This window comes from Anolis sagrei, chromosome 1, assembly GCF_037176765.1.
Source record: "Anolis sagrei isolate rAnoSag1 chromosome 1, rAnoSag1.mat, whole genome shotgun sequence".
NCBI classification, from domain to species: Eukaryota; Metazoa; Chordata; class Lepidosauria; order Squamata; family Dactyloidae; genus Anolis; species Anolis sagrei.
In genome coordinates this window covers 201,152,194-201,224,282 of record NC_090021.1, presented here as the reverse complement: position 1 = coordinate 201,224,282, position 72,089 = coordinate 201,152,194, and the positions used below count along the sequence as shown (strand labels likewise).

At 40.1% G+C, this 72,089-nt stretch overlaps 1 protein-coding gene across 1 annotated transcript; it reads left to right on the top strand.

Annotated features, from left to right (window-relative positions):
- The first annotated feature begins 33,789 nt into the window (after window positions 1–33,789).
- On the top strand, window positions 33,790–51,838 carry DAPL1 (death associated protein like 1). Its single transcript, XM_060777370.2, has 5 exons — window positions 33,790–33,932; window positions 41,302–41,389; window positions 43,045–43,083; window positions 47,942–48,002; window positions 50,944–51,838. The coding sequence occupies exons 1-5, from the start codon at window positions 33,872–33,874 to the stop codon at window positions 51,061–51,063; spliced, it is 369 nt and encodes a 122-aa protein (XP_060633353.2). The 5' UTR covers window positions 33,790–33,871; the 3' UTR covers window positions 51,064–51,838.
- The last annotated feature ends 20,251 nt before the right edge of the window (window positions 51,839–72,089 follow it).

Below are 72,089 nucleotides of genomic sequence, written 5' to 3'. Positions count from 1 at the left end.
TTTATTAAAAATAATAATAATTAAATTAAAAAATATTGAAAAAATATTGAAAAAATTTTTTGTTGATGCTTTATGCTTTGCGCATGTGCAACCGCGGGCGCCATCTTTACAAAACGTTTTGTAAATATTAACGAAATTTCGTAAATACCAAACTTTTTTTTATGGAAAATTTCGGATATATTTTTAAATACAAAACGCTGAGGCACCCTAAAAACGAAAAGATATTAGAAACAAATTTTTCCGTTGTTAACCAGGCCTATTATCTATCTCTCTTCAAATTGTCCAAAGCTTCAAACTCCATGTTAGAGATATAGGAAGCTTTCATGTTATTAATTAAAACAATTAAAACAGACTATACCCACTGGGATATTTTGCCAAGTACTGTCAATCTTCTTCAACCACGTGAGCTCTAGATGTTTTGTTTTTTACCTCCCACAGTTCCTCACCGCTGCTCATGTCTGATGGAAATGATAAGAATAACCGTTCAAAATATCTGGAGAGCATCAAGTTGGATAAGGATGGTCTGCAAGTCTGGTATACAATAGCACTACTCAAAGTGGAGAGCCTGTCAGCCATCGTGACAGGTGTCTAAGAAAGAAAGAAACCCAATGAGCAAAAATATAGTGCAGTTCCTCATAGGGCTCATCTACACTATGGCTCAATGCTATGGGATTGTGGGAGTTGTAGTTCTTGGCCAAAGGGTACTGGTGCCTCACCAAATTACAAAACCCAGGATTCCTTAGTATACAGCTATGAGAGTGAAACTGGTGCTAAACTGCAATAATTCTACAATGCAGAGACACCCAGTCACAAAAACAAGCAGTCTTTACAGACCAACTGAAGACTTTCTTTGTGTAAGATCCTGAGTCAATTTGCACATAAAGCATACATTCTGCTACTGAACTATAGCCTTCCCCATGGTGGGCTTTTTTGTTCAGTCTTGTCTTATCCAAAAGATTGAATGTGAGCTTGAAAGACAGCATTTGAAGTCTCTTTTCCACCTGCGGCTTTAACAAGGTTGCTGCCTCCCCACAAGCAACTGCTTGGAGCGAGTGGTACTCAGTGGTGATGTCATCCTGCATGCTCTTCCTTGATCAGCTCCATGCCAACAGCGCACTGTGCTTGGGGCATTTTCTTCACCCTGCTTATTTGAACATTTTGGGCATCCTTCTAGCTATGAACATGAATGATTCTGTAATTGAATTGTTAATAACCCAATTCAGATTAAACAAAAATGGGAATGTGGAGAAAGAGTGTCACCTCTTCAGGGAAGGAGGATCCAGTGTCTGGCCAGCAGGAGAAGGCATTCCAAGGAAAAGAGCACAACAAGGATGTGATTTCACAATAACTTTTGCAAGGCAGAGAATTAAATGCTCCATTGAAAGATCCTGCTGTGAGTAAATGTCCTCCCTTTTCCACATTAGCTGTAGTAAGACACTGAGACTGTTATTTCCCAAAAGGCAGACTTGGTTTACCCCAAGGCTTGTAATGTGAGAGGATTTACAGAATTCGATAAAAGAATTTCTCCTGCTATTTGCATAGAATCTGAAAGCAGCAATAGAAGAAAGGCAGGTGCATACCTGACTGAAACTCCTAATAAACTCATTTCTTCAAAGGGCCATTCAATACTTATCAACAACTGCCATCATTCTTAGGTTGGCTATTATTCAGTTAAATCCTGAAGAATGTTTTCCTTTTTCATTCTTTTTAATTAATGTTTATTACTTTTTAGCATGAACAATCTAATTTACAATAAACGCAATATGCAAAGAAACAAAAAGAAGAAAAAGAGGGGGGGGGGAGACATTCAACTAATTCACAGTAGGGCACTGACCCCCTTCATTCCAACTTTGATTTAAAAAAGAAAAGGAAAGAAAAATTCACAATTACAGATCCAACCAAAGAATCATACTAAAATTACTAACAGCCACAGATAGTTACATCATTCCATTTCTTATTGTTCAAAAAATCCATAAAGGATGTCCAAATGGATTATCTTTTTGACCCTATGTTAACTGAGATATTTGAACAAACTCAGCAACCTTAACAATCTATTTTTCCACCATCAGTGCTTCAATGCATTTCCAAGTTTGAGCAAACTGCTGTTGTCATATATTGAATAAGTCATCAAAATTTACTCTCCAGTATTTTTACTCCATAATGCCCACATTTTCCCCATTCAGCCATATGGACATTAGGAGCTCCCTGTGGTGCAAGTTCCGGCATCACTGAAGGCCAACAGGTCACAGGTTCGAATCTGAAAAGAGCGCGGATGAGCTCTCTCTGTCAGCTCCAGTTCCCCATGCGGGTACATGAGAGAAGCCTCCCACAAGGATAGTAAAACATCAAAACATCTGGTCATCCCCTAGCAACATCCTTGCAGACAGCCAATTCACACCAGAAGTGACTTGCAGTTTCTCAAGTCGCTCCTGACACACACACAAAAATGGACGCTGTACCCAAATTTTGGGATCCACCTATCAAGCTTATCTTCTGGCTCTAGTTTCGGTAGTTATATGTACACTTTTTTTCAACAGTGTGATCTTTACACAATTAAAAGTTTTAAACGGCTTTCTACCTAGCAGCTTCCCAGCCCACTACTGAGCTAAAGGTGTACAGATCTGATCCCAGGTTTCTGTTTATCCCAGATTATCTGACAGTACAGACTCATATAATCCTCTTAAAGGCAAGAAACCTGGGATCAAATTCTGGGATATAGGGATATATAGTGATGCCTAAAGTGGAGCAAAGTTTGGTGAAGGGCAGAACACCTTGGATGCTCAGCAGAAGTTACCAGGAGTCATGTAGATAGCCAGTGCTAGGTTCAAACTTTTTGTTCATTTGTGCAAACAAGCCCTGTTTCCTGCCCTTGTGGAATCATTGTATATATTTATGAATTTAAGGATAATTATAAATTCTGCAAACCTAGGAACAGCATCTTAGCCAGAGCTTAAAGAATGCTTTGGTCTTCTACAAAATGCAACAACTCTGCACGTACCATCACTGACAAGATAATTGTGTAAGTCCCAAAGTCAATGAATCCACCTGGAGAATCCAAAAGGATTATGTAGTTTCTTTCAGAATTCCTTCTATCCCTTTTGGATGTCTGCCTATGTTAGTAATGCCTCGTCTGCACTCTGTTCAAAATGGGGAATTGAAGCCAGTCGCCCCTTTACTCATTCAGTGAGCTGCAGATAGGCATGCCAATTCTTTGTTTCCTTTTATTATCTGACATATAGGTCACTTTACAAGCCACCATTGCCTTTCCAAGGCCATGAAGAAAATTTAATATAAATATAATAATCTTAAACTGTTATCGAATGTAAGATTAAAAATAGATGGAAAACGACCCTGCATCTCCTTAAAACTGGGAAGCTGGAATTTATATTTCAACAGCAATATAGAGAAGTAACAGAAATTCATTAAAAAAAGAACCACGAGGAACACTCTCAAAGGTCAAAAGATAGTGGTAAAGCTGGAGGAAGCTGTCGAAATTCTGTTTTCCTGTGTTATTTGAGCCGGTATTATATTTGTGTTTGCACATACAGATGTGACTGTTGTGAGTATATTCTAGAAACTAAATCCCTGCTCACATATTATTGCAGTCATATTGGAGTTCAATCTGAAATTGCTCAAATGGGACAGAATAGCAAATGACAAATGCTCCCAAATCAAAGGGATACTATTTTGGCATCTGAGCCAGAAAATCCCACAAACAACAGTATCTCCCCATTGTCCAGGCAATTAAAATACAGCAGTAATAACCAAACAACATATTTTTTCATGGCATTCCAAATCAGTTGCCTGAAGCAGTCAGATCTCTGCCTAATTACAAGATTGATCGATCACAGTGTTTCTCTACCGGGAGGTCGGGACCCCTGGGAGGTTTGCAAGGGCGTGTCAGGGAGGTCACTGAAGACCATCAGAAAACACAGTATTTTCTGTTGGTCATGGGGTTCTGTGTGGGAAGTTTGGCCCAATTCTGTCTTTGGTGGGGTTCAGAATGCTCTTTGGTTGTAGATGAACTATAAATCCCAGCAACTGCAACTTCCAAATATCAAGGTTTACTTTCCCCAAACTCCAGTGTTCACATTTGAGTATATTGGGTATTTATGCCAAGTTTGGTCCAGATCCATCATTGTTTGAGTCCACAGTGCTCTCTGGAACTGACTGAACTGCAACTCCAAAATGCAAGGTCAATGCCCACCAAACCCTTACAGTATTTTCTGTTGGTCAGGGGAGTTCTGTGTGCCAAGTTTGGTTCAATTCCATGATTGGTGGAGTTCAGGATGCTCTTTTATTGTAGGTGAAATATAAATCCCAGCAACTACAACTTCCAAGTGACAAAATCAATCCCCCCCCCCCCCAAAAAAAATCCCACCAGTATTTAAATTTGGGTGTATCAGGTATTTGTGCCAAATTTGATCCAGTGAATGAAAATACATTCTGCATATCAGATATTTACATTACGATTCATAACAGCAGCAAAATTGCAGTTATGAAGTAGCAACGAAAATAATTTTATGGTTGGGGGTCACCACAACATGAGAAACTGTGTTAAAATGTCACAGCATTAGGAAGGTTGAGAACCACTGATCTATCAGATGGAAAGTCCCATAGACCTATAGTTAACAAGCTGGAAGGTTCATTTCATCTAATCTTCCTTTGCCAGTGCTGAAATCCACAGACAAAGCATCCCAGAGAAATGGCCACCAAAAAATGGCCACCAGATAATTAGATTCCTCCAGTTTAATTTCTGTTATCAAACTGCTCTTGCTATCAAGACGTTTTCCTACTATTATGATAATTAGCATTAGGGACAAATATTGGATCTCTTCCCAACTCCAAAAACACGAGAAGTGTAAAGACAGGAACATGAGACTTGTGTTCATTCCCCTTTCATTGATGTATCCCTGATCCTTGAACATGAGTGAACAGTTTTACCCAAGTCATTTTCATTTTACTTATCCGAGTTGCACTTAGGAAGGCTCAATCCATTTCCTGCCCCCTTGAACTGAGAGAGATTTGCTAGGACAGAATTAATTTCCTTCGCACCCAAACTGTGTGCACATAGAAGAAAACAGGATTGATCTCAATTAGACAGAAACGGAAAGGCATCACATTGGCTCTTAAAAGGCTTACAATAAGTTTGTTGGGATGAGTGCAATTATTCGTTGTCCACCTCTTGAAATGATTCAGATCGTTAATTTATCCCTCGAACTGGCGTGACCAAAGAGGCAGACAAGACCGGGATTATCTTCTCATGAAAGCCTAAATTACTCTTGACATGAAGAGGAAAAAATCAATCTTACCGTATGAGTGGTTGACATGGGAACAAAATGTATATTTCTTTCTATTCAGCTTTAATATTCTCCCCAAGGTGCTCTTATTGATCCAGAACCTGTCTGAAACTGTCAATCACATTAGGATACTGGGTTGCCTTGGTGGATGAAAGTATATCAAGGTTATGCACAGGTATACCTGTCTGCAATGAAATAAGCATGAGGCTGCTTACCAACTGTCAAAAAAAACCCCCATATAAATCTGAATCTGGCTCATCTGCCATCAAATATTATTCACTGAGTATATATCTGAGCTGTAGCCCTGTGAACTCTTACCTGGGAATATTTGTATACAGTGGGGCTTAGTTCTGTGCAGACATGCCAAAAAGTGCACTTTTAAGAGAAGTACCCATGTTTGGCTGGATCTGCACTGTCATATAATGCAGTCTGAACTGCATCATATGTGTCTACACCAGTGGTTATCAACCTGTAGACTGCAGCCCAGCAAAATGAAAATCCGGTCTGTGAATTTCCTTCCTTTTTATGTATTTTATTTTCGTTATTTTAATTCTGCTCCTTTCTGCAAAGCTGACCAGTCCAGCCCCTTTTGGTCCTAATGTTGGAGAGTGGTCCCTGGTCAAAGAGGTCCCTGGTTAAGTAGGCCCTGATCAAAGTAGGCCCTGGTCAAAGTGGGTCCTGATCAAAAAAAGGTTGGGAACCACTGGTCTACACTGACCATATAATGTAGTTTAAACAGCATTATTTGGCAGTGCAGATCCAGTCTGGGTCTCTTGCAGTACAACGAGGAGGAAAGCAGGGAGAGAGAAGGAAAGAAATATGGCAGCACCTTTAAGATTAAATTGGTTTTTGTTTTCACATGAGCTTTCATAGCTATAAACCCATTTTGTTGGATGCAGTACTGAGTGATACTAAGGCATTGTCTGTTTATCCATTCATTGATTCTTGCCTTTGTTCCATCTCGGATACATATTAGAAATTCTGCTTTGCTACAGATTTCTTTTGGCCCTGAAGCGAACACTGACTAGCTTCAGCCTTTTCCAAAAACAGAAAGTCTGAAAGAAGAAAATCAATACTATTTGATTTTGAAAAGGGAATGAGTGCTTAGTAGAGGTGGGTGGGAGCTGCTACTCAAAGAGGGGAGGAGAATAAAAAACAGAAGTGGGTTGTAGGTTTTTTTCGGGTTATATGGCCATGTTCTAGACGCATTCTCTCCTGATGTTTCACCTGCATCTATGGCAAGCATCCTCAGAGGTAGTGAGGTCATCACTACCTCTGAGGATGCTTGCCACAGATGCAGGCGAAACATCAGGAGAGAATGCCTCTAGAACATGGCCATATAGCCTGAAAAAAACTGCAATAACCCAGTGATTCCGGCCATGAAAGTTTCGACAATACAAAAGCAGAAGTGCAGACATAGGGACTGGAATTAGGAGACTATACAACACATTGTTAAAGGGTAATACTCATTGATTTTCACTATTATTATTTTCAGTGAAATCTAGTGTGTGACTGTTGTGGATAACTAGGACCACAGATCCGTGCCCATCAAGTACAAGATAAACCGAATGGGCCAGGAAGGTGAAACACTCACCAGGTTGAAGACAAGGCACAGAGGCTTATTCAATCTGGCCAAAAGGGATGCAAGTATAAGTGGATGCTTCAAAGTGTACAAGCATAAAGCATACAGAGAAAGCAAGACGTCTTACACAGTTTGAGGGCTATTCAAAACTCCCACTCTCTTCCCTGATTGGCTGAGAGGGGCCAGTCTGGATCTGCACTCTGACTGGCTGAGAGCTCTGCTGATGATGCCGGCTCAGGGCAGGGATTTCCTTTCAGGAGGAAAAGATAGCCAGGGATACACCAGCCAGTGAGCCAATCAGTTGGCAGGACATCTTCTGGGAGGAAACACCACTTGTAAAGACAATGTCAAAGAAATGATCATGAGCTCTTAATTAGCTCAACTGTCCAGTTCTATATTAACAAAGGTGTGAGGTTCCCAAAACAAAAGGTAATGATCTCGACAATCAAGGTTTGGGCTGCCAATAAAGAGGTTTAACAAATGTACATACTCTGAGCCTCTGTTTCTGTGGTCAGCAAACTCTCAGCCTCAAGTGGACCACTTAACTAGACAAATACTTTCTGGCATATCTGAGCAGGCATGGGATACTGGCTATCTCTGCATACATAAACAATGAGTTGTGGTCATTGTCAGTCTGGGAAACAGCCAGAGGGATTTCTCCAACTTTCCTGTTTCAGGAAATGCCTCAGCAGGATTACATAGAGGTTATTATCTTTGGGCTACATTCTGCTACATTTTATAAGGAAGCTTATGCATATTATATTTTAAAAAAATAGATACAGTACACAGACAGATACAAGTTACACAGAAAGTCAGGGAAAATTGATACAGTTTATTAAAGGGTTAGAATAATAGTTTGGGGGGGGGGGTGCGTGAAGCTGCTGCCAGTCCGTTCCTGATCTCTGCTGCTGTAGATCAGTGAAAGCTCGAAAAAAAGATTTAAAATAATAATAATAATATAACCCTCGGTAAACTATACATCTTTTGGGGGATCATCATGGTTCAACAACATTACTATATTGCTGTAAGCTATTATGTCAAATTAAGTTTTGCAGCATTTGGAAGGGCTTACTTTAAAAGTGCTCATTTATTTCCTGCTGCTGGATTTATGCAAAAATTACATTGGCTGCAGTTAAAACCTCAGATTATGATGCTCTTTAGAGAAAACTGTTGAAACAATACACTTACCTTTGGCCACCCAGTGAGTCTGGTACTAAACATAACTTGAAGCCGAGATTTCATTTACCACATTTCAGCAGTTTCATATCTGGCACGCAGCTATGATCCAATGAGGAATATTTGTCAGTGTTAGGGAATGACATTTTCCATTATCAAAAAGAAAGAAAATGTAGTTTTTTAAAAAAAAAAATCAGAGGAATATATTATATTTGAAACCAATGCTATTGTTTTAAAAACAGAATGCCAGGCATTATTCTAATGTGTACCTCGACATATTTTCTGCAGTAGAAAAATGAAATGTGCAGGAGGAAAGAGGTTTTGTTTATAGTCGTCCTTATGGGCTTTAATCACGACATTATTTTTCAAATACAACTGGAGAAAAAGGTAAATACATAGGTTGGCACCTTTTTAAAAGTCTTATGCACATAATTGTTTAATTTGTTTTTGCCATGGTGCAACATCTGTATTTAGTTTCTAGTACTGTATGTAGAAATCCACAGATTTGAGTATCGTGTATTAGGCTCAAGGTCTGATGAGTCGAGGCACAAAACACAACGGTGCTGTACAGAGGCGGCCCTAGGTAGTTTTCAACTGTAAGCAAACAGTATTTTGGCCCCCTCCCCCCAACCAATCATTGATATATATTTTCTGTTCGTCATGGGAGTTCTGTGTGCCATATTTGGTTCAATTCCATCATTGGTGGAGTTCAGAATGCTCTTTGATTATAGGTGAACTATATATCCCAGTAATTACAACTCACATATGTCAAGGTCTATTTTACCCCAAGAGCGCCCCTGGGCAAAATCAACTATACTGCAAATGCTTACTTTGCGTAATGGGTTGAGCCGCCCCTGGTGCTGTAGCTTTGCACCCTGGAAGCAAGGAAAACCAGGGCTTTCCCAGCTATAGCCTGTCAGACCACGAGGTTGCTGACATTAGTGATTCCCATTCCTAGAAATGCTCCAGTGGGCTGGATTGAGCATGACTACACAAAATAAAATACAGTGTTGGGTGGATTGCACCTTCTTAGTACTAGTCCACTGACTTCCTGTATAGTTGGAAAAAAGGGATAGAAGAGGGCATGTGTGTTTGTGCCTTCAAGTCACCTGTCAACTTGGGGTGATCCCATGAGGGCTTTCTTAAACAAGGAAATCTCCAGAGCTGGTTTTACCAGTTCCTGCCTCTGAAATATAGCCTACAGCACTTTGTATTCATTGGTGGCTTTCCATCCAAGGACTAACCAGGGCTGACCCTGCTAAGCTTCTTGGAGCAGACAGGATCTGAAGCTTTAATAGGTAGATTATCCAGTGGGTTTGCATTAGGGTGGATAGATTTCCAAATCAGCAATATGGAGGTTGACAATTAGGAAAAGCTGATAATAAAACTGATCAGTTTTCCTGGTGCCACATGATCATTGGTTTAATCTGCTAACCAAAATATTCAACTTTTCCTTCTCTGATCTGACTATTACCACTTGGAATAAAGAGGCCCATAAAGCTGCAAAACTTATTGTTCTTAGGCCCCTTCCACACATCTGTATAGAATCCACATTGAACTGGATTAAATGGCAGTGTGGACACAGATAATCCAGTTCAAAGCAGATATTGTGGATTATCTGCTTTGATAATCTGGGTTATTTGGTTGTATAGATCCAGCCATGGACTTGTGTTAAGAAAGTGTTTGTGTAATAGAATATAAGATGAGAAGCTGTTGAGAGTTGGGAATGCATCAAAATTCAAACTAGTCTATTCCAACCAAACCAAACATGGAAAAATTAGCTAATGCTTCATGCGTGTGTAAGTGAGAACACGTATGTCTGTGGCTGGAGCTACATTGCCATATAATCCAGATTATAAAAGAAGATAATCCACATTATCTGCTTTAAACTTGATTATATGAGTCTACATTGCCATATAATCCAATTCAAAGCAGGTAATCTGAATTTTATATGGCAATATAGATGGAGTACGTGTAACTTTTGCCAGGTAATGTTATTATACAATATAAAAAACGAGCATGATGTCATGATTTGAATGTTGGATTATGAGCCTGGAGACCAGAGTTCAAGGTCACAGCAAGTTTGTAGTAAATCTGAAATGACTTTAAGGCACACAACAACAACAACAATAACAACAACAACAACAACAACAACAACAAAATAAACAGAACACAAAAGGAAGCAAGCAATTCATCCAGTGCCAAGTGGACATGTCATTTCATACTATGATTATTCTGAGTAAGTCCTCCAAAATATAAACCACAAGAAATAGGGGAGTCTCCACTGACATTTGCAGTAGCTTGGGAGCCACTTACAACCATTGAAAATTACTACACAAATTGTTTAATTTCCTGCAAGGCTCCCGATTTAAACACTATCAATGGGTTAGAGGGGATCCTATGCCCTCTTGTGGCTAAATGCAAGCCTGGAAAATCAACTTCTGTTGCGTTCAAATGAATAATGATATTTTAAACTTCGGCATCAAGTACAGTATTACATAGCCAAAATGTGAACTATTCCGTATTGTTTTGACAGCATAGCATGATTGCTCATAAGGACAGGCTGTTAAATATTGACCTGGTTGCTCTGGGACATTTCTGTTGGAACTCATTCACATTGTAGAATTATAGTGGCATCCGTCCTCTTTAACTGCCATGGCTTCATCCTGTGGAATCCCAAGGTTTGTAGTTTGCTCAGGCCAGATCTACACTACCATATAATCCAATATCTGATCCCAGATTATCTGCTTCAAACTGGATTGAGTGCATCTACACAGCCTCTCTGGTAGCAACATTGTTGGCTGGAGATTTTGAAAGTTAAGAGTCAAAAGACTTTCCCCAGCTTTCCATTAAAATGAATAAATGCTGTAGAGTCTTACTTATCCAACCTTCGCTCATCCAACATTCTGTATTATCTAACGCAGTCAGCCTCCCACCCAGATCCACAGTTGTTTCAATACATTGCAATGTTTTGGTGCTAAATACAGTCATTACTTCATAACGTTACCATGTATTGAAATACGTTTTCTGTCAATTTGTTGTAAAACATGATGTTTTGGTGCTTAATTTGTAAAACCATAACATAATTTGACATTTAATAGGCTTTTCCTTAACCCATAATTATTATCCAACATTTTCACTTATCCAATGTTCTGCCAGCCTGTTTATGTTGGATAAGCGAGACTCTGCTGTACTTCTAAATACATTGGGTCCTTGGTTTCCATGGGGCTTGATTCTAGGACACCCTGTAGATACAAAAATCCTTGAGTGCTCGAGTCTCCTTATATCCAGTGGTGTAGGAACATGGTTTCTCTAATATATGCTTTTGGGATTTTAAATATATATATTTTAAGTTGTGGATGGTTGAATATCTGAGTATAGAATCCACGAATATGGAAAGCTGACTGTAGTTACAGAAAAGGCTTAACTGTTCCTTGCTTTTCTTTTTCTTAACCTATTTCAGGTGGGTATTAGTTATAGAAGTCAATTTAACCATGCGGAAAGCCTGGCTCAAAATGTACAAGTCTTGTTTTGTATGACTATTTAAATACTTGTTTTTCCTTTGATTAATGAAATCATTGATTATATATTCTGATAGATAAGCCTACCATATTTCTAAATCCCATCTTGTATTGTCTCTCCATCCTCGGGCTATCGTAGCCTGTAGTACATTATATGAAATCCTGTCATATATTTCAGGATTTCTGTCCAATTATTGTTATCTTCCTTTTGACAAATTCCTATATATTTGTATTCTATTTTAATAGGACCAGACGTATGTTGTATGTTGTGTTTGCACTGTCTGTTTTTGATAAGGCCAACTGGCTAATCAATAAAAATTGTTGTTGTTGTTGTTGTTATCTTCCTTTGCCTCTATACTGAGAGACATGAATCTGGCTTTGTCCCACTTTAATTCTTTCCCTATTATTTCTTCTATTAGATTTCTTATTTTACTATAATAGTTCTGAATTTTTCTGCAAACCCACCACATGTGGGAGAATGAACCTATTCCCTCACAATTATGCCAACACTTGTGATAATGACAATGATTATGAACCTATATCCCAACCTTTTTTTCAGGACTACAAATTAAAACAAATACATTTGCCGATATATTACTCTGGCTACTGGGTTACACGTGCATAATGACTCCTGACCTGATCCACAGCCCACCAAGCCCACAACCCACTGAAACGGCCAGCAGCTGCATCAAGCAAAAGAGGTCTGTCTAGCTGTCAACTGGGGTGCAAGGAAGTGGAATTGCACCGTAGATTTTTCTCATAAAAGGAGGGAGTTTGTAAGAAGAAATTGCAATCAGGGTCTTGCTTCTCCCAGATGCTCCCAGATACTAGAGGAAGGGGGCTGGAAATGTCACCCTGCCGCTTCCCAAACCCCAGCAGAACAGATCTCCTTTGCTCAATGGGTTTGGTGTCTGTCATGTACATAAATGGTAACCATGTAGTAAAAACTGAGTTATGCAGATCCATAACTCTAAGGCTCTTTTTACACTGTCATATAATCCATATTATTAAATCAGATAATCCACATTATCTGCTGTGAACCGAATTATATAAATCTACCCTGCCAAATAATCCAGTTCAAAGCAGATAATCTGCAATATATATATATTGCAAGGTTCAGTTGTAGGTTTGTTGTGTTAAATAGTGAGATCTCCATAGCTTCTGGTGGGCAAATTTGCTAAAGGTGAAGCTTCCCTCAGTCTTTTCATACACACACACACACAGAGAGAGAGAGAGAGAGAGAGAGAGAGAATATTTTAACTACCATTGTATTTATACTTTTGTTTTAAAAAAACATAAAAAATCTGTTTAGACAAGCACAGGGAAGGAAGAACAGCTTCAAGCAGGTGTTATTTGCCATTAGTTTCAGTCGGCATACATTTCCTTGAAAGAGTAATGAAGAATATAATTCATTTCCCCCCCCCTCGGGGTTGAAAAGATCTAATGCTGCATTGACCAAATATGACTCATTCGTAAGCTGCTCCTGGATCTATCTGCAAACAAATGTGGAGCTTTAATAAACAACTCTTGATGGGGCACATTTCTGAATTTTGATGATTATGATTTTAAATGTAGAAATATATATGCTTCATTATTATGTATTATAATGCAAACACTGCATTGAAAAAAATCTGATGAAAACTTTCATTGAATTTTAACAGGTTGTTAATTTGTTCATTAAAGAGAAGTTTTGTCAAGTATACCTGTAGATCCGTTAAAACCCTTCTGTACCAAGAAAACATCCATATTATTCCTTTTAGGGAAATATCTTTTCTGGCTGAATGTTAAAAAACTGTAATGAGATTTCATGTTTGAAATATCAATCAACAGCATCACAAAGACCAATGTAAGAATGAGAGAAACACCTTTTTTGATCCAAGAGTCAAAGTTCCTTTTAAAAGAGGCTTGTGATGTACGGCACCATCCAACTTTTTGCCTCTGGCAAATATATTTTTTCAGGTTTTACATATTGTTTCAATAATCAACAAAACATGTTTGATCAGAGGCAAATTTGAGTCTTTGAGGAAAAAAGATGTGTAGATGAAAAGTAAAGCCTCTTTCAAATAACTCTGTGTTCTTTAAAATAGTCAGTTTTTAACATCATTATTGTAATCAAGACAAAAGGTAGGACTGCTACCACTGTTGTACCACTTTTGAGTCACAAAGAGTATGATGTGGTGTGTGCTATAATAATATGTCCATTTATATACATCTTCTAGTGCACTTTACTAACTAACAAGGGTGTTAGTAATTTGCCACTTGGAAAAAATCTTTTGCAATGTATTTATTTCCATTGTGAAAAGTTTGGATTCGGAGACACAATGCTCAAACTATCCAACTGAAGTTGCCCTATGGTTCAACAGGACTGTGGTTCAGTTTTCAGCCCTGTCTTCCTTCCCCTCTACAATATTTTTATTTACTACTCAAAACACATATTTAGTAGATATAAAATTTCTACAAATTGACCCTGTTCTCTATGATATTCCTGCTTCAGCAAATTTACCTTCATGCCAGTTCAGTACCAAGTTCCACAAAGTCCTCACAGGAGGAGTGATGAACCTTTGAACTTCCAGATGGATTGGCCACAAACTTTCAGGATCCCTCTCAGCATGGCCCTGGATGCAGGAATGTGGAAGTTCCAAAATATCTGGGAATTTGAAATTCCATACCACTGCTCTAAAGGCATCAATACACAATGGGAAGTTGGACAGTCCATATATATCTTAGATTGTATTATAACTCACCCACTAGAATCAGACAAAGAGGAGTTGGCTGTCCAGGGACCTGTAGCTCCTAATAATTGCTATCTCTCCCAAGTCCAGGGAGCAAGAGGCTAAAGGTAGTGGGAAGCTATTCAGCAGGAAGTGGAAGATGCCAACCTCACTGAAAACATGCCCCCCTTCCCAATCCCTTGCTGAACAACAAAGAGATAGGGAGATTGTATCAATCCTGGGGGCTGTTAAATCAGAGACTCGATTTATTAAGTACCTGGTGTTTTGAGACAGCTGTCTATAAATAGCTTCTCAATAACTCTGTCACTTGCAAGCAACTTTTCCTGGTGACTGGTAGTAATCTTTGCCATTTGTCTTTTTCTAATCTTTGGACTGGATGCAATCAACAGTTCTGTTTTACTTCCACTGCTGGCTTTTCTTATCTGAATTGTTGACTTGTTACAACTCTTGGACCCGACAAAGAGCACCTTATTGTTTCTCCCTTCATTCTGTTGGATATCCTGTAACTGACCTGCACTGAATTAAATACTCGACTCCTCTTAGGGGCTTTTTACACAGTCATATAATCCAGAATATCGAGGCAGAAAATCCCACAATATCTGCTTTGAACTGGGTTATCTGAGTCCACACTGCCATATATTCCAGTTCAAAGCAGATAATATGGGATTTTATTCAGTTGTGTGGAAAGGACCTTACACTCTAGCCATCTGGTTCCTGGGCCATTTACTGACTGAAACACAGGAGAGATGTGTCCCAGTGAATACAATTGGAATTTGACTTCTCCTCAAGTATGTGTTCACAGAACTGGGTTGGCATCTGAATTTAGAACTTTCATAATGCCATTTTAGATTAAAATTGCCTGTTGTTTCTGTGTTATCATCAAGTTGTGGCTAATTTCATATGCCATTTCATATCTCCTTAGACATAAAATTAGAATAAAAATAATGAGTCAACTGCATATACAGTACAGGTTCCACTGAAGTCAACAGCAAAATTATGTTTATTTTAATGAACCTGCATGTCCTTTTTAGTTTGTTAATAATTGGATGATGATGAAGAAAAAGAAGAATTACGTGCTTCTGTTAATCCGTCTGTATTGTAAACTTTTATTAAGCAGTTATTGAATTAAATTCATTATGGTATCTGCCTTTCTTATAAGCTGTGCTGTACTGTTAAAATGTAAGATAAGTGCTTGGCTGGAAGCTTAATAGAGCTAAAGGAAATAGTCGATAATGAGCATGAAGTGTGAAATTATTAGATAGACTGTCAGTGGCACAAGTCTTCCTTCCAAATGTATTTGGCGTCTCAAAGCACTGTGTAGTTTAAAATTAAGAATCCCATTTACTTCCATCAAACCATGTACAATTAAAGCATAACTGAGCCAGGTGTGGCGGACGCTTCATTTTCTATCTGTGTAAATACTAATGAAATCTCAGGGGTGGGGATGTGGAGCGTTAGCCTGTCACAACAGGCACCCACCACACTGCATTCCATGAAGGGACTACGAATTTTTAAAAAATGTTTGCATCCCCAGCTTCACAAGCAGATAGTTTGTGCACATGGTCTAATGTGGGAATAGGCAACCCTTTCACGCACACCCCCTCCGCACCAGACCCTTCTCATTGAAAAGAGGGCTTGCTATTCCTGAAACTAGATATCTTGCTGACACTGTTGTATCTGAATCTGTGGCACCGAAAAAACATTTCTTCAATTTTATCTTACTGTTAAGATAACTTAAACCATTTCCAAGCCCTTTCACTATTTCAGTGTCTCACCTTTGCCAACCATGACATTTTTTGAAGAATGAGCCGAAGTAGAATTGCCACATCAAAGTGATGTGTGCTGATACTTCCAAAAGGCCCCTGTGAACCCTCTTTCGAGAGTGACTGAAGGATCTGAAGTGCGCATTATGAAATCTGATTCAATAGAAGGCCTTTTACTCTTTCCCTTTACTTTTTACAGCTTTTGTAAGGATTTGTACATTTGTCTTGGAAAATTATATTTATATAAATCATAATGGTCTCTCTCCCATCTCTGGCTTTATCTCTCTCATATGAATAACATTTCCTCTAATAAAAGAGCCACCCTGTGCTTTTAGACTAGTGTTTCTCAACCTTCCTAATGCCGTGACCCCTTAATACACTTCCCCATGTCGTGGTGAACCCTAACAAAAAATATTATTTTCATTGCTACTTCATAATTATAATTTTGCTACTGTTGTGAATCAAATATATGATATGCAGGATGTATCTTCATCCACTGGAGCAAATTTGGCACAAATACTCGACACGCCCAAATTTGAATACTGGTAGGGTTGGGGGAGGGCTTGGTTTTGTCATTTGGGAGTTGTAGTTGCTGGGATTTATAGTTCATCTACAATCAAAGAGCATTCTGAACCCCACCAATGATGGAATTGAACCAAAAATGGCACATAGAACTCCCATGACCAACAGAAAATACTGGAAGGGTTTGGAGAGCACTGACCTTGAGTTTTGGAGTTATAGTTCACCTACAACCAAAAAGCACTGTGTACTCAAACTATGATGGATCTGGACCAAACTTGGCACAAATACTCAATATGCCCAAATGTGAGCTCTGGTGGAGTTTGAGGAAAATAAAGTTGACATTTGGGATTTGTAGTTGCTGGGATCTAAAGTTCACCTACAATTAAAGACCATTCTGAACCACACCAACAATAGAATTGGGCCAAATTTCCCACACAGAACCCCCATGACCAACAGAAAATACTGTGCTTTCCAATGGTCTTTGGTGATCCCTCTGATACCCCCTCGCAACCTCCCCAGGGGTCCCAACCCACAGAGTGAGAAACACTGTTTTAGAATGATAGCCAATTGTGCACTGGAAGAGTGTAAAGTTATACCTGCTTGCTGGGCTCCTATTGGTAGCCCCAGTGCAACAGAGCTCGATCAACTTGAATGCTATTAGCAAGCTAGTGGCCAGAGGAAGCTGGGTGTGTGTGGGGACTCCTAGGTAAGGACTGGGTAGAGTTGAGCAACTGGGAGAAAGGAACAAGTATTACCAGTCAATACACTGAAGGTGCCTCCAGTGGTGCAGTGAGTTAAACTACTGAGCTGCTGAACTTGCAGACCAAAAGGTTATTTCTTTTTGAATCCAGGGAGCAGGGTGAGCTCCTGCTGATAGCCCCAGCTTCTGCCAACCTAAAAGTTCAAAAACATACAAATGTGAGTACATCATTAGGAACTGCCCCGGTGGGATGGTAACAGCACTCCATGCAGTCATGCTGGCCACATGACCTTGGAGGTGTCTACAGACAACACCAGCTCTTCGGCTTAGAAATGAAGGTGAGCATAACCCCCCCCCCCCACACACACACACACACACACATACACACAATGTCAGACATGACTAGACTTAATGTCAAGGGGAAACCTTTATCTTTATACTGAAGGTGTTCTAGTGCAGTGCGTCTTAAGGTCTGATGTTGACAACAAGTAGGGATTCTTTGCCAATGTGCCAGGATAGTCACCATATTAGTGGCCACTGCCTACAACTGTTTCTTTCTATGCTGTTACCTTGCCATGGACTAGTAACCAGTAGCTCACAGGCCAGCAAATGTCTAGTATGGCAATGGTTGTTGCTTTCTCCTAGGAGGTACACACCTGTAGCTAGGTCAGCATTTGCAATGATAGAATATTACCATACTGTATTTTGTTGGATAAGAAAATTTTTAGTATGATGTGGTTCAAAAATTGATTTGTTCCTTTGATGCCTTCTTGATCTAAGTCACCAAATTATCTACAGGGCAACTATTAAAACAAAATAAGGAAACAACTGATAATATCATGACTTTGCTATTGCAACAAGTAGTGTTGGTTTATTACTCCTGGACTGTAGCTTTTGAGGGGTCATTCTGAACCATTTTAAGCATTTTTTTGTTTTTATATATTAACATAAGAAGTAAAAGAAATGAACTAGTAATGTGTTAGCAGTATATTACCTTTTAAAAAAAGGAATTAACAAATGTATTTGTATTACAACTAAAATTATGGTAAGAAGAAACAACTAATTATTTGTTATAAATATTCTGGGTCTGATGTGAATATGTCATCTATCTGTTTGTCTGTCTGAAACAAAATTGTATTGGTTTTTCCCTAATATACACCAGAAGGCTTGGTTCCTTTTTAAACAGGATTTTCAAAAGAACTACTGTCAAAACTGAAGAAAGCTTACTGCTGATTGATTAATCGCCATGTAAAGAGCTATGGCTGAAATGGTTATTAATATCTTGGTTTGAGTGGTTGCCAAAATAAGCTGAATTAACTACAAAGGCTGTTCTCTTCCTCTTTGCCCCTTTCAGTACCCCCTTTCCCTCCCTCCTTGTTCTCCAAATGGGGAGAGGCCTCTATAGTGCAGCTATAACATGTCCTCCCAGGGTTGGACATGATCTGGAGAGACCACCATCTTTCAAATATGTGGCTGATATCTATGTATGCACCCTTTGTTTCTGAAGTTTTGCTACCTCAGCACCAGCAATTACTAATAACATAACATCTGTTACAAAAGTAATTTGTGGTATCACTTTCATTAGACTGCAGAGTTCTATGTTTTTGAGTCTACATCTATAAATCTCCATCTAGGCACAATATCCAGAATCTAGTCCAGCTATCTGCATTAGTAGAATTCAAGAGTTGTTGACAGAGGGCCCTTCCACACTTCCCTATATCAAGACAGAATATCCCACATTATCTGAGTGTGGACTCAGGGCCCTTCCACACATCCATATAACTCAGAATATCAAGGCAGAAAATCCCACAATATCTGCCTTGAACTGGGTTCTCTCAGTCCAAATTGCCATATATTCCAGTTCAAAGTAGAAAATGTGGGATTTCTTGCTTTGATATTCTGGGATATATATAAGGCTGTGTGGAAGGGCCCAGAATTATTCTGGTGTCTCCGACCCAAAACTTCAGGTACCGAGATCTGGGAAAAGGATGTGTCCAACAGACCTGCCTTGGACTTTTCTCAGTTGTATTCTGTCTTCGCGTACTCAAAGCAGTAAATGGAGCAACAACCTGGGAAACAAGAGCTTTTCTTAACTTGACATTCCCAAAATTGGTTTGAGACAGTCTGGGACAATTTCAACAACTTATTTCAGCTTCGATACCATATATATATTATCTTATACACATTTACTTTTAAATTACTGCACAAGGTAATTTTATATAATTTTATATATTTGGACTACATTTTCCCCCATACATGTTGTGCCCACCTAATCATGTACTCTTTTACAGGCTTATCTTCTGTCTTTAGTTTCAAAAGCCACCGATACACATTTTAAATCACATGGTCATTATCTTTACACAACAAAAGAAAATGCATTTTCTCTTATCTCTATGGCTGCATTTCTCTTTTATATTGATCAAGTTGGTCCTTCTGTTGGATATAAGCAAACCAATTAAAATCTTTGCTTTCCATAAGAATACTTTCTCTTGATTAAAACTTCTAGCTGTCTTGTTCAAAATACACAAGCTCATCATGATGCAACCAGCTCCATTTGTGAATCCATTTTCCCTTTAAAAAAGGCCTTCTGAGATGAAGTGGCTAATGTTATCTTAGAAAAAAAACTGTTTATAAGAGAGATTTTCTAATAAAATCATTTTTGAATTCATGATGTGCTTTGACTTTATCATACCAAAACTAAACATGCCAACCAAATATTAAATTGTAGCCTTTGTGTTCCAAGAGTCTCACATCTCTAACCAATATCCATTCCCTAAACCATACAATGCAATAATCTTCAAAAACTTATGTTCCTTCTTTTCCATTTAGTTGGTAAGTTGAGGCTGAGGTTTGGAGAAGAACCATAGTTCAGTACTTATTGTTGAAGGAATTGTATTTTTTTGTTGGAATGGGTTTGTAGCACCCTAAAGATTAATGTATATGTTATCTGCACATACGTGATCTGGAGAAATACAAAACAGCTGCCTCTGCAGTCACCAATGAACCAAAACGTAATCTGGATGAGACAAAGTCCTTGATAGCTATGGAATCAAATGATCTGAGATGATCGGCTGAGGAATCAGAAGCTCAGTGTTCAGGGTGATTCTGGGCACTTTGCTTGCCTCTTCAGGAAATGTGGGCAACTACCAGCCACACAACCCAGACTGGCTTGAATGCATCATGTTACTAAATAAAGGGAGGTCAGTTTCAGGGCATGAGAAACAGCCAACAGGGTTCTATGATGCTCTGAGCAGACTGGCACCATTGTTTTACAGGAGGGGGAATAATACAGAATTCACACACACCAGCCGTCTTATAAACTTCAGGCAAGTGCTAACAGGTAACATAATGAGCAAAATGATACATAGCTTTCAAGGAGATGAATGTTAATGTTAGTATTTGTTTCCCTTTACTCTGTAGACTTTTCCCCCTAAACTCTTCAGAACTTTTGCTGTAATTTTATCCTTCTGAATCGTTATACTTTATCATACCAAATATTTGGACTATTTGTGGGTTCCCGAAAGAAAGCTCTGTAGGTCTACGCTTGGAACCTATAGAGCTTCCTTTTGGGAAGACTTGTATACAGTTGCACCATTAATGTCTTCCTCTTGTTTGTGCTTTGTGTTTAGTAAATGTGCTCTTTTGAATGTAGTTGGTTTATTAGTTTGGATGTAAGCCATCTTGGAGGACAGATTATTTTAAATACTCTGTCTGTTGTCTACCTATCTATCATCTATCAAACTCAAAGTATGTATTTTTGTTTGTCGGTCTGTTTGTACCACAAAGGCTGTTACTAGGTGAAGCCCCCCCCCCCCCGTGATGTCACTGGATTGCTGTTGCTAGGTGAAGTGGCCCTCTGTGATGTCACTGGGGAAAAAGCTGACGTGTGAGAAAGAGAGTTATGTTGCCACAGAGACATTGTGAGGCAGATCCTCTCAGAGTTGGGGAAAAAGGAGAGGATGGATGGAAGGAAGGGAAAAGAAAGGGATAAAGGTATGAATGGAGGAGAAAAAAGAAAGAGAAAGTATGAAAAGGGGTGGGCAGTATCCCCTCCACCACCCACCAATGCTAGGTATATACACTAGTTTTTAATAAGTATAAGTAGTCAGCAGTGATTTATCTGTTCTGCTTTACACGCATCCCAACTCTTGTGACACATTTAGGAACATTTACACCACCCATCCAGGAGTAAACTATACACTTGCTTACATGCCAGGGGCACAGAGATGTTTCCCTAGCTGTGAAATGGTTTAAAGCCTAAGGAATTAATAAAGTAGCTCCTGCAACTGGTTCCATTAAGAAAATAACTCAGCCTAGATAGCCTGGGACTAAACTGAGAACAAACTCTTTGGACCACGGATGAAGCAATAAATAATGTCTGGGTGGAACATCCATGTCATAGCTAAAGGAAGATAAGCGTAATTCATGGAAACCAATGGGACATGCCCTATCTGCTTTCTGCTGGTTGCTGAAAAGTAAACAAAGTCTCCCATATAAATAGAAAATGATATACCTTTTGCATCTTATTCATATTGATTTATATAACCGTTTACAATTTTAAGCAAGGAAAACATCTTTGCCATACTAGCTCTCACTAGCCATCACATTTTGTAGCATGAGTTATGTGGGTACAATTATACTGAAAAACAGACTCCAAAAGTAGACTCCTAAGTAACTCAGGCCATACCATTTTTTCAAAGAATATGCGAAGGAGAGCCTCTTTATCTTTAATTGTTGTATGGAAGAGGGAATTTCAGGTATGTCTTGTCACACAACCAGGTAGCCAGGTTTTAAATCCACTCCCTGTTTTGCAGATTGGGTTAGGTTGTGGAATGAATTTAGTTTGACACTACTTTCACTGGCTCTGCGCTATGGAGTCTTGGAATTTGTAATTTGGTGAGACATCAGCACCCTTTGGCAGAACAGGCTAAAGGCCTTGTACAACTACAACTCCCATGATCCCATAGCATTAAGCCACAGCAGTCAAAGTTGAGTCTAACGGAATTCATTTTTACAGTGTAGTGCATCCTAAGGCTGGAGCTGCACTGCCATATAAAGCAGTTTCAGAATGCAGATTAACTGCATTGAACAGGGTTATATAATCAAGTTCAATGCAGTTAATCTGCATTCTGAAACTGTTTTAGATGGCAATGCAGATCTAGCCTTCACCTTGGACACCTTCTGTAAAGTTCAGGCAAAAATGTGGTTTGGGTTCACAGTCCCGTTTATTTATTTATTTATTTAGTGTACTTCTACCCCGCCCTTCTCAATCCCCGAGGGGGGACTCAGGGCGGCTTACAAAAAGGCACAATTCGATGCCTACACAGTAATACAGATAAAATATAGACAGCAATTAAAACAGTTTTAACAGTTAAAAGCAATCAATATATATCACAGTCAATAAAAAACCAATCTTATGCTCAACGTTCGCAACTCAGAGTCCATAACTTCATTCCACATTTTCCATTCCTATCAGTCGTTGTTGTCCTTTATTTATCTGCCAGATTGCCCAAACGCCTGGTCCCAAATCCATGTTTTTAATTTCCTTCTAAAGGAAAGGAGGGATGGCGATGATCTAATTTCCCCAGGGAGTGAATTCCATAGGTGAGGGACCACCACCGAGAAGACCCTGCTCCTCGTCCCCGCCAGTCTCGCTTGTGACAGAGGCGGGGCCAAGAGCAGGGCCTCCCTGGAGGATCTTAAACTCAGAGGTGGGACGTAGAGGGAAATGCGTTCGGACAGATACGCTGGGCCAGAACCGTATAGGGTTTTGTAGGTCAAAACCAGCATTGACATGGACACCCCAACTACCATTGTAAAAGCATCTGTTAAAAATAAGCAGTTTGCAATATAAAAGCAATCAAGATCTAAAGAATCATAGTCATGAGTACAGGCAGTCCCCAAGTTATGGACAAGATAGGTTCCGTAGGTTTGTTCTCAAGTTGAATTTGTTTGTAAGTTGGAAGAGGTATATTCTTTAAGTGTAATTCCAGCCAAATAGATAGATAGATAGATAGATAGATAGATAGATAGATAGACAGAGAGCATTAGACAGAATGGGGAAGGGTAAACATCCCTGTGGTGTTTGTTTTGCTGTCTGTGCCTTTCTGTGGAAGATTTCACCTGGAAACAAGGATTGGTGATAAAGCTTTAATGGAAACACCTTTTCCCCATGAAAACTCTTTCAGGAGTGAATTTCCCTTCTGTGGGTTAGATTTTTCTCACTTCCTGCTGTCTCATTCCCGTTCCTAACTAGGAGTCATTTGTAAGTCAGATGTTTGTAACTCAGGGACTGCCTGTATATAAAGGACTGCTCTGCAACTCCATCCCCTTTTAGCTCAACATTTTAGTATGCATCTGAATGTAAACTGCCTGTGGGAAAGGAAACAGCAAGAATGCAATGGCAGGTCAGGCATTTCCATCCGCTACAACTGCTTCATTTGAACAAATGACACATAATCAATCTCCTTCAAAGAGGCACAGGACTTTGTGTATGTGTGTCTATATATAATTTCCTTTGAAGAGTGACCATTTATCCCACTTCTGTTTGCCCCATCTATAGTGTTGCCCCTATGATGCACTTTCCCCCACCCTAAACTGAACGCCTTACCCCACTGTATTATCCATCTTGGGCTCCCCTCACTTACACATTTTCTATTCCTACCTCTCCCAAGGTTTTTTCATTTTATCTTGTCCATTTGGCCTGCCCATCCTGTTTGATTTTATATTGTGTTAATTTGCTTTATTGTTTTGTTTTGCTACTGTAATTACTTTCTGTTGTAAGTTTTGTTTTTTGCATTCTGTATTTTATTGTGTTGTATTGTATTTTTTGGGTTTGGCCTCATGTTAGCCACCCCGAGTCCCCATCGGGGAGATGATGGCGGGGTCTAAATAAAGATTATTACTATTACTATTATTATTATTATTATTATTATTATTATTTCCTTCTCCTCCCCCTCACCCACAACACATTGTGTCAGGTTTACCTGTTGGCAAACATCTGAAAAAGTAGCTGGACTGATATTTCTAAATCAACCAACCCACATTGTACTTCAAGTTTATTAAACAACCATTCAACACACTCTTGTGCTCTACCTCCAAAAAAGCACTGGATGTGTTTCTTAGATGAAAGACAGAAGTGGAACCAATAAGGAATAGAAATTCTTTTACAGTATGACATTTAAATTAATTTTAATTCATTTTGCACTAATCCAACAAACTAATCCAACAAACACAACGATATTGCATTTCAAAATAAAACAAAATTGGAGTATACTAAGAAACAAATGTAAATACAAAAAAAAACACACAGCAAAGCAAAAACATGGTGGCATTGCATCCTTATACTTGTATCAAATATACATTTCATTATAGCTATGTGTATTTGTGTGTGTATGTGTGTGACTGTGTTTAGTTTCATGTTTTAATTACATTGATTTTTATTTGAATTTTATTCCTTTTAGCCACATACTTCAGTGAGTTAGGGGAAAAGGTGGGCTGTATACTTAGTTTTCTCTCTCATCTCTCTCTCTCTTTATATACACACAAACATAGAGAGAGAGAGAGAGAATTGTAAAGTTGTTCCCATGCTTTTTAATTTGATATTGTCCATGTTTATTTAAATATGAAAAAAACCCTCATCTGCACATAGAAACTTGATGCCTACCTTTCTCCCCTGGCATGCTAATTTGGAGGTTGCTTTTTCATGGGAAGATATGTCAGTATGTGACCCACCCACCTGCATTTTGAAGTGGTCCACTTCAGAAACAGGTTCACCATTTCATCGTATCTAACTTTTTGGTAAATGAGGGAAGAGCCAGTAACACTGAGAACACTTGTTTCCATGCTAGTTATATTGACATTGATCTGACAAACAAAAGTAAATTCCTTCAGATCCTGTAAAAGCATATGTACATTTATTTATTATAGTATTTGTTTATAGTATTCATCTGCAAAAAGACATTTGATGTGATATTGAAAAATCTGAATCTGCAAAAAACATCATAAGAAGAAAGGAAAGATGGGTATAAATCAGAAATAAAAAATCAAACATAGCCCTGGGTCACTACATCAATAGGCATCTATGCAGACAGGCAATGAAAACACTAATTCAACCAAGCAATATTATGATAAGAGCTAGAGACCATGGAAGCAGGAGGAACAAAGCAGGAAAGAGAAGGAATTTGCTGGAACACCTTCTGCCCCTTTCCCTAATTTATTTTAATTTAAAATGGTGTGGTGTGATTTATCAGACTCAGCCACAACCACTGGGTTGTGGCGCAGCTGTTTGGGAGTCAGCTGCATTAAAATCTCTATTCACCAAGAGATCATGAGTTCGAAGCCAGCCAGGGTCAGAGTGAGCTTCTGGCCATTTGTCTAGCTTGCTATTGACCTTTGCAGCCCAAAAGAAAGTTGCATCTGTCAAGTAGGAAATTTAGGTACCACTTATGTGGGGAGGCTAATTTAACTAATTTATATCGCCATAAAACTCTCCAGCAGTGTGCAAAAGAATGAGGAAGTACTCCATCGGTGTCATAAATGGATGGTGAAGCGACAGCTCCCTCAGTGGCTGGAATTCAAAAAGCATACCCTCATGAAGCTGGAAAGTTAAATAGCCTCTGTGTCTCTGTCTATATATGTTGTGTGTGTGTGGTATTGAATGTTTACCATGTATATGTACATTGTGATCTGCCCTGAGTCCGCTGCGGGGTGAGAAGGGCGGAATATAAATACTGTAAATAAATAAAATCACTGTGGCACAGTAACAAAGAAGGAAGGAAGGAAGTTAAGGAGGGAAGGAAGGACTCAAACACTTTCTAATTGGGGATGCAATTCTATGTCTTTCAAAAGTGTTGGCTTTCGATCTAGAAGGCTGTAACAAAGAAATTGGAAATGGAAACTATTTTTCACTGAATGGCTATGAAAGATGCAGTCACGGCTGAATGGTACGCAGAAAAACAGGAAGTTCTGTGCTTCAGAAGGTTTTTCTCGCTTCCGGCTGCTCTGCTGCGAAATGATGTTTTGTTCTCAAAACAAAACTAAGATTCGTAGAGTTGATTCTTGAGCATTAAAACGCCCTGCTAATAAACACCCTTACAAAGATGTAAGCCCATGGGACTGATTAAACATTGCAAGGTTGCATTGCAGAAAGATAAGGCATAATTAATTTCTAATTTCCAAATTAATAGATTCTGGCAAGATGTAAATACCCCAGCCCTGCATAAACTTACATGACAATTGGGCCTATTGATTTATTTTGAAAGTGGTCCAGGAGAATGATTTCCATTATAAAAAGATGTGGGGAAAATAGTCTCATAAGCAAAGGATATAAAGCAAGAACTCCGCATTGGCCAATAAGGAACATTTTCTATGTGAAATGCAAGGGAAAGTGAAAGATAGATTTTACACACTGCTCACACATATAGGTATACACATGTCCATGAACACACAATGTTGTGTTGGCTGCATAACTTTATAGGATTTGGGGAAAATTGCTACACTCCATTATGCTCATAGAGCAAGTACTGACATGACTGAAAAATATTATGAAAGCTTTGCTTCTTCTTGTTAGGCTAAATCCATACAACTCTTCATAAAACAAGAATTACTGGAAAATCCTAAAATGATCTCTAAACTAGCCCTTTTGCTGGGGAAATTGGCAGAAAGCCAAGGCATCAGTAAACGCAAAACAAAAGTCTTTTAATTAGGAGAACAATTACTGGGGAAGGGGAGAGAGCGCATACGGAAGAACGCTTTTCATTCCCTGACTGTAAAGGGAGAGTAGTCACTCTAAGCTATTATTTATTCAACTGTAATCCTAAATCCCATCTGCACATACCTTAATGCACCATTTACACATTACCTCCAGTGCATTTAGGTAAGTCAAATTCCAGGTAAGGCAGATGTGGGTGATCTTGGTCCCTGGGGTGGAATGAGGCAGGTTATGTCTTGCTTTGCCAGGATGTATTAAATATACTTTCAGTAAGATTATATGTGAATAGGAATTACACATCTCTTTCATCGGGATGTGCAGTCTGTAAGAGAACAGTGATCAGTTGTATGCATTTAAACCTGCAATCCTATGTGTATTTATTTAGGAGTAAGCTTTGCTGAAGCACGTGGGGCGTAATGTTACGTATTATCAAGGTGGATTTTAATGTATTTTATTGGGGTATTAATAAGTATTTCAAAGCATTTGCTAATATTTATGGTTTTAACTTGTTTTTTATTTTTATATTGTATGTTTGTACTGGCTGTTAGTCTCCTTGGGCCCTTGACTTGAGAAAGACGGAGTATAAATTTCATAAATTAATAAATATGTAATGTTTTAGTAAACAAGTGTTATTGAGCCATGGTAACTCCCCCCTCCCCCCCTCCCCCGAAAGATTTATAATTCTTTAAGATACTACAGGTATTTTTTCTTTTTATTAAAAACCTTTTCAGGAAGTCCAAAGTTAAGAAATTGCAAAGAGAGGATTGGGAATGGACATAGCAGCAGCTGTTCGCCTTGGAATCTATCGTGTCTAACCCTTTAATAAATTGCATCAATTTGATGATTTCTGTGTAACTTGTATCTTTCTTAATGTATAATGTATCGATGTCATAAATGAAATTTATAAACTGTTTCTTATATGTATCAAAAAGTAACTTGAAGGCAACTACCTCTTCATGCCCCTGTTTGCATGATATCCTGGGAAAGGGGACATTGGCCAAATCCCTCCAGCTATTTCCCAAATCAGGTAACTATCAAAACAATTTTGTGTATGTATAGATGGATGATCCTCTTTACCAGCAAGATAAGCTCAAGATGTTTGTCTACTTAACCTGAGGCTGAGAGTCTGCTGCCCGCGTGGAAGAGGAGGCTTTGTACATATGCATTTATTAACTTGATTGTCTAAGATCAACATCTTCGTCTTTTCAGTTTACATCTTTTGTCTTGCACAGAATCAGTCACTTGAATTAATCAAGAACTCATCAGCATATCTGCACCATCATTTCCTCTTGGGTTGCATCCTCCCAGGGAGCATCTTTACAGCTGATTGGCTCCTTCTACAGATCAATCCCCAGCCACTATCCTTCCCGCCCTACCTATAGGCTGTGACGTAGAAACCAATCCCAGCATTGATGCTGGCCAACCTCTATTCCAGCCAATCAGGAGAGGGTGTGGGATGTCTGAATAGTTGTCAGAATTGTATAAGATGTCTTGCATTCCTCTGTATGCTTATGCTTGTACCTTTTGAAGCAAAATGCTTGTAATTCCATCCTTTTTGGCTGAATCGTAATAAACCTCTGCAGCTTACCTTCAACCTGGTGAGTTTGTTTCTCTGTCCTCACCGATCTGGTTTAGTGTATGCTCACCAAGCATGGACCCTTTAACCACAGTCCTAGCTGAAATCACTACACAAGCACACAATTGCACTGGACAAGAGTTTAACCTTGTATATGTGCTAGGAAAGATTCATACCACTAATTTAAGCAAGATTAAAAAGCATCTCTCAAAAGCATATGGAGGTTCATACCCCTCTAAATCTATCATTATTATGAAAATAATTTTGTTAGCATGCTGGTATCAATTTGGAAATATTGGTACCCTTCTACATACATGGAAGAGTTCTTGTTTTCTAAACTCATATCCATACTTTTATAGCTCAAATGATAAAATAGCAGAAAAGGAGCCGGCAAGGTTTAGTCTGGGATATCAAGGTTCAAGTCACCACTCAGCCACAGAAACTCATTAGGTGGTTTTGAGCAAATTATTTTCAGAGGAAGGCCATTGCAAACCCTTTCTGAACAAATCTGGCCCGCAATTATGAATCACCTTTATTGTTGTGTGCCTACAAGTCATTTCTGACTTACAGTTACCCTAAGACACCCTGTCATGGGAGTTTTTTGGCAAGAGGTATTCAGAGGGAGGTTACTTTTGCCTCCTTCTGAAGCCAAGAGAGTGTGACTTCCCCAGGGTTACCCAAAGGGTTTCCATGGCTGAGCAGGGATTTGAACCCCTGCGTCCAGAGTCCAATGCTCAAACCACAACACCACTATGCTGTAGAACTAATGCAGTTTGGTAGCCGTTTAATTACCATTGTTCATTGTTATGAAATCCTGGAAGCTGTATTTTTATCGGGTCTTTAGCCATTTCTGCCAAAGAGTGCTGGTGCCTCACCAAAGTACAAATTCTCAGGACTCCATAGCATGGAGCTATGGCAGTTAAAGTGGAATCAAACTGCATTAGTTCTCCAGTCTAGATGAACCCACTATCTCCCCTTTCATGATTATTTTAATGCTTCAAAGAGACTAGGCAGCAAGAAATCCTTAGGAGTTCATTTTGACCATTCCGCCATCATAGTGTAGCATCAGCCATGAATGGTGCTTGTGGTGCATGTGTTTTTCATGGGAAGCTTGTACAATGGAACCTTGACTTAAAAGCATCCTGACTTCAGAGAATTTTGGATTAAGAGCTGTCGCTCAGCCTGGGTTTTGTTTTGACATAAGGGCAGCATTTTGAGTTAAGCACTTGCTCCAGAGGGAGTGCTAGCATCAGAGTACAGGGTTTCAGAACTTCAAAGGAACAGCCTCTGTGCCTCGTGCCAGATGCTTTTGTCCGCTTTGGGAGACTGCTGTCTGCTTTGTTCTTGTCCACTTTGAGGAACTTTGGGTTCGTTAATGTTGTGTGGTTTTTATTCCTGGTATGTTTTTCTTCATGAAGGGAGAGGGGGAAAGAGCTAGAGAGGGAAGGAGGCTGGAATTAGTGCAGTATGAAGAAAATGATGCTTCTGCCTCTTCACTTTGTGCTTCCTTGCCACAGCATTGTGATTCTACCATTTTAAAGTTGATCTTTCTTTTTTACTGTTCCATGTGAATTTGCATTTATACATTATTTGTTATTTATAAAGTATATTTTCTTATTTCAAAACACGTAACAAAAATGGAGGGCTGTTCTGTCACCGCTGGAACTGAAATTAAATGCTTCTAAGAGAGGATGCAAGGCTTTTGTCCAGCGGGAAGCCTGGGGGCCCGAGAAAGAAACTTTAGAGGCAATTTTCCCTATTAAGCAGGCTTTAGGAGACTTAAGCTTAAACACAACACGCTTTATTAATGAACAAGTAGGAATTGTAAGATTTCTAAATAGTCTATTGGCTCTTGCAGTCTTGTTTACAGGAAACAGGCACTATCTTCAAGAAACTTTGTTTAACAGGAAAATTCCCCTTTAAAGCTCCTCCCAGGCTGCTGTGAACTTAAACCTAACTGGTTTGAGTCTGCTACCGGCTGAACTGCGTCTCAGAACTGAACAGACGTACCATCAGGCTTGAAATCACTTAGCTGAAGATGAAGAGCTGTTATTCCCTCCGGAGGTCCTCAGGGCTGTGAAGCTGTTCCCTGGAACCCTTTGGGAATCCGTAGAGGCCTTTAATCTGTTCTTCCCCAGTAAGTCTTAAAAGACGAAGCCTTTGCACAGGAGGAGCGTCTGTATGCATTCTCTGCCTTAGCTTCCCTTGCTATGACTAACTGAAAAATGGCCCCTTCCCTCCAAAAGCAAAAAGGGGATGGGACCAGGGATCCTAACTATAATTGGCAGGTGGCTTACCCTATAAATGCAAATTATAACAGGAAACCCCCCTGCTGCAAAATCCCAAGCATGGGATTGCACACAAATATTTAAACACAGCAAATAAATCTGGAGCTCCTGAAACAGCTGTTCCAGAACAGGGGCAGGGAGGCAGAACGGATTAATAGAATTTCAATGGAATAAAGCATTTTCAGTTAAGAGCTCGCTCACAGAATGAATTAAACTCTTAAGTCAAGGTATCACTGTATTTGGATAGACATGGCTTTCCCTATTTGAGCCGAGTTTGGAGAAGTTCTGAAAGAGGTAAACAGAGGCTGGAGTGGAATGGGATTTCATAACCAAGTAATTGAATGAAATAAAAGATAACAGAATTGCACATAGCCTCAGAAGACATTAGGAAAAACAATGAAGAAGAGGAAATTATTTGAATAAAAATGAGGAACCAAAAAGAGAAATAATGAAACGTGGTATGCGACCTAAAATACTTTGTGACAGTGAAAGTATCGGCGGCTACAGTACAGCTAAAACACCCTTCTTGACCCTGGCATCTTCTAGATAAGTCAGACTGCAACACTTATAAAGCCCTGAAACATCTGGAAGGCAGCAAACTGGAGAAAGGCCAACCTAGAACAACCTCTTAGTGGGTTTTGAGCAAGAAAGTTTGTCTCTTTCAGAGTTGGCAGGATTCAAGATTAAGCATTGATTTCAAGACTTAAGACAGGACACCATGGTAGGCAGAATAAACATTTGAGTAAAATGACTAATAATCAGGACAACACAACTTTCTTTAACCCACAACCTTCTTACCAAAGCAAGAGTCTTGGTCCAAGTTCCAAACTTGGCACCTTGGCTCAACACTACGTGATCCTGGCAGTCATGGTTTGGTGAGACACCAGTACTATTTGGCAGTGAAGGCTGAAGGCCTTGTAAAGATACAACTCCCATGATTCCATAGTGCTGTTCAAGTGGTGCCAAACTGCATCAATTTTACAGTGCAGATGCACCTGAGATAAGATGCACCATTACTGTACCTGACTGTCCTTCAATGAATGCACACAGATGAGAAAATATTGACTTTGAATTTGGAAAGTAGGCCACAACCCCCAACATCTGAACTGCTTCTAAACTGTTTTAATTTTGCAGGTAAAATCCATAAATATAGGCCAATGTGACCAATTAGCATGTAGCATGATGATTTCCTGGGACCATTTGAATCACTCCATGTTGACAGGGACCCATTCTACCCTGCCATATAAAATCCAGATTATCTGCATTGAACTGAATTATCTAAAACCACTTCTATACATCTGTATAAAATCCAGATTATCTGCTTTGAACTTGATTATATGGCAGTGTAGATTCAGACAATCTAGTTCAAAGCAGATAATGTTGATTATCCACCTTTATATTCTGGATTATAATAATAATAATAAACTTTATTTGCACCCCACTACCATCTCCTCAAAGGACTCGGTATGGCTTACATGAGGCCAAGTCCAAAGTACATCAAACAAAGCATCAATAAACACAACATCAATAAACAATCAATAAAATACAAATATGGAGTTGGTTGAACCCAGGAGAGAAAAATCATATCTCATAATTACACCTGCTTATTTTCAGGTTTGTTTTGTGGGAGTGTAGAAGGGCCCTGAGTCTACACTCCCATATAATCCAGTTCAAAACATCTAATCTTGATTTTATACAGATGTGTAGAAGGGGCCTGGGGTGTATGGCTGTTTCAGACCATATAACTAAAAATGAAGATTATGGGACAAAAATAATGGAGAAAAGTAAATAATACCTCGAAGAAATAATGGAAATGCATATATAGTGACGATTTATAGATGTAATGTTACCTTTTTCTGGCTTTAGCCTATAAAGCCCTACATGGTTCCAGCCTATCTGCCATCTCTTGATCCACCAGGGCTTCTGAGGCCACATGGCATAAGTAAAAAGACTTCTAAAACACTAAACAAATTATCAACACCGAATTGAAATATTTAAGGCTTGCCTTTAAAAGCAGCTCTAAATGGGCTTTGGACTGCAGGTTTGAAATAAAGCTGCTTTCAAAACAGTCAAAACATACCCTTCTCTTACTAAGAGTCCAGGCCTACAACTCCCATCGGCCCTAGCCAGCAGGGGTGATGGCAAGGGACTGTGGGAATTGTAGTCCGGGAAACGTGGCGAATCCTGGCTTCCTCCCACAAAAACAAACCTGAAGATTGGCAGGTGTAATTATGAGATATGATTTTCCCTCCTGGGTTCAACCAACTCCATATGCGAAGGCTAGGTGCTGCAGACTCTATTTCAAAGGAAGGAATTGGCAAACACAACTCTTCCCCAAGAAAACCCTGCGTATACAGAAATACACATTGTGCTCCCGCTCTTTCTTTTCAATGACTACAAACCCCAGAATCCCTTCCCACTGCCCGTACTGGCTGAGGCTTCTGGGAAATGAAGTCCAAGGAGGCCTCTGGAAGGGGAAATGGCCCCCACTTCCGGTCTGAAACTAGAAAAAAAAACCAAGCGGGATTTGTGACCCTGTTCAAAGTGAGATTGGAGGGAGGATTAAGACACTGTTACACTACAACTCTCATCCGGCGTGGCCTGAAGGCTGGGAGTTGCAGCCCATGATCATCCAGAGAATCCTGGACCTGGCTGACAAATCCAAACAAATATGTTGTTTTTGTTTATAGAGCTTGGGCCCGCCCCCTTTCCATTAGCCACGCCCACTTCTCGTAGCCACGCCCCACCTAGACGCTGACTGACAAATTGTTGTTCGAAGAGCTCGGCCCCGGCCCGCCCCTTTTCGCTTAATCACGCCCCTTTCTCGTAGCCACGCCCCTCTTTGCCCTGACTGACAAACACATTGTTGTTGTTTGAAGAGCTTGGGTCCGGCCCCGCCCCCTTTTCGCGTAGCCACGCCCCCTCGGAGACGCGTCCCTATAAAGCGCGAGGCCGCCTCCCCCGAGAGGAAAGAGCGCTGAATTCGCAGTAGGATCGCCATGGCGCAAGTGGAAGTGTCCGCACCGCTCTCCCCGCTGAAAGGGGGACACTCCCCCGCAGGTGAGAAGGGGCAGGGCCACGGGGTGTGTCCGCACTGCGGAAAGAACGCAGTTTGACACCGCTTTAAACTGCCAGGGGGGCGGAGTCGCAGTTTAGAGAGGCACCAGCGTGCTTTGGCCTTGTGCAGAACTCGCAAAGCGCCCAGCGTGGCCTTGCACACAACTCCCCACACTTTTAACTGCCATGGAGCCGTGGCAGTTACAGCGGTGTCAAACCGCGTTCATTCCGCAGTGTGGATACACCCCAGGTTGAATGGAACTGCTTGGGGGCAGAAGTGTTTTGGAATATTTGCATCTATGTCATAGAATGTCTTAAGAGAAGGGAGCCAAGACTCAACTTGGAAATCAATTCCTGTACATCTTGGAAACATAACTTAAATATTATCCAGGCATGGGCAAACCTCGGCCCTCCAGGTGTTTTGGACTTCAACTCCTGGCTGTTAGGAATTGTGGGAGTTCAAGTCCAAAAGACCTCGAGGGCCAAAGTTTGCCCATGCCTGTGCTATCTCTTTTCCTCCTTCCTTCCTTCCCTCCCTCCATTCCCTTTTGTCCTTCCTTCCTTCTCTCTTAACTTCCTCCTTCCCTTCCATCCTTCCCTCCCTTTGTTACTTCCTTCCTTCTGTCTTACCTTCCTTACCTCCTTCCCTTCTCTTTCTCCTACCGGGCTTTCCTGCCACTCTTTCGTCCTTCCTTCCTTTCCTCTTTCCTCTCTCTCTCTCCTTCCTCCCTTCCTCCCTCCCTCCCTTTTGTCTTTCCTTCCTTTGCTCTTTCCTTCCCTTCTCTCCCTTTCTCCTTCATTCCTTCCTTCCTCCCTTTTGTCTTTCCTTCTTCCTCTTTCCTTCCCTTATCTCCCTCTTTCTCCTTCCTTCCACCCTTTTGTCCTTCCTTCCTTCCCTCTTTCCTTCCTCGCTCCCTCTTCTTCCTTCCCTTTTGTCTTTACTTCTCTCTTTCCTTTATCCTTCCCTTCCTTCCAGCCTTCTCTTTCTCTCTTTCCTTCTTCCTTCCTTCTCTTTTTCCTTCCTCCTTCTCTTCCTTCTTTCCTTCCTTTCCATCCTTCCCTCCCTTTTGTCTTTCCTTCCTTCTGTCTTTCCTTCCCTTCTCTCCCTCTTTCTCCTACCAGCCTTTCCTTCCATCCTTTCGTCCTTCCTTCCTTCCCTCTTTCCTTCCTCGCTCCCTTTTTCTCCCTTCCCTTTTGTCTTTACTTCCTTCTCTCTTTCCTTTATCCTTCCCTTCCTTCTAAGCTTCTCTCTCTCTCTCCCTTCCTTCTCTTTTTCTTTCCTCCTTCTCTTCCTCCCTTTTGTCTTTCCTTCTTCCTTCCCTTCTTTTCTTCAGTCCTCCTAGCAGGGAGTGCTAGCATGCATCCCCCAAGTTAGAAAGTTTGCCCTTGACCTGTGTCTGGCTGAGACATGAGCAAACTTTGGCCCTCAGGTGTTTTGGACTTTAACTCCCACAATTCCTAACAGCCAGTACACTGTTAGGAATTGTGGGAGTTGAAGTCCAAAACACCTGGAGGGCCCAAGTTTGCATTTGCCTGGGATAAAGGATGCTCAGTCCATAACAGTTGTGTTGCCCCATGTATTGCACTGCCCAGCATCCAGGTAGTCAAATGAGGCGTGATTTGGAAGAATGGTGCATTTGTTTTGTTTACATTGCTGCACCATTTCCTTTCTCAGCTTCCTTTCTTATTTCCTTCGCCATCTCCTCCCTGCTAACGTGGACAGAAAAGTTGGATATTACTGAGTGATCCAGCCGCTTTGAGTCTCCTTGTGGAGGGAAAAAGCAGGGTATAAATAAACAACATTGATGAACACTTGGGCAGTTTTGCAACAGATCTGGTGTGTTGTTCTTCTCCTAACTTTTTCCTTCCTAGAGAACTTTGGACAACACTCAGTTGCCTCCCCTTTGGAAGCTCCCCAAAGAAAGGGCTTGTTTATGTCTCGCTAGTGCCATAAAAGTGGGTTGCGTAACTCCCAGGACGAAAGGGAAGGGCATGGAGCCCAGCATCTGGATCCAGAGTATCCGGCACATTTTAACATTGTGAGGTTAAATGTGCTCGGTTAGTTAGTTACTCACTCTGCAGACCATTGAAATGTACCAGGCATCAACTTCAATGTAACACAAAGATGGAGTACTTTTGGCCCTTCAGTCACTCTATAAGTAGTATTTTCTCCTTGTTTTTTGATCACTGGCATTTTTATGGTATTGTAAAATGCCTCCCCGCTTTAAGCAGTGCCTAATTTCTCTACTCACGGCTCAACTGTTTTGGAACTGCTTAGGTTGACAGTAAGCTAGGCTTAACAGTCAGGTTCCCAATCTGACTCGGACTTTGAACTTGCCACCTTCCAGTCGGCAGTGATCTATTGCTGCAGGTGATTCACCCACTGTACTACAGCCCAGCCCAATTGTGTTGTTCTTAAGGTTCATAGAAACCTAGAGTTGGAAGAGACCACAAGGGCCGTCCTTTTCTAACTCCTGCTATGCAGGACACATAAGGATGTGAGCCACAATGAAAGTAATAATAGCAACAGCAGCAACTCCTATGATCCCTTGACACTGTCTACAGGGATGTAGCCAGAAAAATTGGGAGGGGGGGGGGTGTTGAAAATTTCAGGGAGGGGGGTGTTGAAACCTGCCTCCTAGCTCACTGAAGCAAAGAGCACAGCAGGGGGCAGAGCAGCCTTCAATAGCCTGCAGCTCCGCCCCTGTCAACCACCTCCACCAAGTCTGGCCTCCTTAATGAGAGCATTCAACACCACCACCCCCTCCAACTTGGTTGCTTCACTACATCGGCTATTGCTGCAAGTAATGACAATGTGAATAAATTATCAATATTTGCTTGAGATAGTGCTTGCAGTTCTGGAGGGACTCTTTAATTTTTTGCATCTCATAGACTTAGCAGGGGGATTTTAGTTAACCAGTTAAAATTCATGAGTAAAACAGGGGGTTTTTTTAACCTGAAAAATTTCAGGGGGGGGGGGTTGAACCCCCCGAAATTACTTGTGCTTTTATTACTTGTGCTTTCAAATTGTTTCCAACCTGTGACAAACCCAAGATTTGTCCAGAAGAGGTTTGTTCTTGTGCTTCCTCTGAGGCCGAGAGAGTGTAACTTGGCCAGGGGCACCCATTGCTTTCATAGCTCCCTGGTCTCCAGAGTCATAGTCCAAAACGCAAACCACTACACTTCATTCAGATTTTGCTATAGTTTTTCAATGAATATCTCATAAAGTCTCAACCAACTCAACATGTGCTATGAACTTCTTTGAGGAAGATGCTGTGCTACTTAATAAGTGTGTCCCTACTTCTCCCTAAAAATACCCAAATCTGACTTAATAACGAAGAATTCGAAATTGCCTTTAGAACTAGAAAAGCAAAAATGCTGATGAGTCATATAAGATATCTGGTCAAACAACACCAATAAAATTTTAACAAAGATGTGTATTAAAGGTTGAACCATTAACCTTGAGTTTATCTCATTCTGAAGGACACTTGGTATTTGGAAAGAGCACTTGCTTTCCTCCTCTTTGTGGAGCCTTTCATTTAACCCCTTAGTTTTCCCTACTCACAGCTGCAATGGAATAAATGCATATTCTAGATTTAATGTATGTACTATGTTATTTAGTCTGCATACTGTGTTTATTCTCCATACTATCTTATGTAGGCAACGTTATGTGGATTAAGAGAGAACTAAGGGGAGAAACTTTATTTCTGTCCTTTCCGCTGTGAAAAAGGAAAACGAAGGGGTTAAACTTTCTCCTTTATTGTAAAATAAGAGCAAGGGATACTTGATCCAGATGGGATACACAATTACATTTACTGAATTATTATTCTAATTTTTCTTTTTGGGGGGCTAAATTCTCCCAGCAGGAATTTAGTCATGGCAGATTTGGCAGGGAACCAGTTGTGGAAAAGTGCCTCCCTATCTATGTGTGGTGGACTTGACTCAATTAAGACAGAATCTTAATAGTATGTTTTCCTTTTGGGGAGTGATTGTTCTCTTTAGAGTGTTTTGACTTAATGGACACGAGTTGCCATCACGGCAGCCTCTCTTTTAAGAACAATAGTCTATATATTAGGCATGGACAAATTTTCTAACTTGGGGGCTGCATGGCAGGCCGAGGTGGGGTGGATAGGTCGGGAGGGAGGGGGTTCTCCCCAAGTCCCCTCCCTGCCCTTTCCTCCTCTTCCTCTTCTCTTTTGGAGGCCAGAAGTGAAGGAAAGACAGGAAATGTTTGGATCCCAAAGGGGTTAGCCTTAATCAGATAAGATGATCAACGGAAGACAAAAAGTGTATACATTAGACCTTGTATCGCCTACTCCTGGAAGAGACCCTCAAGGGTCATCCAGTCCAACATCCTGCCATGCAAGAAGGCACAATCAAAGCACTCCTGATAGACAGCCTCTGCAGAAAAGCCTCCAGAGAAGGAGACTCCACCATACTCCCAGGCAGCCTATGCCACTCTCCAACAGCTCTTACTCTCAGAAATTTCTTCCTAACCTTTTCACTCTTTTCCTGCCATTTGAAACCATTGCCCCCTTGTGCCCTGGTCTCTAGAGCAGCAGAAAGTCAGTCCCCCCCCCCCCTCAATGGGACATTCTTTTAAATCTTGAAACATGAGTCTCGTGTTCCCTCTCAACCATCTCTTCTCCCAGCTAAACATCCCCAAATAGGAAGGAAAAAAAGAAGGGAGGTAGAGAAGGAAGGAAAGGTGGAAGGGAATTAAGGGAGGGAGGAAAGAAAGAAGGACGGAAGGACAAAAGGGAAGGAAGGAGAAAGAGAGAGGGAAGGAAGGACGAAAGTGTGGAAGGGAAGGAGGGAGGGAGAAAGAGGGAGGTAGGGAAGGAAGGAGGGAAGGATAGGAGGGAGGAAAGAGAAGGAAAGAAAGATAGGATGGTGTGAAAGAAGAGGGCCTGAGAAAAGAGCCCGAGAAGCTTCATCCGGCCCCTGGGCTTGGGTTTGCCCATGCCTGCTATAGATCTTGCTTCTTATTATGGATATTATGTATAGTAGTGATGCTATCTATACTTCCACATTTGTGAGTTTGGCATTTGCATATGTGATTATTCATGGATTTAGTTCAAATAACGGCGCTCCATGCAGTCATGCTGGCTACATGACCTTGGAGGTGTCTATGGACGCCAGCTCTTTGGCTTAGAAATGGAGATGAGCACCACACCCCAGAGTCGGACACGACTGGACGTCATGTCAGGGGAAAACCTTTACCTACCTAACTATTCTGTCTAGGTATCCCAGTGCAACTCCATGGTATATTTCCACTGGATGTTGCCCATATTGTTACACAAGAAAACCTAGAGATTCTTGGAAAGGTGTTCTCTGAGGTTGGATCTAAACGGCTATGTAATGCTGTTTGGGACTGCATTATATGGTCAGTGTGGACCCATATTCCGTTTAAGTGCATTATATGGGTCCAAACTGCATTATATGGCAGTATAGATCCAGCCTGAGGCCAAAAAGCTTTTTTTAATTAACAGTTTTCCACATCCAGGGGGGTATTGCACCCCTAACCCTATTGTATGTGGAGGGCTGACTGTATATCTTAAATATTGTCCTAGTTCATTTTTCCCCTTGGTGCTGTAGCTACTGTGACTATCATGAAAACCACTGTGGTTCACGAGGTTGTAGAAAGATTATAAAATGTATTTAGATACCAAGCTGAACTTCATATGGGTGTAATTGTAAACAAAGCAAGATAGGAAATCAAATCCTGTTTGGAAGCAGTGGAACTGTTTCACAACTTTTTGACTCGCACTGAGTAGGCTATGCCACCTTGTTTCTACACCTCCTACACTTTGTGTGTGAGAATGTGTCGTCCATAACCAATCAACTTGTTCACAAATTGAACCAGGGTACAGATGTGCCTTAAAAATTAGAGAATTCAATCTAGGTTCTGTTTTCCTATTTAAATAGCATTAGTTATTTTCCCCCCCAGTATCTTTATGCTGTGCAAGGGTAATGTATTTAGACAGTTTTTCTGAAGTATTTCTGCATGGTTCTGAAGACGAATTTGTCTGACATTGCTCAACATTGAAACTGTTGCTGCTGCTTTAATTGGTGCTAATTGGTTTTCAGATTGACAGGCATGTTAACAGAACATAATTACTTGGTAGGACATATCTGAATATCGGCATTCTCACTGCTATCACAAGAAGTACCTTTTCAAGTTTCTGCATTATCTTGGTTGGATACATTCAGTGCTGTTTGTCATGGAGTTTGTTCACATCTGAGAAGACGGCAAGAGGTGTCAACTTGAAAGCTACATCTAGAAAACAAAATTCTCATTACAACTCGTATTACTGCAAGGCAGCGGCCTTGATAGGATTGTGCAGGGAAGGGGGATGTGAAAGAGATGTGATAGCCGTGACTAAATGTATTGTGAACAGGTCAACCAACACTTAATATGGCTGTAACAAAAATGGACAAATGTCCTTTCATGAAATCAAAAGAGAGAGTGTTAAGAGTGATTGTGAATGTGGCCTCATGTCCATTGTACATGAGGACCTAAATTCAGTTGCTAATCCCTACTAGAAGATAACTGCTGAAGCAAGTCAATGCTTTGGCAAATCCCATTGATTCAATGGAGTAATCTAGTTGGGACTAGCAATAGGGTTCATGTCCAAATTCCAGCATCAGGATTTTGTTTTGGCATCTCCATGTAAGTCTTGTAAAAAGCCCTGCCTGAAGCCTATTAACTCAGTCTCATTGACTCAGCCTATGGGCAGTTTCTTACATTCTAAAGTACAGCCTGCCCTTCACATTTGCTAGGGACTCGGGGTCTACAGATATTTACAGAACATTTTAAATCAAATCTGCAAGTAATAAAATCCACAAAACATGTGTGATGATTATAAAATAAGGTAAAGGTTTCTCCTAACATTAAGTCTAATCGTGTCCGAGTCCAGGGGGTTGTACTCATCTCCATTTCTAAGCCGTAGAGCCAGCATTGTCCGTAGGCACCTCCTAGGTAATGTGGCTGGCATGGCCACATGGAGAGCCGTTACCTTCCCTCAGAAGCAGTACCTATTGATCTACTTATATTTGCATGTTTTTGAACTGCTAGGTTGACAGAAGCTGGGCCTAACAGTGGGAGTTCATTCCCCTGCCTGGATTCGAACCACCGACCTTTTGGCCAAGTTCAGCAGCTCAGCGGTTTAACCCACTGTGCCACCAGGGACTATAGTAATGATTATAGTTATACATTAAATATGAAGGAGGTTACTTTTGAACTAAAGCTAGTTTTTGTACATATTTCTGAATGCGTATTCAGCAGAATTATTCCTGTTTTGACTTCGAACAAAGCAGTTACTCATGAAAACACACTTGTAATGCACAATCTCACCATTTTTCTCTGCAGTCAAAGCTGGAGGTATGAGAGTTTCCAAGAAGGTGGAAAATGCACCTGCGGAAAAGAAATCCAAATTGTCTGGGAAGGAGAAGACAAAGTATGTGCACTTTTATGTGTGTCTCATTATGTTTCTGAGGTTTTGGTGTGTGCAGAGCAGAGGGATACTAATATTGAGTGCTATAGTTAAAAACAATACTAAAACAGCAAACCAGTGGAAGTAATGTCAAGGAAACCAGAAAGAAAATGAATCGGAACACGTTAAGTATGAAAAAACTGCATGTTGGGTGTTTTTATTTTTTTAATATCCAGAGTGCGAGAGATGCTCACAGTTCAACAGTTTAGCCAGAGAGAGTGGCCAGTGGTTGTATTGCAGTAGGAAATAAAACTGGGACAAGTGCCACTCTATATAGCACAGTGGAGGAGTTAATAGGGAATCATAATTTAGCTGGGTTATTGCTGCCAAGAACTATTCCCTGTGTCTCAGCTTAACAAACAAGTTCAGTGAGTATGATAGTCAGGTGTCTTAAGGACACCTAGGAGTAGGAAGGATATGGATCGCTTGGGCATAAACATAGTGCACCATGAGTGATCCACCATATTTAATACACCCTTCACTTTAAGTCTCTCATTTTGTGAGAGGCAGAAAATCCCACATTATCTGAGTGTGGACTCAGATAACCCAATTCAAAGCAGATATGGGATTTTCTAGTTTGATATTTGGGATATAGGGCTGTGTGGAAGGGCCCAAAGAGAAGTCAGTGTAAAGGGATAATTTTTATAATAAAGTTTTGTAACCTCATTTACTTTCACTTAAAGAACTCACCAGCATAGAAGTGCTCCACAAATCCATAAATAATGAAAGAAATTGTGTTGTCGAAGGCTTTTGTGGCTGAAATCACTGGGTTGCTGTGAGTTTTCCGGGCTGTATGGCCATGTTCCAGAAGCCTTCTCTCCTGACGTTTTGCCCACATCTATGACAGACATCCTCACACAATCTCTGAGGATGCCTGCCGTAGATGTGGGCAAAACATCAGAAGAGAATGCTTCTGGAACATGGCCATACAGCCAGGAAAACTCTCAGCAACCCAATAAAGAACTTGTTTATTGTGGCTGAGTCTTTTGAAAGAAAATTATGTTGGAGCTGTAGGACTGTAATAGCTTGAGAATTCAGATCCACATTATGATAGCTAGTTTGTGTTAAAAGACATGACCTTTAATTTCTCTGAGATTTAAGGGAGAGCAAGTTCAGGCAAGACTATGCAAAGCTGTAAAGATGGTAAGACGGTGGTGGAACAAATCACTGCCCTTGTTATTCACAAAATTAATACCAACATTAAATGAACTGGCGTGAAAGATCTGGGTGAAAAACTTAGTATTCTGGTATATGAATGCCAGATGATAAAGTGACTGCAACCTTTGGGGAAATAGATGAAAGCTGCCACCTTCTTCAAATTAATTGATTTGGTTTGCTCAAAACCATTCCTACTAGCACAAGTGTAAGAGCAATGCAGAGAAGTGTTTCTCAGACTGTCTGATGTGATGACTAATAATTATTCTTTTCCAGTGGGCCAGGACCAGCACCATATTTTACCCATGAGCTACATTTCTTTCTTCTACAGAAAATAATATCCATGGGATGTGACAAAATGGATGCATAGCCAACTAGAATACAGTAGTATTGCTGTTGTAATCATCTAATTCTTCATAGAGAAGGCATTCATAGTTTGATATTTTTCTTCATTTTCTTTCAAGGGGCCATCTCTCATCTTCTGCAGGAAACACCACGCCCAGGTATGTGACATTCATTTCACTATAAGAGGTTTTGTTTTTGTGGTGAAGTCACTGAAGTTGCAGCACAGTTCCACAGGGAATGAGTAGTTTCAAAGGTTTTTAAATGCAGACTTTATGAAGACAGTTGGTAGGAGGGTCAACAGGGAGTGGAAGGATTTTTCATTTGCAAAAGGTTTAAGGGGAAATATTATTTATAGTTTTACATCCCTTTACACACCGTAAATCTAAGATCATTTGATCTGCACATGTTCTGGAGTTACCTGCCACAATGTGTGAAATGCATAGTATGATATTAGGCTCTTAGTAATCTCAGGGTGTCCTCCCAGGATGCAATGCCTGTTAAATATGCCAGCATGTACTCCATGTTGTGGCAAATTTTACCAATCAAGCACACTTAAATTATTATTCTTGCTCAGAAAGGTCACTTACACACAGATTCAACTCATGGCTCCTCTTCTTTTTCTTCTTTTCTCTTTCTTCCTTCTTCTTCTTTCTTCTTTCTTTCTTCCTTCTTTCTTCCTTCTTCCTTCCTTCTTCCTTCCTTCTTCCTTCCTTCTTCCTTCCTTCTTCTTTTTGAGTTCCACTTCATTTTGGCATCACCTGTTAAAGATCTAAAGTCTTGTGGTTTCAATTTTGCTGAAACTGCAAAGAATTTCAAATTGCTAGGTTGCAGTGTTTCCACCCGGTCCTACAGTAGCTCCACCCTGAAATTCTGGAATTCACTTTTAACTCGATTCTTCATGCTTTTGGCATCGAGGGAGATTCTCAAGTAACCTGACACTTTGCCAGATCCCTTTGAACCTGGCTCAGGGAATCAAAATCGGTTGGGGCCATGTTCTTGCAGAACATTTGTAGTGAAGTCCCAAAAATAATTTAATCCATAATAATAATGTTTTGCCAGAAAGTATAAATGCAACTAAAATGACTTTGGAAAGTTTAAATGATGGGTGAGTGATGGAATGATAAAACTCATTACCAGACTCATTCCTTCAAAAGTCATTGTTTACAAATGTTGTTCACATCTCAGTTCCCGGCTTTGGAACTCTTTGCCAAGGGAGATTAGACTGACACCTACCCTGTCCATCTTTCATAAGGACCCAAAAATGTGGATGTTCCACTGTGCCTTTGACTAAACTATTCACCAGATAATTGGCCAAAACTTACAAAATTTCCTGCACTTTAGTACGGCCCTCCGCCCTATAATCCTGACATTTTAATTGCCAAAGGACATTACTCTCCCAGCCCTACCTGTATTGAATTTTGCACCTTCCCTTAGCCCTATCCAGAAACTATTGCACCAACTCTGACCCCTCCAAAATCGGCGCTTAATACTGTTCAGCCATTGAGTTGTTTTTATGATACTATGTTCTGTTAATGTGATGTGTTAATTTTATCTCGTTTTGTTGATTTTATTTTATTGCATTTGATTGTGTTATATTTTAATCTGTGCTTTTGGGGCTTGTCTCCTTGTAAGCTTCGGGGAGATGGAGGCGGGGTATAAAAATAAAGTTGTTGTTGTTGTTGTTGTTGTTGTTATGCTGTTAGCTGTATTCTGGATAATTGAGTGATGCTGCTCAGTATTATTGTTTTCTCTCTTGGTTGAGGGAGGAGCTGCCACTTGCTCTCTATAGAGCTGCAGTACCAGTTCCTCCCCTGCAAACTCTCCTGCCAAACATCTGTTTGTCTCGCCTTTTCACCTCACGTTGTACGCCAAGTTGAACATGAGTCAACAGTGTGATGGAGCAGCTCAAAAAAGCCAATGCAATTCAAGTCTGCATCAATAGAAGTATAGTGTCTAGATCAGTGGTTCCCCCAACCTGTGGTCTGTGGACCACCAATGGTCTGCAAGAACTAAAATATGGTCTGTGGTCTCACCATTACTACACCACTGCAATGAGAGTGTCTGGTCTTGCAAAACCCTCTTATAGTGCCAAGGCTTATTAAAAAGGAATTTTTTTTAGTGGGCGAGCAGAGGACGGCTACTGGATGGCATATGTTCTGTATCAGAAACTAGAGCTGATGTGATCTATCCAATGCAATTTTCTGAACCAGTACCCCAAATAACCAAAACGAATCTAAAGTTGACCAAAAACCGATTTATAACCCTTTTGATACTAATGTTGGAGAGTGGTCCCTGGTCAAAGTGGTCCCTGGTCAAGTGGTCCCTGGTCAAAAAAAGGTTTGGAACCACTGGTCTAGATCAAGAGAAGTCATAGTCCTACTCTATTCTGCTTTGGTCAGATCTCACCTGGAATAATGTGTCCAGTTCTGGGCGCTGCAATTCAAGAAAAATATTGATAACCTAGAACATATTCATTGAAGGCCAACCAAAACAATCAAAAGTTTGGAAATCATGCTCTATGAGGAGTTACTGAGGGAGCTGAGTATGTTTAAGCTGGAGAAGAGCAGGGGACATGAAATGATGTCATGCTGAGGAGAGTTCAAGCTTGTTTTGTGCTTTCTGGAGTCCAAGACACAATGGAGCAACAGATTGAAATTGTAGGAAAAGAGATTCCACCTAAACACTAGAAAGAATTTCCTGACAGTAAGAAGCTGTTTGTCAGTAGAAGGACATGCCGCCTGGGAGTGTGGTGAAGTCTCCTTCCCTGAGGGTTTTTAAGTAGAGGCTGAATAGCCATCTCTTGTGGTGCTTTGTGTTTTCCTGCATTGGACTGGAGGGCTCTTCTACTCTCTCTCAACTCTACGATTCTATAAAAAGAAAATTCCTGAATCATTTGCTTTTCCTTTTTAAATGTATATTCCATTTTTCTTCTCAGGGGCCAAAGCAATGTAGTTTTCTTTCTCCTGCCCCTTTTATTTTGAGAGCAGTACTTTAAGGTGGGTCATGCTAAAAAGGCATGGATTGTTCTAAGCTCATTTTGTGAGTTGGCTTGCTTGCTTCTGAATAGACATGTATGGGGTTGTACTATAAATAAACCACAACTGCTCCTGTAGAGAGTTATGGCAAAGGTGGAATAGTTTAGCAAAAGTTTCTGTGCTACTTGACATTGATAGTGCACAAGATCTGTTCTTGTTTTGAAAGAGGATGCCTGGAGAACTGCAAGTGTGCTTTGTAAAATTCTTTGGCAGTCTAAGCTAACAGTGCTAAAAAGGTCTTTTTATTTTCCTCTGAGGCAAATGTTTATCTGAGGTAAAACCTCTCACACAAGAATAACTATTGTGGTCTACCTCTCACCATGAAAACATTATTCCTGGAGCTGAGGTCATTCATTTCCTTTGCACAAAACTGCAAGCCTGTTAAATACGTTATTCCCATTAGGCAGTGGCTATTAAAATGGGGAAATTTGGTAAAGATATGCCGACTAAAATCTGTCAATGGCTCAACATTAGCTTCGCACAACTAAAAGGAACAGCTCATACTATCTGTTCCTATTAGATAAGAGCTGGAGACCTGCTGTCCTCTTGTGTTCAAGACACTAGGTCAACCAAACCTTAGGTCCATCTTTCAGCAACATATGAGAACTAGGCATCATTAGGTAGAAACTAGAAAGATTAGAAAAAAATTAGGAACAGTACACAAACTACTTGGAATTCTTACATACTTGTAGATTTTTCTATATCATGCCCATGATAAATATGTGTTTGAAATATGGGTGATGCATCCAGGGCATTTTACTTCTTGGTTCACTTAAATAACCTGGTGTATACCTTGATTGTCCTTCAGAGAAGCATAGAATCTGTTACCCAGTCCCTCCTGTCACTGGTGTGCCTTCTGAGTCGACAGGATACACCATCCTTTCCCAACATGACACTGTCAATCTATTTGGGACTACAGCTCTCTTTCACCCCATCCAGCATATTCTATCATGAGGGATGATCACAGTTATAGTCCAAAATATCAGGACATCTTGTAGAAGGCTGGAATAGCCAAAATGTACTTGAAGATGACTGATCAAAGAAATTTCATCTAGCAAAAGCATGTGATTGGTTGTTCCTAGTAAGGATGAATTCAGACTCATGATACAGGTTGAGTATCCCTTTTCTGAAATACTTGAGACTAGATTTGTTTGGATTACAGAATATCTGTATTTACATATATGTACATAATGAGATATCTTTGAGATGGTACTCAAATCTCAATATGAAATTCATTTGTGCTTCATATCAACCTTATACCCATAACACCAATGTGATTTTATGCAATATTTTCAGGAAACCTATGCACGAAACAAAGTTTGTGTACACTGAACCATCAAGCTTCAAAGTTGTTGCTATCTTAGCCACTCCTGTTGACAGTTTGGATTTTAGAATTCCAGCTAAGAAATGTTCAACATGTAATGACATTGGAAAAGAGTGGAATTAATTCTTTGCTCCCGTCATAGCCCACTCTTGATTGAGGGACCCTCTCAAGTAGCTGCAGTATAATAAACAAGGACCAAGACCACAAGAGCTGATCTATCTTGCCCCTAAATTGATCTATAGAGCAAAGTGGAAGTAAGCACAATCAGCCCTCCATAGGACCTCCATGACAGTAAGGAAAGAAAGAAAACTGAGAGAACATCTTTCTAGGCTTTCTGTGTCTTCCAGCATGACTTATGGTCAATGCCCATTTGAAGCTGGACAAAGAATTGTGTTGGAGGAGCTGGAGATTCCAGAGAAGTGCTCTGTCTAGAAATCTCTAGGCCCGGCAACATGACCAAAGGAAGATAAGCATAGAGTCACACTGGGGGACCCAGAAGAGACCATCTTAATTGAATCTATTAATAATCAAATCCACAAAAGTCAAAACTCCAAGCAATGAGGAATTACTGCACCACGCATATTAGGGGTCAATATGAATGGTATTATGATTGCCCAGACCCTGATTAACATCTTTGTTGTTGTTTTTGCTTCACAGCTCTGTGAATGTCCTAAAAATGCAGAGTATGGGTGTCTTGTTGGCTGACACACTGGAGAAAGTAAGTTTCTTATATATAGAAGCAATACTTGAAATACCATTTCAGGAGAAGTAGACACGTTGATCTGTAGCAAGAGCAACAAAGAATCTTGGGGTATCTTAATAAAACCTGCTGTCCGAAGAGTTTTCTGGACTACATCTTGAAGTGATATTCTCCAGTGGCAGATGAATGAAGTGCATGGAACTGGAGGGGAGGTGGATATATGGAGCCAAAGAGGTTAAGTCCATGACCATTACATATAAAGCAAAGATCTGTGGAACAGCAGCAAGTAATGGTACACGGTACAGACATGTCTCAAAGCCAAGAGTTGTGTGTACCTTTTTCCTTTCATGGCCTCTTATATTCCATTCAAACCAGAGCAACTAGAAAATATTCTGCAGGTGTAGAACATGTAGAGCACAGCTGGAATAGTGCCAGAAATATTGCAAGTCTTATCTTGATATAAATCTTTCATTTGGCGTCACTTTTGTCTCCCCCTCTCACTCTCCCTGTCTGTGTGTGTGTGTTACAGAATTACAGATATGTTGGGGGGGGGGGGTCAGCCTTTCCTCCATTCCTTTCTCCAGCAGCAATTCAAGATCCCCTGTGGCACCTTGAGAAACCAAGAGTCTCATTCCATAAGCTTTAATGTACTTGATGTGCTTTAATGTAACTTACATACACCTACCAACAGAAAACACCGTCTCCTGGATTGGACTGAAGTGCATTAAGTCTGATGGAATGAGAGTGTTGGTCTCTTAAGGTGCTGCAGAGGATCTTGAATGGCTGTTGAAATGAAAGTGCAGAGGAAGGAAAATCAAGGACTGACCGTCCTATCGATAATTCTCTACTTTGTGACTGAAGGGACTGGCAGAAAGAATGCAATGTTTCCTCTGACTGCAAAACACTGGAATGCTGCTTCATTGGATGTGGAGAACATGCTGGGACACAACTCTTAGCAATTCTGGTGCTGTTCAAACTGTGTGCTTCATTTTGCACATCTGCAGAATATTTCCTTGTTGCTCAGTAGGAATAAATCGAACTAATCCTCGTGTGTTACCTGAAGCTTTGAGATTCTTTTCTTTTTTTTCTTTTTTTTTTGAGATTCTGAAACATGAATTAATTTGACTCCTTACTACAAACAGCAAATGCTGCTCCCCTTCTCTTCCCTGCCAGCTAAACCCTTTCCCCTTGCCGCTCACTGGCTTTCTTGTATTTATAGTAATGAGGGCGAGAGGTGTTTTCAATTTCAGAGTGAGTGACCGTTCAGAAGGCACAATCTGAAGGTGGAATCTCTGTGAATAGCTGTTAGTGTTTTAGGACTGATCAATAGAAGAAATTATCCCTCTAATAACAGGGTGAAAAGCGTTTGAATTCAAAGGAAGTTCAATTGATTGTATTTGTTTTTGGTACTTTTCCCATTATACAGAAATCATAAATACACTCACAACACCACCAGAGCTCTCTGATCTTGAAAGCTAAGCATGGCCAGGCCTGGTTGGTACTTGTAAGGGAAACTATCACAGAATATTGGCTCAATGCTATGGAATCATGGCATTTGCAGTTTGATGAGGTGCCAGCGAAGGTGCAGAGAAGACTAAAGACCCTGTAAAACTGCAACTCCCATGAATCTGTCACACTGAGCCACATCAGTTAAAGTGGCATTAAACGACAATAATTCTAGAATGTAGAATTAGAAGTATATTTCCTGGAAAAACTGATTTCCCATTACTAGACCACTCACTTTGGACTTTCTAGAGCAACCTGTGATCTCCAGGTGTTTTGGACTTCACACCAGCTTTGGACCAACTTGACCATTGGACAATCTGGTCAGGGCTTCTGGAAATTGGAGTCCCAAACATCTGGAGAACCAGAGGTTGTTCTAGGAGCCTGGTTCTCAACCTGTGGATCCCCAGATGTTTTCAGCTGTCAACTCCCAGAAATCCTAACATCTGATAAATTGCCTGGGATTTCTGGGAGTTGTAGGCCAAAACACCTATGGACCCACAGGTTGAGAACCACTGCTCTAGGACAGTGTTTCTCAAACTCTGCCCTTCCAGGTGTTTTGGACTTAAGCTCCCACAATTCCAAACAGCTGGTAAACTGGCTGGGAGTTCTCGAACAGTATTTCTCAACCTGTGGGTCCCCAGGTGTTTTGGCCTACAACTCCCAGAAATCCCAGTCAGTTTACCAGCTGTTAGAATTTCTGGGAGTTGAAGGCCAAAACACCTGGGGACCCACAGGTTGAGAACCACTGTTTTAGAAGCTGAAGTCCAAAGCACCTGGAGAACCACAGGTCATGGAGGCCCACTCTAGGGTATAGCTTGAGATGCAGGTAGATTGTTCCCGTACACCTGAAAGGCTAGGGGAAAAAATCCATGGATATTGAAAGGCTGTATACTTGGGAGTGTCAAGGCAAGAACTATGCCATGTATTCGCTCCAATTTGTTGACAGTGTGGAACGGGAGTAAACATTGGAAAACACTAGTTTGGCAGCTATTCTCCTGCCCTGTTAGCCTTGCTCTATCAGGAAAGGTGGTTATGAAACAAGAACACCTGAGACAGGGAGAATTAGGCAGAAGACACCACCACATGCCTACATTCATAATCATCTGATGTTTCCCATCCCTGCGTTATTCAAAGGAACAAAATGTTCCCTCTGCGTGGGAGGTATGTTTGTTGCACTTTTTCATTCTGTATTTACATTCTGTCTATCAATCTGTTTGCCGCTTGATTCTCCCACTGCTGCTGGCATTGTTCTCTCTTCATGGGGCTATTTACCTAACAGTGTTTATCTAGAAATGGTAATGTCTTCAGTGATTCCATCAGTGTTCAAAAAATTGAATACAAACTGATAAATAAACATATTTTGCCAGGTTGGATTTTAATGTTGATAGTTGGTACTTGGGTATTCTTCCATTAAGATTCTCGCTGCTTCTTCTTCTTTTTTTTAACTTTACAGTTTGCACATAAACTTCCGCCAGCTGCCTCACAAGTAGCGCATCAAAAGCCCCGACCCACGGTGGAGAAGACTATATTGCCCAAAAGGATGTACATTATTCAGCAGCCTTCGAAATGTTAAAAAGATGGAGAATAAAATATTCATATAGTTGACAGACTTGCTCATAACGAAACAGTACTTAGCTAAGCAAGCAGTCAATGGACCAAATGCTTGAAGCAGTTTCTCCTTTGTATTTTTCTTGCAATAAAATTGCATATTCACTTGTTTTCACTGAAAATATTTTTTCATACTTTTTATTGGCCATAAGATTCGTTATTTTAAGACTCTCAAACCACCTTATTATAGCAGTCAGAGCTTAGAATAGATAAGCAATTTCTTTAAGTCCTATTTTTGTAAACGGAGAGAATTGTGTGGCTCTTCATTCATACTGCAAAAGAAAAGATTGCCCACTTGAAAATATGCAAAATTTTTCCAACCTCTAGTGAAATATGTAAACTCGTTAGGTGTATAAATAAAATATATCTTTCCTGGACAATGTAATTGTTGTGCTAAGATTCAGGCTTGTTTTGGAAAAACCCATCTTCTGACTGTAAGCACCATGGCATTAGATCTATTGACTTAAGTCTATTACTGTATTTAATTTTCCTTTTCTTCTGTTGTGATTAAGTATTTCCCAAGTTAATCCCTACATTTAATCAGGGCTTTTGCTATATGTTATACTATATACCTAAGTGGTTATCTTCAGATGCTTTTATAATGCTGTACTGTTTGGGATTCCAACAGGATGAAAAAAGATAAAAAGGAGACCATAAAGGACTTACTCCAAATTCCATGTGCTTACAAGGCAACATTTATTTTCTATACTGTAATGGGCAATAAATAACGTAATATATAATTTGGGGTTGTGTGTGTGTTCAACCATGTAGCTTCAGGGCCTGTGCTGTGTGAAGAACCATTGGCTACAACAGAGCCCTCAAACTATGACATGCAGAATCTGCAGGAGAACGTTTGCTGGGATGTGAAAAGGTGTAGTTAGTTTCCAAAAGGTACCAAATCCACCAGAACCAATTTTAGAAATATCAAAAAAGTGCTGAGGATTGTGCTATAAAATGCAATTTTTCAAACCCTGAACACCACAGTGATTTGTTACATTTTGATAGTTGTGATCTGGATGTAAAGTTCTATTCCTAGCCAGAAATGTGTTGCCACCTATAACTCTTTTTTTTAAAAAAATGGTACCTTTTGGAAACAAGTTCGACAAATGAAAGGGTGCAGGATAGGTCAGCTTACAGGGACAAAAACTATACTGGAAAAAGAACATGGAGAAAAACAGATGGAAATTCAGAAACTGAAAGAAAATGAGAAGGTAACGATGTCTAACTTGGAGTCTCTACTTAATGTGTTATCCCTGACCACTTCCTTATTAAATTTAAACTTTCTGTATATGAAATGTAGACCACTTGCTATCTACCACATATACTTGTGTATTTAAAGAAATGAATGTAAAAAAAAATGGGTTAACTACAATTTGGGGCACTTAAACAGCGGTGCCATTTTGAGGCTTCTTAGAGCCTTGTGAAGCTTACACAGTAAAACCCTATTAAGAATGGCCACTATTGCACCATTTCATTTCAAGTGCTCCTTATCCAATTAGCACTCAGCAACATTATGGGGGAGAATGCTGCATCCTGCATTTTTGGGCTCCCCCATAATGCTGCTGAATGCTAATTGGGCTAAAAGAAGAAGATGGGGAAGCGAAGGATAAGGGGCTCCCTTTTCTCTGAAGGGCAAGGGAAAGGTAATGGGGTGGGAATGTTGCTTGGACACCAGGCCCTGCTTTGTGAGGCTTCTTGCCTCAGTCTCTTGTCACTGCCTTTGCACCGTGTGCCTAAATAGAGGCAGAAATTATTAATGTAATTTACACACAAACCCCTCGAATAAAAATATCCTCTTCGGCTCTTCCTAAGTCTGTTCCTTCTATGCATTTTTTTTAAAGTGTTACATGTCCTTAAGCTTTACACTCAACTTCAGTGGACATGAGAGAAGCCTCCCACAGGATGGTAAAACATCTGGGTGTCCCCTGGGCAACGTCCTTACAAACGACCAATTCTCTCAAACCAGAAGCAACTTGCAGTTTCTCAAGTCACTCCAGATACACTCACAAACATCAGTGGATCATAGCAAAATGTACTATTCTTGGTCCCAAACCTGTTCTCAACCTACACATGACGTTGACTGATACACGAGTGTAATGGAGTACTTAATTGAGATTTCTTTTATACTTGCAACACTACAGACTGCTTAAATGAAGAGGAACCTGACTGCCCTCCAGCATTTGCAAAATGGTTCAAAGTAGGAAGTTTCATGTATCATATTTTTATTTTAGGTTGGAGTGACAGCAGCAAATAGGACTAGGAGTTACCTAAAGTTTGTAGGGAAAAAGAAGATACATGAACTGATTGCATTTTAGCGAAGATGAATTTCCGCCTCCTGTATAATTTTAGTTCTGGCAAAAAATCCAAAGACTGGATCTTTGGTTAGGTCCATGGCAAATTGCATCCCAGTTACCATTTGCTGGGGAGTAACAGTGAGAAGAAGGCTATTCCTTCATACTTTGCTTGTAGGTTTCCTGAAACATCTGGATAGTCACTAGAAAAATGGGATGCTGAATATGTTTGACTTTAGGAATGATCCAGCAAGGCTATTTCTAGGTAAAGAAATTATAATGTCAACAATATTATTGGTTTAACAAGATAAGAAAAAGCACAAATGTCTGCTAAATTAAGTGCTGGTTAAATCATTTGTGGTAATTCAAAATATACCACTGGTTAACATGTCTTTGCAAGATGCCTTCAGGTTGACTCAAACATTTGGTGACCCACATCATGGAGTTGGTTTGGGAAGATTTGCCTTCCTGATTCAAAGATAATAGCACTTAGCATATATAGGCTTTACAGTATCAGTTTCATGGATCTCAAATCTTTCCCAGAAAAACTCTTATCACTATAAAATATCCTTAATTTGGTGTTCTGTGTAGCCTCATATCCCTTCCTGCCTTATTTTCCATCATATGACTCCCTATGTAAACTATGTGCTTCTCTTAAAGCTGTGTAGTCAGAAGTCTATCGTGAACCCTGTAAAGTGAAAGCCTGTGACAAGTTGTGTGTGTGTTTTAAATAAACAAAACTTTAAAAACAGGCACAGGAGACCATATCTGGGAAGATATGGGATTGTGGGAAAGAGTAACTCGTCATTTGTTAAGTCTAATTTTCACCCTGGTGTTGCTATTAGCCAGACCGAAGTTGGAGAAGGAAGACAGAATCACAGAAGTGGAAGAGACCTAAAGGGCCATCCAGTCCACCCACCTTCTGCCAACAGGAATATTCAATCAAAACATTTCCCGAGAGATGGCTATCCAAATATTACTTAAAGATCTCCAAAGAAGGAGTGTCTGCTTCCCTCTGAGGAAGCCTGTTCCACTGCTGAACAGCTCCAGTTGTATGGGATTTGCCTCTGTATCCAGGGGTGTGTCTAGAGAGAAATATAGTGGGACCTTGATGTCTGTTGGGTTTTGTTTCCAAGACATTATGGAGATACCAAAATGTCTTGGCACTCGTGTCCCATCATATAAAATGCTGTAGTAAAATTGTATACTTTATATATATAATGGCAAAATCAAATTTTGGGGTTTTTTTTAGAATTCTTTTTTTTTTAACTCAAATTGTGGAAGGTAGAATCTGTGGGGCCAGAATCCATGGATATGAAGAGCCAACTCCAGTCAATTTTAACTTGTTAAATTTAACCTACAATTTACCTGTGTGTATGTTACATGTTTTTAATGGTGTTTTGTTTTACTTCACTGTTTTAACTATGTTGTAACCTGCCTTGAGTTGCAAGGAAAAACAGGTAATAAATATATCATCATCATCATCATCATTAAATACACAGTACAGTCTTCTCCATATGTTGGTGTTCAGTGCTCATCTCTCACCATTAGCCATTCTGGATGTGATTGTTTGGAGTAATAGACTAAGTGCTTCATCACACTAGAGCAGGGGTCCTCAAACTTTTTAAACAGAGGGCCAGGTCACAATCCCTCAAACTGTTGGAGGGCCGGAATATAATTTGGATAAAAAAATGAATGAATTCCTATGCACACAGCACATATCTTATTTGTAGTGCAAAAGACACTTAAAAACAATACAATAATTAAAATGAAAAACAATTTTAACAAATATAAACTTAGAATTTCAGTGGGAAGTGTGGACCTGCTTTTGGCTGATGAGATAGGATTGTTGTTGTTGTGTGCTTTCAAGTCGTTTCAGACCCTTAGGAACCCACACAATCTCTTTGATCATCTGGAGAGGCCCTGCTTATGCTCCCACCTCCTTCGCAGGCACGATTGGTGGGAACGAGGGAAAGGGCCTTCTCGGTGATGGCCCCCCAACTCTGGAACTCATTTCCCAGGGACATTAGACATGCCCCAAAGTTGGCAATCTTTAGGAGGAGCCTAAATCCTAAACTAGTTATATTTTACCTTGTTCGCGTCAGCATATTTTCAATTTTAATCTATTACACTTGGCCCGGCCATTTTTAAAATTGTTTATGTCACTATTAATTGTTTTTTGTTTATGTGATTTATATGATTTGTATTTTATTGATTGTTTATTGATGTTGTGTTTATTGATGTTTTGTTTGATGTACTTTGGGCTTGGCCTCATGTAAGCCGCACCGAGTCCCTTGGGGAGATGGTAACGGGGTACAAATAAAGTTTATTATTATATTATTAGGTTGACGCTGAGCGAGGGCCGGGTAAATGACCTTGGAGGGCCGCATCTGGCCCCCGGGCCTTAGTTTGAGGACCCCTGCACTAGAGAATGAATCCACTTTAAAACTGGGTACTGCCTCCTGCAAAATTCTGGGGTTTGTAGTTTAGGAAGGAGCCTTTAGCAGCCTCACCAAACTACAAACCCCAGAATTCTGCAGGAGGCAGAAACCGGATTTTAAGTGGATTCATTCTCTAGTGTGATTAAGTACTAAAACATCTCAAGGACACCATAATGAAGAAGATGGTGAGATAGATGGACCTTTCTCCATCACCCAACTCTGGCTGGTTAAGAAGGAAATGGGATTTGTTGCCTCATCTCCTTGCCCCCGGGCCATGAGAATTGAAAACCATTGACCCAAAGAGCTCTGGGTGGTGTTTCAAGCAAGTCGACAGCAGAGAAATCTGACATCTTCCAAACCCAGCGAGATGGAGGAGAAGGGCCTGCCTCGCCACCACAACCTTCTTTCTCATTAGGCAAAGATATTAAAAGCTCCCTCAGCAGGATCACCTTGAAATTTGGGGACCTTCTCTTAGATTTTGGAAGTTGTGTGTGCATAGTTCTGATTAGTAAACCACTTATGTAATATGTATTTAGCATCTAAAAGTGCACTCTCAAAGATACACAAAAAAACTAACTGTTGTGTGGATACAAATAAGCTAGTCTCCTTGTGGAAATAACAAGTTGGTATAAATAAACATAAAAACAATAACAACAATCTATGGAGAATTAATTGTAAGGAATTTATTTATTTATTTATTTGCAACATTTATATGCCACCCTTCTCACCCCGAAGGGGACTCAGAGTGGCTTAATTGTACGCTACTGTCTAGATACCCAAAAACCCAAAAAGTTATTCTTAACTCTTCTGTGAATGTAGTTTTAAACTTGTAGTCTTATGGCTATTGTTGTTTACATTGTTTAAATTCACCATTTATTCTACTACAGATCCTTCGTACTATGCCTGATATGAATATAAAAATATACCATATAGCTGTTCAGCATGTTCAAAGCTAGACTGAAGGTGTCCTTATTACTGGACAATCCAAAACATGTGCCAAAATTATTTGTTCTGTCTATAGTTACAACCCTCCCCATCAACTATAAAAATGCTATAGTCACATACTAGCTAGGCATTAACAAAAATAGCATTTTATGCTCACATAACAACAAGCAAGGTCCTTAGTCATAGATATCTAGTGACCCAAACTCCAGAATTATGAAATAAACAGATTAAATTCTGAAAACAATCTAAGTTCTGTATCATGTTTACTTAATTTAATTTAAATGAGCTGAAAGGGGGGCTTCATTCAGCGCAGTCACTTTGGTTCCAATCCTACATGCGCTTACCTGGAAGTAAAGCTGCACTTAATCAATGGGACTTGCTTACATGGTCCTTAACTGCATAAACTCTTTCAGTATTTCAGAAGTACCTTTGCCAAACCTTTCTAAGCAGTGGAGAAAAAAAGCTGGTGCTAGCACTGTCAAGTAGGTTGATCAGGTTAGTTATGTTTGAATTTTTCAGTTCAACGTTGTTAGTATAATTACTATGGCCAATGTTAGTTTAATGCCACTAGAGGGGAGTATGTGCTTGTGAATAGATACAAGAATTCCTGAAAAGTTTCATGCAGTTAAAATTGTCTTCTAGAGTATTTCCTTCTACTGCTGAAGTTTTCAATCTCCACAAAAAAATAACTCTAACAATCTGCACTCATTAGAAAGACAGGTTCAATACATCATAAGCGATCACTCCTTGGAAGTATGATTGTCTTGGTGAAGAGTCTGTAGGTGGCTGTAGAGACCTATTCTGGATCCACATGGTCTTTCACAATGAGGACATAGATTTCCAGATGGAAGATGGTCCTGACAAGGGTTTGCTTTACGTATTTTCCTCTTGGCATGTTTCTCCCTTTCACCTCCTGTACAAAATCTACAGCACTGTTGATAACAGCCAAAATCCCATTCAAACACTAGAGAACCAGGGCTTCCCAGTCCTTAGTCTTCATACCACATTTTAAAGGTTAGCTTTAAGCCCATCTTAAATGTCTTTTGCTGTCCACCGACATTCTGTTTTCTGTTCTTGAGTTGATATGTAAGTTGGTTTCATTGTTATCATTGCATGGTTGTAGGACATGCAACGCATGCTGAAATTCTCTCTTCTACACAATTATTTGGAGCCAGCATTATATGACTCTGTAGACCAAGGTTTGAATACCTGTTCCATTGTGTGACCTTGGACAAGTCACACTTTCCTGAGAACATAGAAACATCAGCAAGACTTGGGTTTCTGTGTGATGCCAGGCAGATAGTTGGTAATTGTGAAAAAGCCAATCATGGTCACAAGGCTGCTATGTCAACTTTGTGTCTCTAGTGCCAGGACACAAATATCAGATGAACATCTCAGTATCAAAGGAAGAAGTGATACAATATATGTATCAGCTAGAGTTTACAGCTTTGGAAAAAAAAATCTCAGGTAGGCAGGAACAGGTAAGATTTTTCCTATATTTTTACTGCGGTGATATGGAGAAATAATAAAGGCCTTTGAAGGGCCTCAGTAAGTATATAGATCTGGCAGTGAAATCCCTCCATCCAACGTATTCAACAGTGTTGGCACATTTGAAATTTGCACACCATGTGTGCCTTTTATATAAGGAAGGATGGGGAACGTGACACTCCAGATATGTTGGACACTTCCATGACGTCTAAGGCCCCTTCCACACAGCCATATATAATCCAGATTGAACTGGGTTATATGGCAGTGTGGAGCAATTTTTCCTCCCCACCCCCTTCTCCTGCCATGTCATGTATATAGGCCAGGAGATCTCCGGTAGCCATTGCATGGAGGCAGGGTGAGTTCTCTTTTTAAACTTTGTTTAGGAGGATTTTGGGGAGGGGGTTGGTATTCCCACAGTTTTCCGGGCTAATTTAGTCCGACAAACTGTGGAAATACTGACTGAATTGCAGTATTCTGCAGTCCAGACACCAGAAGTAGTGAGTTTATCCCTTTCAAGAAGGCATGGAAAAAACCAACTAGCAAATTAATTATCCACAAACCAGAGTTTTCCTGGCTTGTGGTGGATTAATGCAGGTTTGTCCAGGACATCATTTGGACAGCCCCCATTTTATTGCGGTAACTCCCGCATTAAAGGGGCTGTCTAGATCTGCCCTTAGTCTCTAGAGCAGTAGAAACAAGGTTGTCCCCTCCTCTATGTGACACCATTTCTCATATTCTTACATCCCCTCTCAGTTTTTTCTCTCTCCAAGTGAAACATACTCAATTCTCTAAACTATTTCTCATAGGGCTTGGTTTTCAAACCTTTGATCATTTCGGTCGCTCTTCTCTGGACACATTCCAGTTTGTCAATATCCTACTTGAATTGTGATGCCCAGAATTGGACACAGTAATTCAGGTTAGGTCTGACCAAAGCAGAATAGAGTGGGACTATGCCTTCCCTCGATCTTGACAAAATACTCCTATTGATGAAACCTAGAATCACACTGGCTTTTTTAAGCTGCCGCATCACACTGTTGATTTGTGTTCAGCTTGTGGTCTACTAAGTCTCATAGATTCTTTTCACATGTACTGTCTTCATCCCTGGTATATTAGTGTGTGCAGAGATGTATTTATTGCAAATTGTTTTTCCTTCTCTGTGTCATGGCCAAGACAGGTAAGAAATTAACTGTCACATTCAGCTGTTTTATCATTGGCTTTTCAGGTCAAGTAATTATGAAAGCAGCTTCATCTGGTAACATACATTTTGCTTGATGCCTCTGCAACATTGCCTCAGTTTTTGCAAGAGGTTTACACAGTTAACCCCTAAGTTAGGACAGCTGTTTCCTCTGTTTTACAAAGTGGTGGAGAAACATTCAGGACTTTATATGCTCTGCAGGATTAATAATTCCAGTTCAGTGGTTTTAAAGGCTTCACGGGTGAGTTGGGGAGAACATTGATTGTGCGGCATACAGTAACACACAATAGTTTTTGAAAGCTGGTATTAGCAATTGAGAGGGCTGCCCTTTCCTTTTGAATGAACCCACCCCTTGATTTGGCTCATACAGACAATAAACAGCAACCAGAGTTACTAACGCCTTTTTTTTTCCTAGAAAGGTATGGGGTCATTTGGATATCATTGTCAAACAAAAACACCAACGTGTCTGGAATGAACATTTGTGTGGGAGTTTGATGTGATTTGTAAAAGCATTGCGACAATCAATTGTAATCGTAAATACAATTAAAAAGATGCTGCAGTAGCTTGAGGTCAACTAACAAGGGCAGCTTCCTAGTTCTCAAGCTCATTGTTGTTATGTGCTTTCAAATGGATTTTGCATTGTGTTGACTCTATCACAAGGTTTTCTTTGCAAAATTTATGGTACTTAGAGGAGACGCAGACTGCAGCCAGGAATTCAGAAGACATTTACTTCTTAGGAGGAGAGCAATGACCAATCTTGATAAAATAGTGAAGAATGGAGACATCACACTGGCAACGAAGGTCTGCATTGTTAAAGCAAAGGTATTCTCCATAGAAACCTATGGATGCGAGAGCTGGGCCATAAAGAAGGCTGAGCGAAGGAAGATAGACGCTTTTGAACTGTGATATTGGAGGAAAATTCTGAGAGTGCCTTGGACCGCGAGAAGATCAAACCAGTCCATACTTCAGGAAATAAAGTCTGACTGCTCACTGGAGGGAAGGATAGTACAGGCAAAGATGAAGTACTTTGGCCACATCATGAGAAGACAGGAAAGCTTGGAGAAGACAATGATGCTGGGGGAAAAGGAAGGAAAAGGGAAGAGGGGCCAACCAAGGGCAAGATGGATGGATCCTTGAAGTGATTGGCTTGACCTTGAAGGAGCTGGGATGGCGACTACTGGCAGAGAGCTCTGGCATGGGCTGATCCATGAGGTCACAAAGAGTCAGAAGTGACTGAATGAATAAACAAGAGGAGATTGGCCATTGCCTTCATCTTAGGGTGCATCTACATTGTAGAATTAATGCAGTTTGACACGGCTTTAACTGCCATTACTTAATGCTATGGAATCCTGGGATTTGTAGTCTGGAGAGGCACCAACACTCTGGCAGAGAAGGTTAGGTACCTTGTAGAACTACAGCTCCCATGATTCCATGGCATTAAGCCATGGCAGTTAAAAGTGATGCCAAAGTGCTTTAATTCTGCAATGTAGGTGCATCCTTTGAGCAATTATTTCCCACAATGCTCCAACATGGTACCAGGCCAGGAAACGGCAAAATGTTCCAGAAACAGTGAGACCCATAGCTTTCATCCTTTTCATCTCTTGCCAAAGCACTAGTCTTGTGACTGGGTTACTCCAACTGCAGAAGGCAAATGCTTCTTTTTATGTTGCTCTGACTTTGCATCACTGTGCATGGCTCATAGCCTATATTTGGCTGGTAGGAAAAGGCAGAATGGCATCACCGGCATGTGCAAAGCTACAGATGACAGATATGTGCTTGGCAAACATCTGTAGCTCTTCCTTATCACCATTTACTCTGAGATTAGCAAGGTTTAAAAAGCCAGCAACAGCAAGCAAGCCTTTTATTCTCTTGTAGATTTCTCCATGTATCCATGTTTGGCTTGTTGGCATCTCATTGGGGACATCCAGTTAGCCACCATGGAAGCATCATGTCAGACCTCATAGGTCTCTCTTCTTATGGGCCATCATTTCTTACAAAGGCATACATGTTTGTTATAACGCTTCCTAAGAATATCAACAGAATAAAAAGAGACCAGCAAAGAACGCAGGACATATTTTGTCTTCCTGGCTGTGTATGGCCAGACTCAATCTCATCTGTGTGTGTGTTTGTATATATTTGTATACGTATGTATATGATTATTTATTTATTTATTTGAAAATAGTGACATTGAGGAAAGCATGTCTTTATGGAATCCCCTGAGCTTTCTGACCGTAATTAGTTTCACAGTAACAAGCCAGCAGCATCAGAACTGATTGACAAATAAATTAACTCTGACAGCCAGCAGCCTGAAATAATCAAAAGCAGATAGCAATTTTCCTGAAGCAGGAGGCAATAAAAATGAAGGGACGGGAGGGGGAAAACAGTCTCACAGATCGTGTGTTGGAAAAAGTTCTACTCTCAGTCAAAAGTCTATCCTTAAAGCATGTCTACTTTGGTTTGATTTTCTGCTACAGCTTCTAGTTATCTATGAACTAGAGTTCTCCATGGCACGAATGGGGTTGAAAGAGAACATAACTTTGGCCCTTTAGTGCATCTCTTCAGGAGTGTAGGATTACTGCTCTGCCAAAATCAATTATTAATTTTTGTAAATTAGTGGCAGGATTCCACAGTGGCTGCACAGAAAAGAAATCCACGGTCATTGCTCCCAAATTGGGCAGAGAAAGTTCATACTTCATTCAACAATTATCCAACCACTTTTTTTCAGTTTTAGAAGGGAGAAATTATAATGATCTTGGGAAATTTTCAACATTTTTTTCCCTAACAGTTCCAAAAGAGTCAGTCCACTCTACTTTTAACACATCAATAAATAAAGAATATTCAGCCCCACATAGAAAGCACTATCTGCCAGAAATTCTCTCTTCCATACAACATCCTAAATAATCTAAAATGATAACCATTTCTCTAGTCAGAAGGTAGAATGAGGAGGAGGAGGAGGGTGAAGGTTGAAGGTAAGACAGGCAGTACTTGAATAGCCAGCGTTATGTACTTTTGGTTCTATTTCCTTTAAAACACCAGCCTCATTATGCCAGGAAGAAGGTTAGCATAAAGTTTCTCAAACATCAGCATTGCCAGACAGGGCTACTAATAAGCTTTTTTACTGTCCGTGCCAATGTCTGTGATCAGATGTGTCATTAGACCATTCGGTAAAGAGGCAACATTGCACTTTGATATTGATGGAAATACATTTTAAGTGTTTCCAACTGTTTAATCATGTTTTGCATAGTATTGCTATTGGGTTCTTTTTGTTTTATTTTTTGTGACCATCCCAGGCCCCTTCTCCACTACCATATAATCTAGATTATAAATCGGAAAATCCATATTATCTTATTTGAACTGGATTATATGAGTCTATACTGCCATATAATCCAGTTCATAGCAGACAATCTGGACTTTATATGGTAGTGCTGAACAGGCCCCAGATTCTTAGACTATTGGCCCATTAAGCATCAATGTAATATCCTTTGTTTGCAGCAATAATGGGCATCCTATGGTCCTTCAGGACTTGCCGAACCACAATTTATTGATCCCTCTCCAGGAGCATCTGCACTGGAGAATTAATGCAGTTTGGCCCCACTTCAACTTCTATGGATCAGTACTGTGGAACCATGAGAGTTATAGTTTGGTGAGAGGTCAGCTTAATTGTCTGGGGCTCAGAGGAACTATGGTCCATCTTGAAGTACCATGGATTGCCTACCTCACATTTACAGTGGCTATAGCTGTCATGGTCTCCTTTATCAAGTGAAACATGTCAAAGCTTTGTATTGGATTAAAATTCCTTCCCTCTTTCTTTTATAAAAGAGTAACTTATTGTAAATTTCCTTTGTGTATTGTTTTGCTTCGGTGTTTTTGTGGAAGACTACATTGGAGTCCTCTATTCATTTTCCTTGATTTTTTCTAGCCTTGTAAGTTGTCTGAGCCTGAAGCTGGTACCATTTAGCTGCTTTGAAACTACACACCTTGTGTAATTATTAAGTAGCAGAGTCCAGTTTTGGCATGATTAATTCTTGCTGTTATCAGATTGAAAGTGTAACACTATCTGACTATAGTGAGCCAGAGTTAATGACAGGGGTATAAAGTGTCAGAAGACGTATCTACAAGATCTGTTTATCATGAACATTTACCTTTAAAGTACCCTCTTGGTTTTTATTTTATTTTAAGCCTCTCCCTTACCATACCAGATATAAACCAGAGGCCACCTGTCTCAAATATTCAGTAAGAATTCCAATTCAGTGGGTAAAGGAGCAAAGATGAGAGAAAAGATGGGAAATTTTGAAGGGATGGAAGATGTGTTGGAAGGATCTTCAGTCTTATGTACCTTCATTTCAGTTCTAGTGTTATGTCTGAAGATTTCGACAAAGACTTTCAAATACATTAGCTTATCATACAGTTTAAGCATTGGCCAAGTGCTTAATACAAATTCTTCACATTTGTATTTGTATTTGTATTTGTAGATCAGTCAAATTCAATCAAAATTGGACTATAACTCCCAGGCTGGAGAAGGTGGAGTCAAATATTACCTTTATCCAAATTGTGTTTAGAATTTATATCCCCCTGGATGGATTGTCACATTATTGTGATGAGAGAGTTTGCATGTTCCAATGAACCTGCAGGCGTAACCAATGGAGCCATGCTTTCTGGGGGGGGGGGGGGGGCATGACAGGGGAGGTTCCAGACCAAGTACAATTTGAATGGCGAATCAGGCAGAAAAAGGCGGCAACAGATTGAGAAGCCACCATCATCGTGTTAACCACGCCACTGGTTGGGACCCTCACTCTGTGAAGACTGTGTATTGATCGGCTGTGCACCGACCTCCGCACATTAAAAAAAACTCATGCACAGGTGTCTTCCAAGAACTTGGAAGGCCATCATACTCAGACAATGAGGGATCACCTAAGTAAGTAAGTATATTTATATTTATATCTATATCTTCCTATGCGTACATGAGATTCCCAACAGATTCCCATCTCAAGTTAGTTCACAGCATGTCTAGCTTCCTCAAAATGGTTGCCCAGATGTCTTCAAATTGTTGTCTGGAATTTATCTGTATATAGAATTGTTTTTTCAAGAAAACACAATCTTTTTTATACTTTTGGCTTAATTATATGGCTTTAATAATTCTGTTCACAAAATAGCTTTAACATCTTGGATAGTTCCTGTAAATGTTAGATTAATTCCTGGAATGATTTGTCAGTGCCTCACTGACATGGACGTCACCAGCCAACACAGAATAGTGGACTCTCAGATTATTAGAAAACATTATAAATACAACACCAAATTCCCAATAATACATAAACAAAACTGTAGCTTATTGAGTCTCCTGCTCAGGGTTGTCAGGTCAGGAGACATCCATTTCAAATATTTCAGGTCTCAGAGCTAACACCAGGAGCTCATTCATACTACACAATTATAACACTTTGATACCACTTTCAACTACCATGGCAATCCTGGGATCTTCCGTTTAGAGGAGGGACATTTGGAATTCTCACCCAGACCTCATCTGATGCCTTTGAACAAACCACAAATCCTAGGACTCCATAGGATGTGGTAAGGACTGTGAAAGGATTCCATGGTACAAGTGGTCGTGATGTGACTGGTGAACTCTTGAGATATCAAAACAACTGGTTCCCTATAATTTCACTGAAGAACGGTAGGCAACATTTGGGAGGAAATCATAATGTTTCTGGATCAGTTGACTGTGGAAATGATATGAGAGAGGAAGGTCCAGAATTTGGGTTAAAGAATCGCATAATTTGATGAGAAGTTCTCTGCCACATTCCTCCATGGCATCACAAGGGCTTTCCTCTGTGGCACTGCTTGTACCAGTGCTCTGGTCCTAGATCATAATTCTATCTTCCTGGATAGAATTATGATCCAGGAAGGATAGAATTATGATCACCACCATTATCACTACTATAACCACTTGCTGGCATGACTCAGCATGCCAGGATGCTTTGGGTAGACACCCAGAATAATTATTAACACACACACACAAATACACACACATGCTCCTTTGCACCTCTCTCTTCCTCTTGCCCAGACAATTGTCTAAATCTCCTTATTGCTGTCACCTTTGCTCCTCACTAGCTGCACAAAGAAGCCACGGATGTGACCCTTGCTCCTCTTCTTCCCATTGTTCAGGTCAACCAGAATACTTTGAGTAATGAGTGACATGGGACTGAAGATCCATGCAGCCTTCCATAGTGTATTTAAGGAACAGCAGGCTATTTTTCAGAGGAAGGACCTGGCAAAGCCACTTCTGAGTATTCCTTACCTAAGAAAACCCTGTGAAATTCATGGGATTGCCATAAATCAACATGTGATTTGGAGGCACATATACACACCCACTCACCATGTCCAAGATATTTGCAATTCATGAGCAACATTTCTTTCATTATTCTCCTCTGAAGACTTTCCAGAAATCACAACACACCCCATGTCCACATGGGCTTCAGCCTCAACAGAAGCTAATTGCAGATTAGCAGCAAAAAAGAAGAGCAATAATTCAGCCAATTTTCCATAGGCAGAATCATTAACATTAACAAAGTTGTTTACTGTAATGTCGGCTTTCCATAAAATCAGCATTTCCATTTCTTGTAATGCTATTAAACACTAAGGGTTATCGGCATTATTATTTACATCTGTGGGTTTTCTGGAAGGAGAGACTGAAAAATTCCAAGTAATTAAACTCATTTTGTTCTCCAGTCAGGGAGCAAGAATTCTGTATGGGAGCTGCAGATGCTTTTGTGAAAATACTGTGTTTTCTTTGCTTTTTCAGCTATGTGAAATTTGTCCCATGAGTCTTATAAAAATGAAACCCCTAGGAACATCTAGAGCCAATGAATATGTCATGTTTGCATTTGGATACCAACAAATGGAACTGGTATAGCACAGTGGCTGAGGGCCAAACCAAATGTCATTAAGGCGATGCATACATTCATTTTTCAACCATTTTTCCCTTTGGCAAAAAGCAATCATAGAAGCTCCCCTGCTGCACAGGAGAGGAAGAATGTCTGCCTCACCTTTCAATCCAAATTGCTCTCCCTCCACGTTCCATCTAATGTCACTAGCGATGAAAAGGATGACATACAAGCATGGTGGTACCTGCAGAAGAAGAGAAGACAGTGGACCTCTAGACAGGGACCTAGAGATGCAGGGAAGAACTATTTAGAGAGAGCTGGAGCTGGAAAACTGCATGTCCCAACTGATTCTATAATGATGTGGATGTGGGAAGGAGCGGTGATGTGGCAAAGAGGAACTATAGATTCAACCAAGGTTAGACGGTGGATGTTGTGCACAAAAGCAAGCCAAGGGCTCCTAAAATATCTAGGGAACGTAACTTTGAGCCACTTTGAGTCTCATTTAAGAGACGAAAATGGAGTATAAAATGTAATAATAACAATAACAACTTCTGTCTAAAACGGAATAATTATTTGCTTAGCAGGCATATAGTTAACAGAAACAAACGCCCATTCTCCTTTGCTTTTCTGTGCAGGAAAGTCTACACACATTAGCAGTAATAATCTCCATCCCATAATGTTTGGCAAAGTGAAGATTATGTTGTAGGAGTGGCAGGAAGGTTAGAAAGAAAAGTGTTTCTCAAAGGGCTGGAGCTTATTAAAATCGAATATGTTTCTGAAATGTGATTTTCCTCCTTTTTAAAGCTATCTAATAGATTCCGAGAAACTTAAGAAGACTCTGGCTTGCTCTCTTAAAATTGAAAAAAAAAAAAAGGAAATACTGGGCTTCAGTCAACACAGGATGTAATCGTACACCCAGGTATCTGAAAGCAAATCCCATGCAACTCAGTGTCTACTTCTGAATAGACATGTGTGAAGAAAGAAGACAGGCAAGATAAAGAGAAGACACAAAACTATGTGCTGGTAGATCTAGCCTATCTAGATCTGGGAAAAGTTTGCACTGGTAGATCTAGCCTATCTAGATCTGGGAAAAGCCTGCCATTTGCAGCCATGGGAATACAGTGAAGACCTAAGGGGCGGGAAGGCTACAACCTTGAGGCTTGTTGTAAACAAGTTAGAGCACTCCGGTACAGAGTGAAGATCCGAATAGGGTTTGAGGGCTGGGAATGTTTAGGGAGTTCATGTTCAACTTGTTAATTAATAAACTTCAACATGTTTTATTTCCTACCACTGTGCCTGACAGTATGCATTTAAGAAATAAAAGGGAAGGCTGATCACATGTTACCACAATGAAGCCACACAGTCACTTTTCTAGTATATATATGTCTGCAGTCTATACTTGTCTAATATAGTGGTCACAATGAGTCATGATTATCAGATACAAGGAAAGATCTTAAAGTCAGAAAGGCAACACAAGGGACAGGAGCCCAAAGGGCCAGTGTGGAAAGGAGTTTCTCCAAAGCAGGTCTAAGGATGATAAATCTGCTCCATGGCAGATTTATAGCAGTTTGATACCACTTTAACTGCAATGGCTCAGTGCTTTGGAATCCAAGGATTTGTAGTTTTGTGAGATATTTGTCTTTCTCTGTGAGAGAGCTTGGATTCCAGAATTCAAAATTGTATAAGCCCTTAATAGAAGAAAGCAGTGGTTCTCAAACTGTGCTCCTCCAGATGTTTTGGACTTCAACTCCCACAATTCCTATCTGCAGGTAAGCTGGATGGGATTTCTAGAAGCTGAAATCCAAAATACCTGGAGGACAATTTAAGAAACGCTGGAATGAAATATTCCATTGATAGATAAGTGTTGGGAAATTCCAAGGGAAACCTGAACTAAGGTTTGCAACTCTGTTTTGACAATTTCAGCAGTGCATGCCTGGGCAAGGAAGGTAATGTAAACACCTTATATACAGTTATAACTTAAGAAGGAATTTGTAACTCTGATTAATTCATTATTATAACATATTTTCCCCAATATAAACATATTTATATAGCTTTCAAATAATCTCAAGTTACTATTAGCTGTTAAAGTGTGTGTGTACACTTTTGGGAAAACTCTCCTATACATCTTGGAGTGAAAATAGGAATAGTAACATACCAATTTGCCAAGAATATTGTTATTTAAAATTTTTGGTAATGTTTATTGTATGCATATGATACATTCAATATTGTTGCATAAACAGAGCAGGAACTTCTCACTGTGGAGAACATTGATATATTTAGAGAGATATGAACACTGAAAAAATGAACAATGGACATGATCTTCACTGCACGACAACTCCAAGAAAAATGCAGGAAACAAAATCAACATCTGTACATGGCATTCATTGACCTTGCAAAGGCATTCGGCACAGTGAATTGCAGTGCTCTCATGACCAGCCTCCAAAAAATTGGATGTCCTGCCAAATTTGTGTACATCTTGTGGCTCCTCCATGATGACATGATGGCAACTCTCTTGGACAGCAATGGCTCCCAAAGTGACCCATTTAAGGTGGAATCAGGTGTCAAACAGGGATGTGTTATTGCCCCAACCTTATTCTCCATTTTCGTTATGACACATCACCTTGTTGATGGGAAGCTACCCACTAGAGTGGAAATCATCTATCAGACAGATGGCAAGCTACTTAATCTCAGCAGACTGAAAGCCAAAATTAAGGTTACAACAACATCTCTTATAGAACTCCAATATGCTGATAATAATATAGTCTGTGCTTATTCAGAAGAAGACCTACAAGCCACTCTAAACACCTTTCCAGAAGCATATGAAAAGCTTGGCCTCTCACTGAACCTCAGCAGGTACCAACCAATCCCTCTTCAATGCCAGAAATACAGCTTAATGGTGTAACATTAGAAAATGTTGACCATTTCTACTACCTTGGCAGCCACCTCTCCACAAAAGTCAACATTGACACTGAAATACAACTCCACCTGAGATCTACAAGTGCAGCATTTTTCTGAATGAAGCAGAGAGTGTTTGAGGATCAGGACATTCATAGGGATACCAAGATGATTGTTTATAAAGCTATTGTCCTCCCAACCCTGCTATACGCCTGCGAAACATGGATCATCTACAGACGTCACTCTTAACTTATGGAATGATTCCATCAGTGTTGCCTCCGAAAGATCCTGTAAATCTCTTGGGGAGACAGGCAGACGAATATCAGGATGCAGGAAGAAGCAAAGACCACCAGCATAGAAGCAATTATCCTTCGCCATCAACTTTGCTGGTCTGTCCACATTGTGCAAATGCCCAATCACCTTCCCCCAAAGCAGTTAATATATGCTCAACTCACAAACAGAAAACAGAATGTTGGTGGACAGGAAAAGATGGGCTTAAACTGTGGCATAGACATTGTGAACTTGGAAGACCTAGCCCTTGAGTGTTCTAACTGGAGGTCAGCTGTGACCAACAATGCTGTGAAATTTGAAGAGGCACAAGTGGAGAGTGAAAGGGAGAAACGTGTAAAGAGGGAAGTACATCAAGTCAACCCTTGTCAGGACCACCTTCCATCTGGAAATTGTTGTCCTCACTGCGAAAGAACATGTGGATCAAGAATAGGCCTCTATAGTCACCTACGGATCCTCCACCAAGACCCTACACTTGGAAGGCAATCATACTCAGACACGAGGGATTGCCAGCGATGATGATGCAGACATGAACACAAATATATAATGAATTATATTTAAGTAAGAAACAATAAACTGGGGATTTGTAATTTTATTACTGCTTAATCCTCTAAGGTCTGTAGGTGCAACTTTTATGGTGGAATCTGTGTTCATGAGGAAGAGATAAACAATTTCACCTATTATGCGTTATTGAAAAACAGCCTAATCAGTACTGTTGTTGGCTGTGCTCTTCAGACAACAGACAAATGTATGCATGTTCTAGGAATACCACAGGCCCAGTATACCCACACATTCTTTGTCCACAGATTTTACCATTCACAACTTGAATTATTATTATTTTTAAATAAAAAAATAAAGTGTAATATTATATGAGGGACAATTTCATATTACACCATAATATATTATGGGACTTAAGCATACAATATAAGGGAAAGAGTGGAGGGAGGTTTTATGACAACCAAGGTTGGGGGGGGGGGGGGCAGGACAAATTTATTAGGTCACCAATGCAAATTTATTGATCACCAATGCAGATTGTCAGCAGTTGGACCTTGTTTCTGTCCATTTGTATTGCAATAGTGGAAAGAAGTGAAACTACTTCTGGTAAACTGCAGATAACTCTGCAATAAAAACCGTCATATCGTTCGCCAAGAGACTGGATAAGTTTGCAAAAGACAAAAGGCTGAGATCCTGCCTCAAAGGCTATGAATTGCAACTTTATGATGCATCAAAGGCTGTGATTCACAACTTTACATCCCCAGCAGGATATATAAACTTTCCAGTGATTTGTGACTCTCAGTGTTGGAGCATCCTACATGATGTCTTGTTTCAAAATGGGATTTAGAATTGTGAAATAGGCCTCATGGCATTCTGATCCTCATTGCACAACGGGTCCCATGGCACAGTGACCATGCTCTTTTTTCCATTTGGACAATGGTCCCAGAGTCATAGCTACATCTTCGCTCCACTCCTGAGAATGCAAGAGTTGTGCAATGTCACAATTTACCTTTACGTGATTCTTAGTCACCTTACAATTATGTAAACCCTTATTAGGATGTTAGCTAAAGAGTCTAATATGTGCTTAATAGTGAAAATACACAATGTTTTCATTGTGTTCTATTCATCAAGTTTCACCTACAGTGGGGGAGCGGGTATTTGCATGAAAGAAATGAACAAAAATGCATACAAATATATGTACATGAAACAAATAGACAAAAATGTGTGAACTGTCCTGGCCAGTTGGTCTGGGGCTTCTGCAGAAAGAGGAGTGTGCGAAGGAAATACAAAACATAAACAGGGAAGAGAGGAAGAAATGTCTCTTGCAACAAGAAAAAAGCAGAAAAAACACTCATCTCAGACTTTGGAAAAGTTACTGTTTTGGACAACAGCTTCAAAAATCCTCCAAAATGCACTGTAAATTCATTTATATATGACTGTGTGCTGAAAATAATGATTCCTTTGGTTGTTTGTTTTTGACAAAAAAAATATATCAGGAAGCTTAAGTCCTGGTCACAAATCTATCTAGGGGGTACAGACACAAACCCATTGTGTGTCCATTGGTGTGCCCCCCCCCCAAGTCTCCTGTTTCATAGTGGAAAGGTTATGGTAATTTGAAGGATTGTTGTTGGAATCCAAGGTGTGTTGGGCAACAATATTCCAAGGTAACTCATGAAGGGTTCCTACAGGACAAAGACAACACGAGCTCGCTGTATGTCTCAGTGGAACTGTGTCTCGTAATTCATAATTTGGAATTCAATTTTTCGATAACACCTAACTGCGCAATTCACAATCCTACCCCTATGGCCACTTTCACCCCTCACGCACTGTTCCAATTACTTGAAGAGTGCTCTAGTACTATGTACAAACAGGGGGTCACCAAACAACAAACCTTGGTTTGTGATCCTGGTTCAGTATAAGGAAAAATCCTAGGTTTGGGAAGAACAGTAATATGGCCATATTTGGTTTGCAGAAGAACCAAAACAAAAATGAGTGAGTGCAGACAGACAGCTAATCCACAGCAGATCTTTTTGGTCATGCAGAATTATTGGAACCATAGTCCACAAAAGTAATGT

Bases quoted from the DNA above. Each gene is read 5' to 3' on its own strand.
- DAPL1 (XM_060777370.2), top strand. From the start codon at position 33,872: ATGGCGCAAGTGGAAGTGTCCGCACCGCTCTCCCCGCTGAAAGGGGGA. The intron at 33,933-41,301 runs GTGAGAAGGGGC...TTTTCTCTGCAG, and splicing joins AGGGGGACACTCCCCCGCAG to TCAAAGCTGGAGGTATGAGA. The intron at 48,003-50,943 runs GTAAGTTTCTTA...TTAACTTTACAG, and splicing joins TGGCTGACACACTGGAGAAA to TTTGCACATAAACTTCCGCC.